This window comes from Leopardus geoffroyi, chromosome A2 (genome assembly GCF_018350155.1).
Source record: "Leopardus geoffroyi isolate Oge1 chromosome A2, O.geoffroyi_Oge1_pat1.0, whole genome shotgun sequence".
NCBI lineage: Eukaryota > Metazoa > Chordata > Mammalia > Carnivora > Felidae > Leopardus > Leopardus geoffroyi.
Window position 1 is genome coordinate 117836814 of NC_059331.1, and position 56466 is coordinate 117893279.

The window sequence follows — 56466 nt, forward strand, 5'->3', positions numbered from 1 at the left end:
AGAAAGAATCAGGATACCTAAATCACTACACGGAAGGCCATCAACTGTATCATGAGCAAAAAATAACCTTGATTGCGTGAAGCCACTGAGATTTGGGGTTATTTGTTAGAGCAAGCTAGTGTTAATTCCTTTAATACCTAGTATTGGGCATTTGGATTACTTCTCATTTTTTATTATTATAATCTGCAGTGTTAGGATAAATTCCTAGAAGTAGATTCGCAGGGTCAAAGGATATGTACATTTTTACAACTTTTGGAAACTATTGGCAAAAAAAATTTCTTGTATTCCTTACCAGACTGGAAGCCATTTTATAGATTTCCCTTTGATTGCTTCTAAGTATCTTATAGGTTTGATTAAATGCTAAGCAAACAAAAGGAAATACTTCCAAAATAACGGCTCCAAAGTATTGATTTCAGAAACAATGAACTGTATAGATGCCTTTAAGATATATATGTTAAATGGGGCCCCTGGGTGGCTCAGTCGGTTAAGCGTCCGACTTCAGCTCAGGTCATGATCTCACAGTTAATGAGTTTGAGCCCTGCATCAGGCTCTGTGCTGACAGCTCAGAGCCTGGAGCCTGATTCAGATTCTGTGTTTCCCTCTCTCTACCCCTTGCTTGCTTGCTGTCTCTCTCTCTCTCTCTCTCTCTCTTTCTCAAAAGTAAATAAACATTAAGAAAAAAATTTTTTAAAGAAATACAGATTAAAGAAAAATGGAGGCAAGTAACATCAACGTGCTGGGCTGGGAACTTCTTGTTAAAAAGAAGGTGTGTTCATTCTTCTAATTGTCATGGTGAAGCCATAAATAGCCAGTTTGGGTATGTACCTCCCACACTATGGGGTACTGATATGCAGCTGGCCACTTGAAAGTTTGCTTTTTGCATCTTTTTGTTCCTCCATGGATTCTCTGTATGAATCTCATTGCATATACCTGTGCTATGCCTTTTTCATGTATCACAAACAGTGATTTATTTGTAGCTACATTTAGTCCTTCAAGAAACATAAATATTAGATTTGGGACAGGTGAAGTTAAGACTACATCATCATTAAGATTCTTTCCAAATCTAAGATTCCACGTGAAAGGTTCTTCAAAGAAATGAATATGATTATCTGGTGCAAGGGCCTACTCTGTAAGAGATCACAGACCAGTCTGGAGGCCAAATTTTAGTTTACGGGGGTTTGGTTTTCTGGAAGCCCAAGCAGTGACAATAGCTTATATTTCTTTCAATCACAAACCAGTGTTGTTTCTTCATGTTAAAAATCATTGAAATACCTCCAGCCCCTCATTACCCGAAAATGCCAGTTTATGTTCAAAATTCTTTCAGAAGAATATGGTTTCACGTTGAGTGGAGTTGAAGTTTTCAAGTCCTCAGGATGTTGAGGACAGCAAAACCCCAGGTTCTAGTCTTCCTATAATGAGATAATTCTCAAGTTGTTGTGGTAAAAACTTGTGTACAATGAAAAAACATAGTACATTCTAAATAAATGGGTCTCTTGACCTTATTTCTGGAAATTTTATTAATGGTTGAGAAACAATAACCACATAGGAATGAGAAAAATTTCTGTTATATCATCTCTTGAAGAAAATCAGAGTTATAGAGGAATGGATTCCAGAACACCCAAGACAACAAACCAGCTGCAAGGTTAAAAATATTATCTATTTGATGCTGAACAATGTTGTTGGGTGTCTTTTCTCTAGGTGAACTTCTCTAGGTGAACTTCCCTGACTGCCTAGCTATGTAGTGTCACAAAGACAATCCTCATTGTGGAGGATGAAGAAGAAATTAGTGTCTTGTAACTAAATGTTATGCCTCTTTAATGGGTCAGAAAGAGACGGGCTTGGGTTGCCTGGGTGGCTCAGTCAGTTAAAAGTCCAACTTAGCTCAGATCATGATTTCACAGTGTGTGGGTTCAAGCCCCGCGTAGGGCTCAGGGCTGTCAGCTCAGAGCCTGGAGCCTGCTTCAGATGCTGTGTCTCCCCCTCTCTCTCTGCCCCAACGCCCCCTTGTGCTCTGTCTCACTCTGTCTCAAAAATAAATAAACGTTAACAAACAAAAAGGGGGGAGATGGGTTTTGGGGAAGCCAAACTGCTAGCATAAGCACTAGTTTGTTTTATTTGGACCTTTTCTGTTCTTCTGTGGTTACATGGTGTTGTTTAAACTATAAACCCATCGCCTTCTCAGACTGCCCTGATGGCAGGGTTCTAGGGGAGAGTGACATCCACCAACTTCCTTTGCAATCTCTCTCTTTTTCATACTCAGGCAAGACCAAGGCTAAGAAAGGTCCTTCTAAGGGACAAGACACCATCAGACCAGACAGCACTAGAGTATATGACACGTGAGTAAAAAGAGGCACAAAGAAGTATCTTATTCTCTGAGTTGACTATCTTCCACCTCCCACCCGCCCTCCCAGAATGGAAGTTCTCCAAACACGGGGATCTCATTCTCAGGTGCCTAGAACATAACTGGAATATAGAGAATGCTCAAAACTATATTTTTGAAAGGTAGAGAGGTAAAAGGAGAGAGCCATGAAACTCTTACTGGATAAAATGTTTAAGGTCGAGCAAAATTGCCAGATCTCCTAACACCCGAGTGGTCAGTATTTATTGATTACCTAGGATGATATCCCAGATGCAGTACCCAGACTCTAAATAATAGTAGAAGCAATCACAGAGTAAGAGTCTAATCACTTTCTAGTCAGACAGTAAGTAAGTTTCTTCTAGTTTACATCATCTTATACCTGAGAAACTGATCTCAAAAGAGGGCAGAAAAATACTAATGGGCATTAAAATAAAGCATGTGCCTTTCATTGCGAGCATGTTCTCTGCTGTTTTGCACAAGCTACTTCCCCTATCACTGTATCAATTTATCATAGGAGAACGGCTACCCAAACTCATATCAAATGACACACTCCAAATTTTCTTTGCCATTTAGTATGCATTTTAAATTATATAGTAGCATTGAGACTTAAAATAAGGAAGGTATTTAAGGGATCCATTTTATGTCATGTTAGTCATCCGTGGGGTGGACTGGATGACTCTCGGGACAAAGAATCACAGGAAAGTAGAATTCTTTTCTATTGTAAAGAGTTTTATCCACAAAAATCTCTTGGCCCTTCTTATGGCTCACGTCGTTGTTGATTCCTCCTCATTCACCAACAAGCATCCAGCGCTAGGCCTTTGTCGGTATTCGGTACACGAAGCCTTTATTAAGTTTAACACAATCCTCCACCTCTGGGTTGAGCATCTATCCCCCAAATGCTTTCCCTACCCTCGACACTGAGGCTCATTGCCTTTCCAGTCTTCTTTCTTTGTCCTGGCCACCTTCATTTTGGCTTGAGCTCTACACGGCACTTGGGAAAATGACTGCCCTAATCATAATCTTTAAGATCTCTACAGAAAGTGTCTATAACTGGAATTTCCTCATTACTTTAATGTCCTTCTAGTCATAGCTTCATGGGCCTATTATGTGTAAATTAGAAACACATTATTCCACCAGCAAAGCTTTTCTTTCAAATGCATAGGATTTTATAACCTGTCACAATCTATTAAATTCCGAATTGTTTGTACTGAAACTGACTTTTTTCTGTAAGAAGATGTCAAAGGATCTTAATTTCAGCTAATTCTGGCAACCAAAACGAGTCTCCTCTACTTAATAGCTGGCAGTGGTCTCTGCAGTAAAATGCTTCCAGGAACAATTGGAAATTACTAAGATAATAGTGTGTTTCTTTAGATTAGTATCACCTCTGAAATGTGAAGCTTTTGCCAATTCAAAGCTCCTTTGCTGTCTTTCTAAAACTGAATTTCCTGAAAAGTTCTTAAATATTAAGAGGAGTTGATGTAAGTAGACAAGAAGACAGCAAACAGGAAAGCTAATGGACAGACTGTGAGTGACCTGTGGAGAGTTCTAGAATTTCACATGGGCTACTTCCAAATAAGGGAAAACTTGGCAGGCATGAGTTTGGAATTCTCTTTAGTTTGTTGCTCTTTGCAGAGCCCAATACTGTTTTTGCTACTATTGCTTCATGGTCATCACCTGGAATATTTCCAGAGATGATATGTTTTTGGGTGGGAAAAGCATCATGTCCTTCACAACCAGCTCATGAAGTGTGATGCAGACTCAGCCCTGGAGTGAAGAGTTTGCCATGAGTCATCTCATCTCTGACTTTGGGTGTTAACTCAAATAGCTAATCCCAGGGAGCTATCGTGGGGCAAACTCAAGACTCTATGCTTAATGCTTGATGAGGAGTAACTAATACGAATAGCCAGGCAGGACAATAAGTGTTCCACGTGCACTAGCTTATGTAAGCCTTCAGAAAACAAAACAAAGCAGAAATAAAAAGGCTTATTATTATTATTCCCATCTCACAGAGGGCAACAGTAAGTCTAAAAAGGGCAAGTTAAGATTTGAACTCAGATCACCCTTCAACGTTTTTGTTTTGGAAAAGATCCTCGATTTCTCCAGGATGGGATGACGAGGATCACAAAAGAGCTCCAGATACCGGAACTTTCTTGTTGGTGCTTGTAGGTCTCCTTACCTTTGTGTTTTGCCACCAAGCATTTATTGTCCGTTAAGTCGGGGAGTCTCTGGTGTGAAGATGCTCTTAAAGCAGGAGAGGCACCGTATGCAAAACAGACAACATTATAGACAGATTCTCGAGGCATTCCGAATGACTGGTCAATTCAGTCAGTTTAGGATTGAACAGTTCAAACTGACCGGGTGTCTTCGCGTTGTGCCAGTGAAGTTTCAGACAGAGAATCAGTCAATATCTGTGAACGCATCATCCCCACGGCTTGGCCCTGTGTACACCAACTAATTGTTGGATGTTTTGCACTTTTCTCTCATTTGTTTTTACACGATATGATTTTCCTTTGCTTAATTTTTCTCTTTCTGTTTGATAAGTCCTGCCTGAACAATTCTGAGCTTCTTGTCAGAACAATTTTTACCAATTATGCTCATGGCAATGCCAAATGTGGGTGTGCTTAATTTAAGTATTAATAGTGAAAATAATTATATTTCACCCAAAATAGTAGCATATGTTTACCATGTTTCATGGGCTATAATCCTTTTATCTGCTTTTCTCGGACTGTGGTTTTCAATAAAATTCATTTTCAATAATAAAATTCCCCAAAATGAAATTCTTTATTTTATGTTGACCCGAGACACCTGGGCAACACGTCCCTTAGAAGAGATGTAATTTGAATATATTACACTTGAACGGAGCTGTCTTTTAGGCAGTGACCTTTGGGTTGCAATGAATAAAACTTCACTCAAACTAGTTGAAAAACAAAATGTACTTTTTCAGGGAAGTGAAAGATTTGCCAATTAATCAGAAAGTCAGTTAATCAGAACATCCTTTCACAAAGTTCTAGCCTATCAAATTTTGTTTTTCCGTTTGTCCATTCATCGATTTATCCATTCCATTAAGATCGACTGAGCCTCTACAACAAACCAGGTACTGGGGACACATGGACAGGGGCTCCACGATCCTTGCACTCAGGGAGTCTTGTCGCCCCTCCCTTATGCTCCTTCCTTCTCAGCATTTCTGTGTGTGTGCTATTGAAGAGTTTCTAGAACTGATGCAAAAGATAGGAGAGGGGGTGAGGAGAAGCTGTAAAATGGAAGACATCACTCATTCTTAAATCTATTAAAGATTAACATTGGAAATCCAATGTTAAGATGAGAATATATTTCTGTGGAATGCACTGCTTATTAACTTAAGAACCAAGAGATTTCAAAGCTTAAAAAAAACTGAGTCCGGTAGTCACTGAGACAGACCTAATCATTTTCTTCGAATGATACTTACAGATCTAATAGAAGAAATCTCCGAACGTACCTGTTGTTGTTAGCTCTTTTTTCCTGTCCAGCTGTGTAGACATCCTCACAACCAACCAGAGGGCTGGTAAAAGTCCAGATTTGTGGGTTCCGTCCCCAGTTTCTGATTCCTGAGGTCCAGGAGGGAGCCTGAGAATTTCCATTTGTAGCAAGTTCCCGGGTCATGCTGATGTTGCTGGTCCAAGGACCACATTTTAAGAAAGGTTGTTGTAAATAAATGTTACTCAAAGTGCCAACTGCAGATGAGAACTGTTCATTACCAGTCTGTGACAAGAAAAGTACAGAAACTGAGAGGAAGCAGTGGGAATCTTCTATAATTTGACATTGCCGTGACATCCAAGTGCATGATCAGTGGGCATATCTCACTGAATAGCTGAGCTCAGGGCTGTCAGACTTGCATTGTGAGTCACATGTGGTATAAGATACATGCTAGATATATACAGGGAGCCCACATTTTATTCTGTAACAGACTGGAAATAAAAACACAGGTTGTTCACCATACACAGTTTGAGAAGCACCACTCTCTAAACCGTCATGCTATATACTGCCTCAGGGTCATCCCCAAAATAGTTTCGGGCAGGTAGGAGGAGGACAAGGCCATGTCTTGGCCTGATGCCCTCTGCCTGGGAAGGCCCAGAGGAAACAGACAAGGCTGTACAGATGGGCCCTGGGTGTGACACCACACATCCACGGAGTGGGTCAGCCCAGTGGCCACAGAGATTGTGCTTTTTTGAGGCTGGAGGCCTGGAAAAAGAAACTGACCAGTCAGAATTTAGGATGCCCAACCTCTGCAAGGGTCAAACCATGTAACAGGAAGGTTGGATGCTTCCCAATGAAATCAATATGGGCCCCTCAATTTCAGGCAGCCAAGATTTGAGACTCAGTGCAGGCAACTCTTAACTGTCACAGAGTCACCTGATCTCAGGTCTGGGAAATTGACTTAATACCTGGGCATAGAAGCTTGGGCATGACTAAATCTGCAGGTGGAGACCAAGAGCAGTTGCCATCATGGGTGCACCCTAGCCCAGGAAAGGGGAAAGCAAAACATCATCCTTCTATCTCAGCTACTTGGGCTGGCATTTTCTTTTACCACTTCAAACATTTTTATTAAAATTTCCAATCATCTGATTTCTGTCAGGATTCAGCTGTTCTTAGCCTTAAATTCTAGGATCCTCTTGGGCTGGCTAGAAGGAAAGCCATGTGATGGGGCCTCCATGATTTCAAGGCTTGATGAATGTGCCTCAAATTGGCTTTGCTAACTGTCTTTTCAAATGGATCTCCTGATAGCTCTATGATTTTACCAGCAGTGATTTATTTTTTAATATTTTGCACTTCAAGCTCTGATAAATTCAGTATTCTTTCTAAGCACTTGTACAAATTAGATTGTAGTTAGGGGAGGCTAACATTTCTACATGTTCAATACGTCAAGGCCTCATAAGCAGGCATTGCAGCTGTCTGTTTGCTTTTCTAGTCCCCACTGAAGTCTGCTCTTCTCTAAAGCCTGCCTTGGCTGGAGTCACCCCAAGAAGAGGTTTTCATTACCTTGTATCCATAAATAGCCATCAGCTTTGCTCTGTGGCCTCCAGCCACCCATTTGAAAGAGTGACCTTACATGCTCAGAGGCTACCTCCCAGGGCTTTAGCCTTCCAGTAGGAAAACTAACTGCCCCAGAAATGCTGTAGACTGGCTGAGACACAGCGATACTACCAGACTTCCGATAAAGATATGAGTTCCGAGATGATGAGCTAGAGAAACAGAAAAGAGGGTAACACAGATAGTAGTATACACTGGTGATGGGTCAGACCTGGGTTTGATTCTTGCCATATCATTTAGACTGCTTCTGAGCAGAAAGTAACAGAAAAACTAAGTCAAACTAGTTTAACAGCAAAGGAAATTTAGTGGCTTATATTGGTCTAGAGGCAGAGCAGGCTTCTGAGTTGACTGGTCCAGGGGCTCAAGGACATCACTGGCTCTTCTCTCCGCTCTACTGTTTCAGCTTCATCCTCAGACTGATTCCCTAAGTTCCCTCAAGGATGCAAGACTGGCTGCGGATTGTAATTGGGCTTCCTCATGAGGGGCCAGCAAGGGAAGGAGAGGGAGAACTGGTCTCTCACAACCAGTGAAAGAAAAGTCAGTCACTTAAATATGAGTGGCAAGGAGAATGCCCTGCACTGATTGGCTACATTCTGGTTTATTTGAGCCAATCACTGTCCGAAAAGGCTAAGACTTCCAGAATTGGCTTAAACCAATTAGAGTCATTCATTGGAGTTAGGGGTGTGGCTGATGGCTGAAAACCCAAGGGGAGGAAGGAATGGCAGGTGGGGGCCAACCAGCATGCTCATGATGCTGGCTCTGTCGCGCTCATCCCCTTGACCTCCTCATTCAACCTCTCTGAGCCTCGCTTTCCTCATCTGTAAATTGAAGATTACCTTGATACCCACTTCCCTGGTTGTGATAGGGATTAGGAGAGAGATAAGAACAGTAAGGAGCTCTGCACTGTGCCTGGCACACCATAAGTGCCCGGTGAAAATTAGGAGGCAGATCGCCGGAAGTAGGTACTCGCTCTATTTAGACATTACGTGATTTCTTAGGCTTGTTTCCAATAGCTCTTCCCCCTTAGTGGATGCAAGTGAAATGGCCATAAATGGACAGCAAAGACTGTTTAGAGAGACAATTTTATGCTGATTTATCCAGATATTATTTAGGTGGCGGGGGAGGGGGGTGGAAACAAACCTCAAACCAGGCAGTTCTATTACATTCAAAGAGTATCTCTGGGTAGTGAGTTTAAGAATAATAGTAATAATGATAATAATAATAATATTAAAACAAGGAAAGTGAAAGGAAGAAAAAAATGAAAATGATGATAGAAGGGGAGTAGCTACAATTCATTAGGCACTGTTGGGTGTTATACTGGGCACTTTACAGGAGTTGTGAGCTGTTGGTGTTGGTTTTATTATATCTATTTGTACGCAAGAAACAGAAATTTATCTAAACTAAGGAGTTTGCCCGAATTCAATAGCCTTTAAGTGGCAAAACCTGGATGGGAACCCAAATTACTATGACTCCAAAGTTCATTTCATGTCTTCATTTCAAAACTACTTGTAAAGGAGGGTGCCCCCATTCATTCATTCACTCATTCATTCATTCCCTCACTCAGGCTCCTAGCAGCTGGCCCTGGAGCCCCTGCCAGGATTGGTGTTGGGGAAAAGAAAGGTGAATAGGACACAGCAGTGCCCTCAAGAACCAGACAGTGTCCACGTCCTGGGATTCCTGGCTTTTTCGAGGAGTTCCCAGGACAAGGTTGTATGCAGCAGGGTTTCGCACTCTTTCTCAGTCAAATGAGAACTATTGAATCACTAATGATGACGGAGGCACAGCGTGCTCCACAGCCTGCAAGACACAGGGGGCTGCCCTCTCCCCCCAGCTCCCTCTGCCATCTGCTCTCCTCGGTGAGACAGTTTGATCTTGAGCTATCTCAGGGCGAAGGAGGTCGGACCGTCAGAGGTCACCTTAACTCCCCATAACTCTGCTCCAAAGAAATAATTGTTTCAGAGGAAAATGGCTGTGACCAGTCAGATTCTTCTTTATTCAGAATCTGGACTAGATGAAGAGAATGGGTCTTGGGGATTTATATTGTTGACTCTGTTCAATTCACCCAACTGTGTTGAGATGGCCTGTGTGCTGGGGATATGCAAATCAGTGGGTATCACAGTGCCTCTGGCCTCTGGGGTCCACAAGCTAGCAGAGCAAACACAGGCACATAGAAAAGAATATGTATTAGAATAGAATTGTCTAGTATGCCTCTCAGTATGGCCAAACAAGTTGTTAAAATTTCAGCAACTAACTCCAGGCAGGTAAACACATGCTGTCCTCACTGCCCACCCACTTGCCCCACAGAATCCATCTTCTGTCTTTTCTGTCCTGACCCCACCTCAAGGACCTGCTTCCCACCCAGTGGCCCCAACTTCCCCATGATCCCCAAACAGGGGCCTCCAAACCCCTGCCCCAGCACTGCAGTGGCCCTCTGTTTTGTTTGGTCTGCATCTGAGCATAGCAGTTGCTCAATGTTTTGACGGTCATCTCTGAATAAAGGCACATACCATGTGCTTCCTGGAGTCCAGGGATGGGGAAGAAAAGTTGGGACCAGTGGAAGGGAGAACGCCCCCAAGAGCACACATGCGTGGAACATCTGTTGTGTACTCAGATCTCTGGCCCGCACATTGAGCCATGCTCCCCAGAACTTCCCAAAGTCTTCCTGCTTTACCCGCATCCTGCAGTCATCCTGCTTTGAGTCCCAAGGCCGCTGCTTACTGCTAAAGTCAGCCAAAAGGAGCAGATATGGGTCAGAAATACAGGGCTCCCACAAATTGAGGTCTGCCTCCTGGGAATCGGCTTCAGTGTCCTCTGAACTTTTACTTTGGTTTTTGTAGGAATAAAGGATTCAACAACCAGATGGCTGGATCCTTTTATCTGATGATTGGAACTCTACCCATTAGGATGCTTTTGGCTACCAGTAAAAAGAAAAAAAAAAAAAATCAAACTCGCTGAAACAAATGGGAAAATTCAAAGGAAACACACTATGGATCCCAAGCATGGCTCTGTCTCGGTGTCTGAGCTATCCGGGTGACCTTGGTGTCTGTTCTCTGCCGTCCTCAGTTACCTTCAGCCTCAAGTAGGCCTCCTCCATTGTTGCAAGATGGTGGGCAGCAAGAAAAATCAGAAAAAGGTTGTATGTTCTGGTGTTTCTGTCCTCCAGAAAAAGGAAATCTTTCCCCACAGCCCTCCAGGTGGCTCAGCCTTCTACCTCACCATCAGAAATGGGTCACGCATTCACTCCTGGCCAATGGCCAATGGAGGAATTGCAGCCACCATTGCTGGCTTTTTCAACTGAGATTCCCAAATCCGTTGCCAGCAATCAGGAATGTCTGCTACTAGAACCTACGGGAAAGAGAAAAGTGGAATTGGAGAAGATGATGTTAGTGAGTAAAATGTGGAACATGGGAGTGTGTCACTAGAAATCAGACGTTAAAAGACAAAGGATTTTGGAGTAAAGAAACTTGGTTTGGAATGCTAGCATTACTTAGTCATTGTTTTCATTGCTAATTACTATGTGACAATCACCCCCCAAACTTGGTGGATTAAAACAAGTACCATTTATTTTTGCTCGCTGATCAGCAGATCAGCTTGGTGGTTCTGCTAATCTGGGCCAGGCTCAGCTCATCTGGACCCTTTCAAGCATCTTCAGGAGGCTGGCTGGTATGGGATGGTCTCTGCTGGGGCAGCTCATCTCTGTTTCACGTGGCCCCTCATCCTCCAGCAGGCTGGGCTGGGCTGGGCTGGGCTGCTGTGTGCCGACTGTGTGCCCGACTTCCAGGAGAAAGAGTGGAAGTGTGGTGGGGTCTGGGCTCAGAACCGGGACGCTATCAGCAAAGAATCATTCTCTCGGCCAGAAGCAAGCCATGAAACCAGTCAAAAGCTGCAAAGTCACATTGCAGAGTGTGGATCCTGGAAAGAGGGAAGAACGGTAATCACTTTGGCAATCAATCTACCACCATGACCTTTGTAAGACATTTCTTTTCCCTGCACCACCATTTCATCACCTCTAAAATGACAGTAATAATAGTATCGACCTCAAAGTCTTACTTGAGGATTAAGTGAGAAAATGCATGTAAAGTGCTTAACACAGTGGTGGGCACACAGTAAGCATTAAATAAGTACTAGCTTTTATTACGCTTGTAACTAGTCTTATTATCATTATTATTATAGTTGTTTTAATGATTACTATGATTTGGAGTATCTGTGTGCTGGGTTATGACTCCCCCTAGGATACAAACCTAGTGAACTAGCTTCCAAAAAGCCCAGACTTTATGGAAATCCTAGCCGGCTCCCCAGAAGCCTGCTAATCAAAGGAGGGTGATTTCTGAAAGCTCCCCATCTGCCTTCCTCCCGCTTGCTGCTTGGCGAGTGCTGTTCTCTCTGGGTTTTTGCTGTGCTGGCTGCTTGGAGCTCCCTGAGCTCTATCCCTCACTTGGAACCCTCCAAGGAACGGTGGTTAGCTGCTATTTCAACAGAAACCATAGTTTTGGCCAGCCTGCCTCCTGGAGAAAGGGAGCAGGCTTCACTCCCAGGACAGCAGATTTTCTGCTCTGTTCCGCTGTTCTGTCTGTGCCCAGTGCCAAACTCTCTAGAGGCGATAACGTGGTTCACGGTGCCCAGAGTGGGCCGTGAGTGAAGGAAGGAGAAACCTCCCAGCCTCATCTCACATTTACTCCAACCCAAGCCTCCAAGAATTAAAACCAGTTGGCCATCTCTTGGAAAGAGAATTTGTCTCTTAAATCTTCAAAGGAGAAAAGTTTTTTGTTTTATGTTTGTAGAGGTTTTTTTGTTTGTTTGTTTTTTATAGTTGTTTTGTTCATGAGGAAAAAAAACCCAAAAAACCCCAGTGACGGTCCTGGCGTCTATACCCCATGCAGATTCTGAAAGTACCAAGGAGGAAAGGCACAGAGCTCGTTCCACAAGGCAGCCTGCTAATTTCATTTGCCACCACGGTTTTCCCATCTGCTAAGGGACCGGCCCAGACAATTTTCCATGTATAATTCACAGTCCTTTGTAATTGAAGCTCAAACAGAATCAACAGCTTGATCAAAACGCCATGGCAAGGATTCAAAGGGTGGCACTCCCATTTTCTGTCCTTGCTCCAAGCAAAGCCAGTGCTGGCCCTTCCATGCGTGCACTTTCTCTCTGTCTTGCTCTCTGTGTCTCTGCTTCTCTCTCCCTACCTTGTTCCACAGCCTGCCCGGTTCCTCCCTATCTTTCCCCTTTATGGGGCACTCCATTTCTACCTCACAAATGCACTGCCTCTGCGACCATTGTCAGAGCTCCACCAGCTAATTGTGGCCCCCACCCCCATGTCATCTGGCCATGGCCAAGATGGATGGATGCTCAATCTGCATTATTTATGTCTCTCCTTTGTGTTGGTGATGTGCTTTTGCATAACATATGTAAACTTCTGCTGACACTGGGAATTCATTTGGTTGGAGGTGCTCAAAAAGAGGGGCAGGCTGCGACCTGGTTTGTGTAAATTCACAAGCTATCCGACAGCCTTTGCTTTGTCTCCCTGAGAATTGGAAGATGGCTTCTCGTGAGAGTTCTTCGAATTACACTTGACAGTCAGGTGAGCTCTTTTGCTTAAAGAGCTTTGGCTCCATCTGGGCTATAGGTCTTCTGCCTTCAAATGGGCAGGGCAAGGGACCAAGGCCCATCTGAAAGTTCAAATGCAAGCCTGTCCCTGCATTGCAACTCCAGCCAGAGATTATCAGAGCAAGGAGGCCTTAGAGCATCTGATTTAATCTCGTCATTTTGTAGAGAGAGAAACTGAACCTCAGAAACATGAAATGGCTCGCCAAGGGACTAGTCTTGGTATGTCATGATATTCGGTCCTTAAATTCCTTCCAATAAGACAACATTGGTAAAAGGGGGCAGGCACCCTTCTAAGCACTTTACACATTGTCTCATTTAATCCCCATGAAAGACTCATACACCAAGACTTGTTTCTATCATTCTCACTTCATAGCTGAGGAAACAGAGGCACAGAGAGGTTAAGTAACTTGTCCAAGATTACACAGTACTAAGCAGCAGACCTAGGACTCAAACCCAGTTAGCCTGGCTCACGAGTCCCTGAAATGCCCACTGTCCTAAGGCCTCTTTGAGCTACCTCGATGATTACAGAAGACTGCCCAAGCTCCACACTTTGCAACATAAGGCCTGATCTGGTCCTGCCCCTCCTGACCTTCTCAGCTTCATTTCTGCTACTCCTCGGCATGTAGCCCCGTATTGGGAAAAGCAGTCTTATGCGTGTTGGTTTTTTATGACTTAAAATAACACACACTGCAGTGTTACCATAGTAAGAAGCGATAGTGATTTCACTAAGGAAACTCCAAGGAGATAGTCCTTAAGTAGTACATACGATATATATTTCATATGCAAAATTCTGATGCATTTATACATTATGTCATGGGATGGGTTCAGAAACCGTAAGTGATAACTCTGTTCTGTATGCCAGTTGTTTCCAAATGTCAGTTCGTAACAAAGCTTTCGTGGACCCAGAAAAATAAGGGCAAGAATGTAACGTGTGTGTAAAATGTGTGTGCGTGTGATTATCAATTTGTAAATGTCCTTTCTTGGGAAGCAATGTCACTTATTCAAAGACTGTAGGCTCTTGTTCTTAAAATTATCAAAGGCAAGAGGAAAGGGCAAGAAATGTTCTTTTGTAAAATAACAGTGTGTGTCATATCAGGAAAATCTTGGGATGTTGTATTTCAAATTTCTTCATTTTTTGATATCTTATTAGATTCTCGGTTTATTTATTTTACTTACTTAACTCATTCAAAAACTAAGCAACTTCTAGGTCACCTCACTGAGATGATCCATGCCCTAAACTCTTCAATCCAGTGTATCTTCTCAGAGCTAGTGGGGCTCAACCCTATTCAAAGTACAGAGCAGGGGTGCCTGGGTGGCTCAGTCAGCATCTGACTTTTGATTTCGGCTCAGGTCATGATCTCATGGTCCATGGGTTGAAGCCGTGAGTGGGGTTCTGTGCTAACAGTGCAGAGCCTGCTTGGGATTCTGTCTCTCCCTCTTTCTCTGCCTCTCTCTCCTCTCCCTCTCTCAAAAACAAATAAATTTTAATAGTAACAAAAAATAGAAGTACAGAGCACACCTCTGTCTCTTGGTGGCCTTTTCTTCAGAGCCCTGCCTCCATTCAGGCTCTCATGCTCTGATACAGCCCATGATGGGCCCGTTCTGACATGGCCTTTCAGCAAGTGGCCTGTGGCCGAAACTACCCTCTGCTTTTCCACTCCTCTGGCCCTGGGCCTCACCTCCTAGTGGGAGACAAGGTATAAGCAGCTGGGAGATTTCACTGCAATACATTTTTGCGGGCTTTGGCATTCTAACACCGGATGCATATTGCTCCAAAGGGTAATTTCCTCTCGTGGAATTTTAGGCAGTGAAGCCAACTGTGGCAAAAAGTTCCAAGCAATACTGGAGAGCTAGTCTTGAGCACTTCAAATTAAAACCCTCAGGGGGCCCTCCTGAATGGCTGTCCTTGATCCAACCCGGCTGCTAGAAACAACAGAACAGTAGCCTACTGATGCGCCAGGAGACAGCCCTTAGACATCGGAATCATTCAAATGCCTTTGGAGGAAATGGGTGGAAGAACTAATGATCATGTACTGGTCTAACCACAGATTTCCTGTCTCCCTTTGTCTCTCTCACCCCCTGTAGACCTCCATCTCCCCTTAAACTCTTCATTCTCTGTCTTCAGCTTACTACAGAACATTTTACCCAAATAGATGAAAAATGTGTGTAGTTTGCATATCCACACATTGATACTCTCTGTAGGTTCTATGATCTCTTGTGCAGTTTGGGAATGAATTTTTAAAGTCTTACAAAGGAGAACTAGCAGGAGCGCCTGGGTGGCTCAATTGGTTAAGGATCTGACTTCGGCTCAGGTCATGATCTCACAGTTTGTGAGTTCAAGCCCCGCGTCAGGCCCTGTGCTAACAGCTCAGAGCCTGGAGCCTGCTTTGGATTCTGTGTCTCCCTCTCTCTCTGTCCCTCCCCTGCTCATACTCTCTCTCTCTCAAAAATAAATAAACATTAAAATTTAAAAACAAAAAAACAAAAAAACAAGAACTAGCAGATCAAGACTCTCAGCTAAGAACACAACAAACCTTATTAAAATAGTAATCTTCAAATTTTCTCTTGAAAACTTAGAGAATGGCCGCTAGAGGCCCAAAGAGGAGAAAGTATGTGTGGAGGAAGGGATACGTAGGGAAGAACCAAAGAATATGGCTTATGGAACCCATAGAGTATCTATCAAGTTATGGTTCAGGAAATGTTTTTGCTTTTCTTATAGCATTCAGTGATGTGACCTGAGAGAATTAATGCTTGTGTTGGGAGATGTAGGATGTGACATGTTTGAAACTCAAGCTGTTGAGGAGATTCTAGTAGACAGGCCCATGCTCACCCCAGATATGTTTTCTGTACCACTCCATCCCACTGCAGGACTCTTCTATGGACTTTGGGATGGCAATCCCACCATTCATTATATTACTAAAGGTCTCCTTCTGCTTCATTACTTCTCAGGCTTGGGGAAATATACCGCTTGAAGTAGACTGAAGGATCCTACCTCCATCCCACTTCTGTGGTGGATCAGGAGGCCTTACTAGGCAACCACAGCTGCCTTCCTCCATCACTCTTTCCATGGTCCCCTTACTCTCTGCCAGCAACTCAGCTGAATAGATTTTTTTTTTTTTTTATCTATGGGATGACCAAACTTTCAATCAAATGATCTTAGTGCTTCTTGGCCTTGCCTTTAACGGCTTACCTCAGCTTCCCGTTACCATGGATCATCTAGTTAAATCCTATCTGACATCATCATCTTCATTTGGTATGAAGATGTTCGTTTACCCATCCCTGTAGCTTGGGTAGAAAGGCAGATAGAGACTGAAATGTAAAACCTTAAGAACGGTACCCAGCTGAAGTATTGTTGGCTAAAATAAAATATTGTTGCCAAAAAGTTTAACTTAAATCTGACCAGCCTTCTAGACTTAACTAATGATTCATAGAAAATTTAAGGGAAAGGGACCTGATATCTTTAATAAGTTGAAGAGAGATAGAAGTTGAGATTTAAAGACTAAAAGGAGACACATCAAACTATTGCCATGTATGGACCTTATTTGAATTCTGATTAAACAAAAATCCTCGTCCATCTCATTAAGAGGTGAATATTCAGTAACTTTTACTTTTTGTGTTTGATCATTTAAATCAAAGTTTATCATAATAGATTGTTATTTGTTAAATATCAATGGTAGAATTTTTTAAAAAATATAGTATTATAGGCAGAATGAATAAAAATATTCATTTCAAATCACATACATATTTTTGTTACAAAAAAGTAAAATGAAGTGTTCAATAACAAGACTTTTAAACATAAAAATACATTCTATTAGGATAAAGTTATGGAGGGTAAGCAGAAAATAAATGAATTATGAAAATTTATGAAAATGAAGAAATATAAAATTTCAAGAGTTTCTGTCCGTATTTTTTTTAAAAAATAGTAAGATGGGTATTCAATTGCTATGGTTCTTAGATTCTGTGGATACATTTAAAAGGATAATAGAGGAGAAAGCAGGAAAAAACCACTCTGACCTCAGCCGCAGCAATTTCTTACTTGACACATCCCCAAAGGCAGGGGAATTAAAAGCTAAAATGAACTATTGGGACCTCATGAAGATAAAAAGCTTCTGCACTGCAAAGGAAACAATCAAGACAACTAAAAGGCAACCAACGGAATGGGAAAACATATTTGCAAATGACATATCGGACAAAGGGCTAGTATCCAAAATCTATAAAGAGCTCACCAAACTCCACACCCGAAAAACAAATAACCCAGTGAAGAAATGGGCAGAAAACATGAATAGACACTTCTGTAAAGAAGACATCCAGATGGCCAACAGGCACATGAAAAGATGCTCAATGTCGCTCCTCATCAGGGAAATACAAATCAAAACCACACCCAGATACCACCTCACGCCAGTCAGAGTGGCTAAAATGAACAAATCAGGAGACTATAGATGCTGGCGAGGATGTGGAGAAATGGGAACCCTCTTGCACTGTTGGTGGGAATGCAAACTGGTGCAGCCACTCTGGAAAACAGTGTGGAGGTTCCTCAAAAAATTAAAAATAGATCTACCCTACGACCCAGCAATAGCACTACTAGGAATTTACCCAAGGGATACAGGAGTGCTGATGCATAGGGCCACTTGTACCCCAATGTTTATAGCAGCACTTTCAACAATAGCCAAATTATGGAAAGAGCCTAAATGTCCATCAACTGATGAATGGATAAAGAAACTGTGGTTTATATACACAATGGAAAACTATGTGGCAATGAGAAAGAATGAAATAGGGCCTTTTGTAGCAACGTGGATGGAACTGGAGAGTGTTATGCTAAGTGAAATAAGTCATACAAAGAAAGACAGATACCATATGTTTTCACTACTATGTGGATCCTGAGAAACTTAACAGAAACCCATGGGGTAGGGGAAGAAAAAAAAAAAGGTTAGAGAGGGAGGGAGCCAAAACATAAGAGACTCTTAAAAACTGAGAACAAACTGAGGGTGATGGGGGGTGGGAGAGAGGGGAGGGTGGGTGATGGGTATTGAGGAGGGCACCTGTTGGGATGAGCACTGGGTGTTGTATGGAAAGCAATTTGACAATAAATTTCATATTACAAAAATAAATAAAATAAAAGGATAATGTAACAATAAGTTTTATTTTTTAATGTCAGTATTTTTTTAAAAATTTTAATATTCATTTTTGAGAGAGAGAGAGAGAGACAGAGTGCGAGTGGGGGAGGGGCAGAGAGAGGGAGACAGAATCTGAAGCAGGTTCCAGGCTCTGAGCTGTCAGCACAGAGTTCGATGCAAGGCTCGAACTCACTAACCATGAGATCATGACCTGAGCCAAATTCGGACACTCAACCAACTGAGCCACTCAGGCGCCCCTTTAATGTCAGTATTTAAAACATGCCAGAAACTATGTCCTTTGTAACTGTTACAATTTAGATGCCAACCTAACAGAGTGACAAGTATACATATGTTTCAAAATTCTTTTAGGGCAGACACAAGCAAAAGAGTTTGAAAAGCCCTGTTAAATCCACCACCCCTCAATGTTGTTTTTTTTTTTTTTTGAACCAAACGTCCTTTTCTTGCATAATACTTATCCACAGTTCACAATGTATTTCAGGAAACCACACTATGGGAATCCTCCAATGGCCTTTCCCTGAGGCAACTGCTGTAGCAGAGGTGTGCTTCTCATTCTCATTCCCTCATTCACTTAATAAGTGTTAGCTGAGGGGCTCCTGGGTGGCTCAGTTGTTTAAGCTTCGACTTCAGCTCAGGTCATGATCTTGCGGTTTGTGAGTTCGAGCCCCGTGTCGGGCTCTGTGCTGGCAGCTCAGAGCCTGGAGCCTGCTTCGGAGTCTGTGTCTCCCTCTCTCTCTGCCTCTTCCCTATTTGCGCTCTCTCTGTCTCTCTCTCAAACATAAATAAATGCTTTTAAAAAAAATGTTAGCTAAGCAGGTACTCGGTTCAAAACCCTGGGCCAGGCCCTCGGGACATAACCCCTGGAATCACATTCAGTGTTAACCTCTTTATTTAAATTCTTTTGTTACACAGCCTAACACTGACCGAATCACTCCGCTCCAGCCTGACTCTGATGGATGAAAATAGGCGCATGCAGTGTCCTCTGGAAAACTGAAAGGATCGTGGGATGGTCTAGCACAAGCATCGTATGTACACACACACAAAAGAGTATTTCGTTCAGAAAGCAGACCATTGCTCCAAAAATTGAATTTTACTCTTAATTAAAATGGCTTCTTCGTTCTTTTGAAGGACCTCTGAGAAGGTGAATTAAAAGCCAGTTCATAAGGAGGTCCATGTCAGAAAATATTTCCTTATTACGGGTGAGGAAAACACACACACACACACACACACACACACTCAAGTAAGACAGACTATGAGTAATATCAGTATTCCAGATCTGTCACTCTGTGCCCCAGACTTTGCAAATGCTCCAAAGATTATGTGTACATGGAGTTCTGATCTGCAGATGATTTACCTGCAGCAGTCTGACCAGCTCTGTTGAACAGAGTCAGCTATATTTTTGGGGGCTTAGAAGATGACATTAATATTGCCCATATCTATCATGGAGAGGAGACACAGAGTTGCAAGCTGCAGTTCTTGGATGTGTGGGTTCAGTCATGTATGTGTGCTATTTTCTGATGTACGTGTTAAGCCCGCCAAGCTTCTGGTAAAGAAATTTCTTACTCTATGTTATGTATTTATATCCACCTGCCTTCCTTCATCTGCAAACACTCATTTACGCATTCTTGCACACTTCAGTGTGATTCTTGCATGCAACTATTCCTTCTTTGTTTGCTCAAAGAAAAATTCCTGTTTGACAGGGACACCGGGGATGAAAACTCTCCATTCCTTCCTGACAACACATGAGGCCAAACTCCTCTGGGGGTAGGTTGGGGAGATGTGGTCTGCAATCTAGGTTTTTGTTTGTTTGTGTTTTGTTTTGTTGTTGGCAATCAGAGAGCAGCCCCCTGCCCCTTTGCATTGATTACTTAAAGCATCAAAAAGAGATCTGGCCCACTGTTCTCTGAAGCTGACTCCAGGCATTGTAAAACCTGAGGATTTCTGCTTGTCATCTTTATTTGCTCACTCATTTGACAAATTTATTGACCACCTATAATATGCAAAGCCCTGGGCCAGGCAGTAGGCAGAATTATCTATATTTCACAGATTCTGAGACATGCATTTTTCAACATCTTATTGTCTCTGAATTTGGGCTGTTTCCATGGCAATGCTTTTTTTTTTTTTCTTTCTTTCTCACCAGCACCCAAAACAATTCCATGTCCTACCACCAATGGCCTCTTAGATTTGATGGGTTACTACATTGTCCATGACTTCTCTGCTTTCACCAAAAGGAGGATTGTGCAAAATAAGGGAAGGTAAAACTTTCCACTTATCATCAGCTCTTGCAGCAAAAAAATAAAGCAGTCTTGGAGCTTGCGTGATTTGAAGATGATCTGTGTGTTTCATTTACTTACGCTCTCCCTGGCCTTAGAAACAGATCATAACTGAACGTGGATTATGTGTTGTTATTCTGTAGTTCTTAAATTCGCAAATGACTTTTTTATTGCTGTAGAGTGGGTGTGTATGTCTGTGTCTGTGCAATGCTTTCTACCAAGAAACTTATTTGGAAATTGATTTTTGATCCATTGTTGAAGCTGTAATTTGAGGAGACTGTTTCTTAAGATATATCTATAATATGTCAGTAGAAACTGGTTAGAATTATTTTTAAGAGAGCAAAAGAAAGGTGTTTTTGTTACCTTTATTCATTCAAACATTTATCAAGTCCCTATGATGGGTCCAACGCCACAGAGCACTGTTAGGGGACAGAAACTAATGGGAAATTATTTTTGCCTTCACAGGACTTGCAGTCTAAACGAAGAGGAAAACCTGTAAGCCACAAATGGTCACATAAAGGATGACTCATGAGACCAAAGGATGCTTACATGAGATTTGTGTCACTCCACAGCATTACACTGACCTTTTTGGGGTAATATTTATTTATTTATTTACTTATTTATTTATTTATTGAGAGAGAGAGAGAGAGAGAGAGAGAGAATGAGTGGGGGGTGGTACAGAGAGGGAAGGAGAGAGAGAATCCCAAGCAGGCCCCACTATCAGCGCAGAGTCCCATGTGGGGCTCAAACTCTTGACCGTGAGTTCATGACCCGAGCTGGAATCAAGAGTCTGATGCTCGACCAACTGAACCACCCCGGTGCCCCCTCACTTTTAAATATAACAAAACAAAGGCTGTTCCATTTCCTCTGAAACATGGCCGCATAAGAGAAAAAGATCCCAGGGGGCGCTCAGAACAATATCCCAAAGCAGGCCTTTCACGGTTGATAGAGAGACAGCTTCCATCCACTGCGGGATCGCAAGGATTACTTATTTGGGAAACTTCACAGTCAGCCAAGTTTTTTGTGCCTCCTAGAACTGTTGTCATTGCTTTCTATGCAATGATAGGTCTTATCAGTAATGAATTGCACCCCTGTTCTTATCCCTGCTGGGCTTCTCCCTGATTCTCCCCATGCTCTCACCTGCTTTCAAAATCCTTCACCTGCAACCTTCTTATATAACACTTTCTTCCCATTTTATTGAACTGCAAGCTCTTCCAGGCAGGAACTGAGCCTGTGTGGCACAGGGTAGACCCCAAAAATAAATGTTGCTGTATCAAGGAAGAAAGAAAAGAAAAAAGAAGGGAAGACAGCCTTTCATCTTGAATATGTGAATTTAATAACCTGAGGGGAATTTGGGACCCGCCACAAGCAGGAAATGGTACCTTGGGATACCAGGCTGGGTTTCCCCTCCTGGAAGTAGCTGGGGGCAGTGAAGCACGACCTAATCTTTTGCCCCAGCACCTGTGACAGGTGATCTTCACATGAATGACAAATCAGTGGGGACCTAGTCAACTTAGATGGAATCCCCAGAGAGTCAACTTACGCGTCACCTTTCTCTCCCACCTGGTGTACAAGTGATGAAAGGAGAAGGTATTGAAAAGATAAGATTGCGTCCACTCTCATTTATGGGGGTGGGGGGAAGCAAGTCACTTGCAAATTTTGCTATTTTATTTTTAGAGTAATGAATTTCCCAACACCACTGGCAGCCCCTTACCTGACACACTTCCCACCGAGTCTTACCTGCCACTCCCTGTCCCCCACCCCAGAGTCAGATCCGGAAGTCAAAACCCAAAGCAGCAGGAACTCTATCCTTGCCTAGTACCCTAAATGGCATCCAGTTTTCTGCTTTTAACTCATGAAATACCGATAAACCCATCAGCAAAAGTTTATAGGTTTATTGGTATTATTTGTTTAAAAAGAATATTACCCATTATCAATTTAAAAAGAAGACCACGCTCTTGAAAAAGAAAACCAAATCAGGAGGCATCACAATCCCAGACTTCAAGCTATACTACAAAGCTGTAACCATCAAAACAGTATGGTACTGGCACAAGAACAGACACTCAGATCAATGGAACAGAATAGAGAGCCCAGAAATGGACCCACAAATGTATGGACAACTAATCTTTGACAAAGCAGGAAAGAATAGCCAATGGAATAAAGACAGTCTCTTCAGCAAGTGGTGCTGGGAAAATGGGACAGCGACATGCAGAAGAATGAACCTGGACCACTTTCTTACACCATGCACAAAAATAAACTCAAAATGGATGAAAGACCTAAATATAAGACGGGAAGCCATCAAAATCCTCGAGGAGAAAGCAGGCAAAAACCTCTTTGATCTTGGCCACAGCAACTTTTTACTCAACACGTCTCCGAAGGCAAGGGAAACAAAAGTAAAAAAGAACTACTGGGACCTCATCAAAATAAAAAGCTTCTGCACAGCAAAGGAAACAATCAGCAAAACTAAAAAGCAACTGACACAATGGGAGAAAATATTTGCAAATGACATATCAGATAAAGGGTTAGTGTCCAAAATCTATAAAGAACTTATCAAACTCAAATAACAAATAAATCCAGCGAAGAAATGGGCAAAAGACATGAATAGACACTTCTCCAAAGAAGACATCCAGATGGCCAACCATCACATGAAAAAATGCTCAACAACACTCCTCATCAGGGAAATACAAATCAAAATCATAATGAGATACCATCTTACACCTGTAAGAATGGCTAACATTAACAACTCAGGCAACAACAGATGTTGGCAAGGATATGGAGAAAAAGGATCTCTTTCGCATTGTTGGTGGGCACGCAAGCTGGTGCAGCCACTCTGGAAAACAGTACGGAGGTTCCTCAAAAAACTAAAAATAGCACTACCCTACGACCCAGCAATTGTACTACTCGAAGAGACACATGCACCCCCACGTTTATAGCAGCACTATTGACAATAGCCAAAGGATGGAAAGAGCCCAAATGTCCATCAATGGATGAATGGATAAAGAAGATGTGGTATATATATACTATGGAGTATTACTTGGCAAACAAAAAATAATGAAATCTTGCCATTTGCAACTATGTGGATGGAACTGGAGGGTATTATGCTAAGTGAAATGAGTCAGTCAGAGAAAGACAAAAATCATATGACTTCACTCATATGAGGATGTTAAGAGACAAAACAGAGGAACATAAGGGAAGGGAAACAAAAATAATATAAAAACAGGGAGAGAGGGGTGCCTGGGTGGCTCGGTTGGTTAAGCGTCCGACTTCAGCTCAGGTCATGATCTCACGGTCCGTGGGTTCGAGCCCCGCGTCGGGCTCTGTGCTGACAGCTCAGAGCCTGGAGCCTGTTTCGGATTCTGTGTCTCCCTCTCTCTGTGACCCTCCCCCGTTCATGCTCTGTCTCTCTCTGTCTCAAAAATAAATAAACGTTAAAAAAAAAATTAAAAAAAAAAAACAGGGAGAGAGACAAAACATAAGAGACTCATAAATATGGAGAACAAACTGAGGGTTGCTGGAGGGGTTGTGGGGGGGGATGGGCTAAATGGGTAAGGGGCACTAAGGAATCTACTCCTGAAATTATTGTTGCACTATATGCTAATTTGGATGTAATTTAAAATAATAATAATAATAATAATAATAAAATAAAAAGATCACACATTCTAAATATGTTCATTTGACTGAAGAACAAAACACAAAACTCTTAATTTCTAGTATGCTCAGGTTTAGACTACCTAGTTTTTAGACCATCAAATCCTTTAATAATTTTGGTAAAATGAACCAGCTCATAGCCCTTCATCAGTGATGTGGAGGTGGTCATGTTACAGTATCATTCTTCCATCCTTCTCAGCCAGAGTCCCCTAACGATGTACCACACAGTGGTGGTCACTAGATAGGATGGACAGATTTAGCAAACGAAAGTACACAGCGGCCAGCTAAATTCAAATTTCAGTTAAACAACAAATAATTTTTTAATATGTGTATGTCCTATGCAAATGTGGGACGCACACATACAAAAAACTGTTTGTTGTTTATCTGAAATTTGAATTGACCTGAGCATTTGTATTTTATCTCGCAATCTTGTCACCAGAGACCATTGGTTGGGATTCACCAAACACCTTTATATCCACTATTTCTTCTAATCAAAGGGATTTGAAGTGATAAGTACCAATAATGGTAGCAGCTTAAGCACTGGAAAGTCTATCAAAGGAGAAGGATGTGGGGACTTCCTAGCATCTCAGAAATCCCGTTGTCGGCAGATCCAACTTGCCTGTGAGAAGGAAGACCAGCCTATAGTGATAAGGGAGAAGGGGGACAGTGGACAAGTATGTAAAAGATGTAAGGGGGGCAGAGCATCCTCCGGGGACCACAGCAGACATGATGTGCCAGGTTTACCTAATGTCACTCCAGGGAGAGCCAACTCTGCCCAGTCTTGTCTCCTCCACCCTGAGTCTCCAGGAAAGTGGAGAACATGACCCAGTTCAGTGCTTTGGAAACCATAATATTAAGACAGAAGAACCCAACTGATTTTCAGCTTTCTTCCCTTTGCATCAAGGCCCAGAACTTTGACACAAGTTCTCATAAAGGCTTGGCAAAGATCTATAGGTGGGAAATGGAAATAGGTACCTTGATAAGCTCAAAGAAACAGTTAAATCTGAGTGTGGATCATTTAATCACAGTATCTGGAATATATAAACATGGCACATATTATCTCCCCCCACCTTTTTTTTTTTGTGGCCTCAAAATTTGATCCAAGTCTGGGAGTTAAAAAGTCCCATTTTGTGTAATCAGGTTCTGGTTGAACATGATTGCTGAATTATTTTAAATTGAAGACACATGTCTGGAGGCTGAGCTGTATGTATTATTGCAGGATGGTGTCCATTAGGTCTTATCCACAGGGGCTATCTTCAACTTTTGCCACATTCAATGCATTCTTTATACATCAGTATTTGCAAAATGGTGAATCATATATAAGGGAAAATTGGAGGGAATATGGTACTCGTTAAAGGGTGATTTTTCGAAATTATCTTGAATGCATTATTCAGACCTGTTTCCAGTCTCCCCTGCTAAGGGTCCCAGTGCTGCTTAGAAATTTTCTGGGGGGGGGGGGGGTGGAGAATATTTTAAAGACAATAACAATGCACAAATAAACAAAACCCAGCAGTTGTGCAAGACCCTTTTGCAAGGCTACATCTTTGAAAACTTTGCAACTGAATCAACATTTACTTTAATTCCTTGTCAGCCCCAAACACTTTAAGTGTCTTAATTGCAGAGCTAAAATTGTTGCTGCTGCCATGGGCTTTCCCCTTTGAATGCACGCGTCCCTGAACCAAGGCTTTTGTCAGATTTCACTTCACAAGGGCAGACAGTTGATTTTGTAAATTGTTGCATCATGTCAAGGGCTCCTGAAGGACTCGAAGGTTGCTGGCTCTCCGTGAGGGAGACTTTGGGCTAGGAAACCCTAATGCTGAATCAGTCCCATATCCCAACTGCACCAACCATCACTCCCCTCCAGAAACGTCCTCCATACTAAGAGCCGGGACGTTGGTTGTGGGGTTGTTCGTTTTAACAGCTTTATTGAGGTATAATTTCCACACCAGAGAACTCACTCATTCAGAGTAGATGATTCAATGATTGGTAGATTTTCAGAGCTCTGCAAACATCACCATCACCTCGTTTTAAAACAATTCCATCATCCCTGAAGAGACCTGTGTCCAACTGCAGTCGTTCCTCATTCTCTCTTCCAGTCTTTAGCAATCACTAAAATACTTTCTGTTTCTGTAGATTTATCTTTTTCTGGATGCTTCACATAAATGGAATCATATAATATGGGAGTGGGGAGGGGGTTTGGTCTGGCTTCTCTCACTTGGTATAACTTTTTGAGGGTCATCCATATTGGAAAATGTGTCAGTGTTTTGCTTTGACTGCTGAATAGTATTCCATTGTGTAGATATGCCACATTTTTGTTCACCCAGGCATGAGTTGACACATTTATTTGGGTTACATCTCTTTTCAGGCCACTGTGAAAAAATGCAGCCATGAATGTCCATGTACAAATTGGGCATTTTTCAATGAGTCTGAGGTAGGACTGTTAGTGTCATTCACAGTAAAGTGTAAGTTGCATTTATTTTCTATTTTTTTAAGGGGCTATCCAGGCTTTTGTTAAAGCTGCCCGTTGGCACATTCCAGAATAAAGGAGGCTCCTGAGTATACTTCAAGAATTTTTCTACCAGAGTAAGAACCTTAGCAATTCCAGGACATGATGTGGTTAAGAAAAAGGAAAGAAATTTGAAATTTTTGAGACGAAAAGCCACCTTCAGAGCGGCCTCAGCCCCTCCCGAGGCAATCATAACCTGGAGTTTAAAGAGCTCAGACCCGCGCACGGCGGCCTCACAGCCACTCGCGGCCTCTGCGCCCGCTGCCTGATGTCTGGAAGTCCTGCTGACTTAAATAACGTGGAGGCTACTCAGGGAGAAGTGAAGTTGGAAGTGGCAGGGAGGTGAACAGGTCATAACACGGGAACAGAGTTGTCAGGCTGTGTTTATTTTCATGCCTCCAAGACTTCAGCGACTGATAGGAGACGCTGGCGATTCTGTCATCGACGAATGAGCGTTGTACGTGATGGGGAAGGCGCTATGGCAAAGCGTGCCTTCGTGCGTTGCCCCCAGGTCACCCATGTAGAGCCGGGGAAGACCCGTGTCATGAGAAATCCTTTCCCAGGGACCATCACAGGAAGCAGGCCTATAGAAAGCCAGACGTTTTACAGAATGTGGTACTGATCAAAGTCAAGCCCCGCATTCTTGTCCTGGCGTGTCACTGACCTTCCCTGTGGCCTTGGCCAGGGCGCTAACCTCTCTGGGCCCTGCTTTCCTCATTGCAAAATGAATGAGTTGACATCCAGATTCTTGCCTACGGTTTTGTCTCCATTCTGTTTCTTGGGCGACTCTGAAAATGTCTACTTTTGAAACCCACATTTAAAGTGAAACCAGTGTCATCATCCTGTTAGCAATCAACTTACTGATGTCAAGGGACGCGAACTGGAACGCCAAATGGTGAATAATTGGCATTTGGAACACAATTTTTTTGAATGCCGCACAGCGTCCCAGCGGCACTCCAACGCTATTTTGCGGATAGGGAAATTGTTGATTTTCCAACATATTCTCCCACAAGTCATTTCGCTTCTTTTGTGTCAGAGTTGGGAATTAAAGCAACATTTTAGGGCTTCCAGACCTTTATTGTATCGATTAATCCGGATTGCCTGGGAGCAAAGAAAATAATCATTCAAGGGCTTGTGCAAAATAATCCACCATTAAAAAAAAAAACAAAACTCTGATTCATTGGCCAAAAAAAAAGCCATTTTTTTTTTTCTTGTTTTTGGTTTCTGGTCTAGGTTCTTATTGGAATGGTGAGATCTTGCTGCAGAAGGAGCTTGGAGGGGTTCCATTTGGACAATAGGTGGTAAGGCTTTATTCTCCCAAGAAGAAAGAACATTCCCTGATGAGAAGAACACCAGCCAGTCTTTTACCCCTCCTTCCTTGGTTGCCTGTGTTCTGTCTGTCACCAGGGAAGCAATGTGACATCTCCTGCCCAGCCTCTCACACAGCCAGCTGTTGAAGGTTGACGTTGCTTTCGTTAGGATGTCCAAGTACATCTCTTAATGGGAGCTGACAGTCTCTGCCCACTTCCCCACGGCAACAACCAGCCATGGGGCTCCCAGGGGCTCCTGTCCTTTCATGTCTGTACAGGGCATCCCAGAGCCCTGGCCTTCTGACTGTTCTTCAAAGCCAGTGACCAGCCCCATAGTAAAAGAAATCTGGGGACAGATGGCATGAAATTGAAATCACATCATCACTAGCCTCTCCCAAATGCTGGCCTGTTGCTTTGGCGAAGCTCCACAAAGCTCTGCGGCACTCCTGCTGGTCTGATGGAGGCCTCTGTCTTAAATGTGGATGCCTGAACATCAGGGCTGATAGAGAGGGAGCACATTAAAGAGGAAATTGCATTAATGTCGTGTGGTCCCTCCATGGCAATCAGAGCCACGTGTGCATTTGAAGAAGTCCACATGCCACCAGACAAATGAGTAGGTCTCTTTTCACTTACAGACCCATCTGTTGTTGAAGAATAACTCCGTATCTGTGAGAAGCCATTCTGTGTTGGAAAGGGAGCCCAGTCCTTGAGATAAAGATGGTTGCAAAGGTTTGTTTTGTTTTTGTTTTCTGATTTTCATCTTTGAATTTAGCTGAAAGTTAATCTCGTGAGGCCATCTGAAGCAAGTGTACAGCATGGTGGGGAGATAACTGACATTCTCTTTTGATTTGCTGTAGATAGAATAGCCAATCATGGGCTGGTGGGGAGTGGAACAAAATGAGAGAAAAAAAGGGAAGGGCCCCAGTGCCCCCTGGAGGGACGCTGGAGACTCACAGAGAAGGCCTCATGATGCTGGTTCCACTTCCAATCGCCAAACTTTCATAAATGCCCCCAGCAATGTATGGAAGCAGTCAGGATGTTTTGGTTGGTACCAACTCCTACCCCGATGATGGTAGTTTATTTTTATCATGAAGAATTATACTTCCTCCCCTCTTAAATATTTCAAAACAGTGTAAATAATGTATAAGTCTATAAATGTAAGAGTATTTTAAATGGCATATTACATTTCTTCAAGTTCTTACTCAAAAAAGTGAACATAATTATTGAAAGATTAATATCTAATTCTACCCCCAGCGTCATTCCAAAAGGAGGGAGAAAAGCAGGGAATTTGAAGTTGGATGGTTTGTATTTAAAAATTCCTGCCTCTCCACCTATTACTTGGATGATTCAAAAAGAGTCTGAACTTCCGTATTCTTATTTATAAAAATCAGCATAATAACAATAGTAATTATTACGACAACTTTAAAGGATTATTGTGAAAATGAAATGCTTTTTAAGTGTAAAGTCCTAATTGAAAGTTATTTATTATTGTCTGTAGGAGAAAAAAAAAAGGCAGTAAATTCACCAAAGCATCTGGAAAAGGTTTGTCTTTCCTAAGGGCCTGTCATTAGTGTGGGATGAGGGGAAAACTCTGAAAACACTGAGACGAGAAGTGAGCTAGTTTAAACAACTTCCTTGTCTGCAGTTTTCTTTCCGATCATGTCTCTAGGACTTCCTCGCTTCTTGAACGTACTTCTCTATATGCTTCGTAGACAGAAAGATATTGCTGTCAAAGAACTCAAAATTGTGTCAGAGAAAATCCACCCCCCGCCCCCGCCATCTTGCATCTCTTCCAACGCCCTTTCCTTGGAGATCAGACACATTTTCCTGGCAAGATGTTCATTATTCAAATGTTACTTTGCAATTTCCTTCAACTTCTGCTCTCCTTCAGGTTAAACTATGCCTCTATTTCAGGATACAGGGAAACTTTGAAGAATGAGAAATTGGCGTCAATTGTGGATAAACTTCTGGAACAGTACCAGCAAAAATAGGCTTTGACAATATCACCTTCGTCATGGTTGATTGTAAATGATTCATGACTTTCTTGTTCACGTTATTGTAAAAAATACTGGAGTCCTGAGTTTCTAAATTAATAAAACCCCTTATCAACAACACACTGTTCCTTTAATAACTTATTCCTGACATAGACCTATTGTATGAACGCATATTGATCACAGTACTGCATTGCTTACCCATGGGGTCAGAATTATCCACACCTCTGTAGGTCAGGTGCACCACAAGGTTTCCTTTGGTTAATTCACACGGAGAAGGTAAGAAAGACTGGGGACAGGAGACAAGCAGGTATGATGCTCAACAGAAAGGATCCCTGAGTTTGGAGAAAAGGAGCCTGAGATAGCACGTTATTTAAAGGACTATCTTTTTAAAGTTACACACTGCCAAAAATCCGTATGCACATTACAATCTCTGGATTGAGTTGGGAAGCGTATGGATAGAGTGATGAGATGATCTTAAAAGTTTTCATTTTCGTCTGGATGTTATAGAGACAAGCAGTTGCTGTTATAATCCTTCTAGCTAAGCATTCTGAAGTTTTTCGAAAGGGGGATGGTCAGGGATACTTTTGAAATTTTGTTAAAGATCTGTCTTCTAAGATAAAAACAAATACAAAACTTTGCCCAACAACTAAAGGCACTTCATGGATTGCCTGAACTTCATATTACAAATACCTGAAGTACTTCTGTATCTCCTGATATTATTTATGTAATCAATAGTATTGATCATTAGTATAGTCATATGTGATAAATAGTAATTATTTTTTCCAAAGCTTTTTTAGCCCTGAATACACAGCAGATGACAAAGACATCACCCTTCTGTTAACTTTTTAAATGTAATCAGGTTAATAAAAAATAAAGCTATTCCCCAATGATTCTCCAATTCTTTGTTTTCCAGAAGGGACCTCTATCTTTGCATCTCTCTATCTGTTTATTTTACTGTTGGTCACTGCTGTAACGATCTTTCTGAGAGAGGAAACAAGTAAAACCAACCTAGAGAACCATCCCAGTGAGAGAAACCCCAGATAAAGAAAAGAAGTAGAGCATATAGTAATTCCTCTCTGCAGAAAATGAGTTAGGACTAAATCTCTTCCATAAGAAACAGATTTTCCATGCAAATGAAACCTAGGTTTTATTTTTAAGTATAGCGTTCTCATATTTTTGAAGAATGATGGGAGCTGTAATATGCTAGCATCTCTTACCCGTTTTACCAAGAGTTAAGATATATCAAAACTTTTATAACCTATGTCAAAGCACATAAAGACCTTTTACATTTTAGCAAAGGTTTTCATTTAAACAAATCAACGTTTCGAAAGATGTTGTCTTTCTCAAGTAAATAGTTGCATCAATTCATACTCTTCTTTGTCAACAATTTTTAAAAGTATTTCTTAGTATAATAAAATCAAAGCATCACACGGCCAATTTAAACATCAAAAATTAATTTCAAACAACCAAAAATTATAAAAAAGCATATTTTGGTTTTCATTTTCACCAAGTTATAGTATTGAAAATACGCGGGTCAAGGGATTTACTCATGCCACAAAGCCTCCTGTGTTATTTACCAAAGAACCAAAAAATAAAATAATTACATATGGGCAGATTATATAGGTGAGAATATTGTTTAATTGTACTTTAAATGGAGTCTCCAAGGTGGCTGCTTTATATAAGAAAATAGCCCACAAACATAAAATTTATAAGTGGACTGCTCTGCATTTGTAAGGAGAGTGTTTCCCTTTCAGAATTACAGATGTATAAAAATCATGCGTCTCCACTGGTGAAAGACCAGTAAACTTTCACGTGTTCTGTAAAAACTTAAAATGCTGGAGGCCAATTCCCACAAAATTTAATGATCTTTCTACTAATAAAAGCCAACTTGTTTAAAAAAAATAAGGAAAAGAAACAAAGTATATATATTCTAAGTGTAGTATTTGCAAATTTTGTAGAAAGGAGTGTGAGAAATCACCTATTTTATATTTTTAGTTTGCTCATGTTTGTTAAAGTCAATTCTATTCACAGAAATAAATGGGCATGTGAAATAAACACTGATGTGCCCGAGTCATCTCGTCATACCCTGCTTTGAAGGAAACCAGTTCTTGTTGAATAAATGACAATAGGTAAAAAAAAAAAAAAAGAGAGGTAGGTAGGACAGTGTACCCCCTACCCATATGCTGTATGCTACGTTTCTCTTTCATTATTTGGAACTAAGCATGTCTTCTCTTAGAACCAAATATTCCACTGGGTGGAAGGATTCCCTGTCTGGCTCACAAAATTCAGAATAACCCACAATTTAGCCTGCTATATGTACGAATAGAGTTTATGCAGCCGTCAGGTAAAACACTTTCTATAGGAAAACTCATTGTCTATCCCATCTCAGGGCTTCAGTAATCCCACCATGGGGGCCACGGGAGTGGTTAGGGGTTAAGGGAGGAGGGAAAGATATAGTGTTAATCTAGATGGCTATGAATTCCTAAATCCTCTAGGATTATTTTAAAAGATAAAATCATGACTCTCATATGAATACAAAATGAACTTGTGTCAAAGATTTTTTTTTAACTCATTAATTCGTGAGGAAACAAGTAAGATGTTGCCACTGGGTCAAAATTCAAGGAATCGCACATATAGGGGCACTAAGGAATGCTGAGATGAATTTGCATAGAAGGGCAAAAGGGTCTATCCAGAGAGCAATGATCAATTACATTCTACCAGACACGAGTAATTTGCATTTCTATAGATAAGAATTATTTTCATTATTATCAGCTTTCTACAACTTGCAGAATTACAAAACAGCTGGATAAACAATGAAAAGTGGAGATAACTACACGAATGCATCACACTCAGTAACTTCTCTTCCATCTATCACGAAGTGTTTCTCAATTTTTCCTGACCCTGTGTATCACCACAGAGTCCTTTCAGGTCAATCATATCCTGATACTGTGAATTGGGGAAGAAATACTGAATTCCAGATAGCAGCCCCCCCACTGTCTATTAATAAAGTCCATACTAGGGTTTCCCAACAGAAATATAATGCAAGCCACAAATTCAGTCACGCATGTCATTTTAAATTTCCTGGTAGCCACTACAGGGGAGGGCCACCATACACTAAATTTAGAGAAGAAAAAGAAAAAGAAATAATTACAACTAATTTTAGTAAAATGATTAATAAATGTATGCAATCATTTCACTTCAACATATAACATGTAAAAGAATTAATAAGGTAATTTACATTCTTTTTTTTTCTTTTTTCTTTTTGGTTACAAGCCTTCAAAAGCCAGTGTATATTTTACCCTTATAACACATCTTAATTCAATTTTTTTTTTATGTTTTATTTATTTTTGAGACAGAGAGAGACAAAGCCTGAACGGGGGAGGGTCAGAGAGAGGGAGACACAGAATCCGAAACAGGCTCCAGGCTCTGAGCTGTCAGCACAGAGCCCGACGCAGGGCTCAAACTCACGGACCGCGAGATCATGACCTGAGCCGAAGTCGGCCGCTTAACCGACTGAGCCACCCAGGCGCCCCTAACACAACTTAATTCAAACTAGCCACATTTCAAATGTTTTACTAGCTACGTGTGCCAGTGGTGACCAGACAGCGCAGGTCTGTATAAATCAAACATTCATGAGCTGGCTAGGTTTTGCATTTTTCAAAATAGTAATTAGAACACTTAGCTCTGGGGGCGCCTGGGTGGCACAGTCGGTTAAGCGTCCGACTTCAGCCAGGTCACGATCTCGCGGTCCATGAGTTCGAGCCCCGCGTCGGGCTCTGGGCTGATGGCTCAGAGCCTGGAGCTTGTTTCCGATTCTGTGTCTCCCCTCTCTCTCTCTGCCCCTCCCCCGTTCATGCTCTGTCTCTCTCTGTCCCAAAAATAAATAAACGTTGAAAAATAAATAAATAAATAAATAAATAAAAACCACTTAGCTCTGTCTCAGCCCTTTCTGTGTCCAGATCATTATTTTCAAGGTAGCCGGGTTCCCAGATTTCCTCGTTTTGGAATGAAGCGTGATCAGCGCCCAGGGAAACTGTAATTTGAAGTAGCTGTCTGGTGTGGCCCCATGAATTTTCTCATTAGCAGTCTGTACTGTTGTCTTTTCCCGGGGAGACCATACTCACCCATGTGATGTGAGAGAGAGAGAGAGAGCGCAACGTGTACTCGGGGACACGGCGATAACCATAATAATAAACATAATACTGCTTTGCTTGTCACCTGAGTGAGACAGTGCCCGTCAAAAACATTAACTTTTTTATTTTCATATCACCCTTGTGAGACAAAGAGAGGAGGGACATTTCTCATAATCCCTCTTCCACTGAAGAAAGACAGGAGACATTTTTCTTCTTTGCAAGAGAGTCACTAAGGTATATCCACCTCAGCATCTTGTATATTGTATAGAACTTTACTAGGCACAAACAGATCGCATTCAGAGTTCTTCCTGTGGAAGGGGGAAAGGCCCATCTCCACAGCACGCCCACCACCTCCTCAGAACTGCATCCATGCCAGGTGGGCGGGAGCAAGAAGGAAATAGAAGTGAGCCCCTACTTCTCTGTGGGGCCACAGCGGGGCTGGTGTGGGGAACCTCCCTCTTTAATCCAACATGTCCCAAATCGCTATATTTATGTACTGCTTTTTATTGGGACTTCTCCCCACAGGGGTTTCTGAGAAAAGAATGAAAGTCCGGGGGTCAGACAACCCACTGGGATCCCTCATAAAAAAACTTTATTTCAGATTGTTCTGGAGTAACACTTGGAATTCTTCCTTTCCTACCATAGTTCTGGTGTTTTATATAACTTGAGCCAGGAGAATAAGCCATAGCGCTGTGTGTGTGTGTGTAAGAGAAAGAGAGAGAGAGAGAGAGAGGCAGAAACAGAGACAGAGAGGGGGAGAAACAGGGAGAGAGAGAAAAGCCAAAGGCTACCCTAAAACCCAAAACCTAAGACCTTCTTCCCCATTTTCTTAGGACCCCAGGGACTAAAATCAGTGCCCAGTGGCCTACAGATTGCCTTTCAATCCCCTCCCCCTCCTCTCATACAATGCCCCTCCTCGAAACGCAAGTCCTTCTGTGCACCCCCCACACCCACCCAATCAACTATTTTGACTGTGGTGGCTGCCATTTCCAATCATCACATCCTATGCATGAATGGCACTTTTACCACCTGGGGGACAGTCATCCATTCAACTGACAGTGTTTGTCTGTATTTACCATTAGCTGTTTAATAGTGACCTATTGAAGCTCTAGGCCATATAATGTTTGAATAAGGAGGAGCACAGTTCAGAAGAGACATGAGCTGAATTTAAGAAGGGGGCTATTGCTTTCTTACTCTAAACAGAAATGATGATAAAACCAGAACCCAGAAAGGGCTCCTCACCCTTCATCCCGGCATGAGGGGGTTTCGTTTCTCTGCAGAGCCTTCTTTGAGTGCTGGCTCCTCCAGGTTTCCAGCGCATTCCAGGGAGAGAGATAGAAACCAAAGCAAACAAAGTGCCCCCATAGGACCCTCTCCTCCTTCCAAAAAGCTTCTATTTTTAATTCTCTGCAGCTTTTAAAACAGTTGAATGGGGAGGTTTCAACAGTCTGTGGTGGAAGAGAATTCCTGCTTTCTCTAAGGACGCCCACTTTAGATAATCCCAGCTGGTCACCGGACCCAGGGCCCAGGCTGGACAAACGGGTTTTCTTAGCAGTTCCTTTTCAGCGTGTTCTGTCATCACGGAGTAACTTGTAACAACTGTGTTTTCCTCTCCACAAAGAAGTTAGAAAGCATGTTTTGAGCTGCTTGCTAATGGCATGCAAAACGTACCCACTTTTCCCCTGAGCGTCCAGCTCTGATGCCAAAAGTAGGCTTTACTAGTGCCTGGTACTTTGTATGGGTGCTTGACTTTAAACCAGGGATCCCTAAGCTCTCTGTGGGACTTCTCATTCACTCCACATCCACCCTGCAACGTGGGTGGCCAAAGGCGAGCCCGTCTCTGCCAGGTGGGGAAACGCAGCCGACACATAGAACGTGGCAAGTGTTTTTCCCAAGCACGTATGGAGAATGTGAGCGGCAAAAGTCAACGTGCCCTGTGTGGCTCTGTCTGGTTTGGGGCCTCGGGGCCACTCTGTCCCGAACACACGTTATAGGGGGTCATCCTGTAGGCATCCGATGAGCATTTGTTGTCCAGCTGCCAGGATATGCATTTGGCACACATTTCTTACTCCCTGATTCCCAAAAGCTATGCCGCCACGCCAGTGTGAGGCTGGCATTGGGCACCCCTGAACACGGGGACCACAGGAGGAGCAGGATTTCTTAGGCTGTCCTCCACGTTACCCTAGGCTGCCTTGCTAGAGCTGTCAGCATTTGCAGGGCACATTTTCAAAAAGACACATTGAAGGCAATTGGCCATAGAAAGCACTAGACCCAAATAACCTCTCAGGGTTCTTAAGGACAGGACTTGAAGGGTGGGAAGGAAGCGCCAAGTTAGCTGCAGGCGTGAAGGTGATGAGAAGGGCTTCAACCGAGTGGAGAGTTAGACGGCCCGGGTTTCAAAGTTCTTTCTGCCTCCTAATGTTACAGTCATTAAACCAAGAATTTAAATCCTTCGCCAAAATGCACTATTTCCTAATACAGATCTCTTACTTGGCAAAATGCTACTTATAAATGTCTCCTCCTCTTCTCTCCAGCTTTCAGAGCTCAACTAGAGCCCATTTTATATTAAATAAGAAACAAAGCAGTAGAAACCACGAGAACTAATGTGTCTGGGCCCATCCCCTGCCCCGTTATTTCATCTCAACTCTGAATCCAGTGAAGCCCTATTAGCAATTCAGCCATGAACTTGCTGCATAAAGTGGGGGAAGATCTGAGCATATGTTTTCAATTCATTTACACTTGACTCATCAAAATGGGCTGCTTTAAAAAAAAAAAAAAAGAGCTATTTGATGTTTAAGGAATTGTTTCCACCTTTTAAAATAAACCCTTCTAGGGTCTTTCTCTGTCCACATCAGGAAGCTGCAGAATGCAGGGAACTCAAATGCAGGAAGGTTCAGGGACGGTTCAAAACTCAGAGCCATGAATTTAGAGAGGGTTCAAAAGTTGGCAAAGTGAACCCTCTCATCCCTGCCCACAAATAATAAATAACAATCACAACAAGGAAGAGGAGAAAGGGGAAAGCCACTGGAAAGCCATAAGTCATCCTGTCTTCAGCCTTACAGCTCTCTCCAATAAAGCAGGAGTTTTTCAGAGGACTTTGGTGGTGCTGCCTGCAGGGAGCTGAGCTTGTCTTCTGTCGTAAATTACCTTGCTGGGGATAAGCTTTCTTCCAGGTCCAACAGACAAGCAGTTCTGCAAGACCCATCACCCAGTGCTGGGCTTCTTAAATTATCTTTCATCTGGTTGTGACATCTGAAAAGCTAGAGGGAGAACGATCACCCCCACTCTGACCTTCCCATACCGCTAGGGTTTTCTTTCTTATAAAGAACGACACCACAAGAAATAGACACGACAGCATCCTATTTGCAAACAAAAATCGGGGGAGGAAACAGAGCTTTCTCTACGCATCTCCAAACAGATACAATGTTCTCAAACTTGTCCACGCTAAACTAAAGATTTATTTATTTTTTCATTGAGATGTGACCCTAAGTCCTTTTCCCTACGGAGGTAGCCCTCCTGATGCTTAAAATCACCACGTGGGGGAAGTGAGGACTGGAGGAAGACTTAAATTTCCCTTCATTTGCACTTTGCAATCAACAACCTCGCTGCAGGATTTGGACCATGTTCAGATGCGCACGCACCCAGACAGCCATGTGCACGCAAACATCTGAGGACCCGGAATAATTCGAGTAAATGGCAGCAGTGCCTTGAAATGTGATCAAGCCTTGAGAGCAGGTACCAGGCCAAGAGAAATAACTCTTATCCATAAACAGTTCCATAGTAAATCAGAAAGTCTTTTCTTCCATATGTCACCTGGCATGTTTAATTTGTCTGCTTTGACAGGATTGTGGCAAGCAGTGCTGACCGTTGGTGAAATGAGAATGGGCAGGACGTCGGGCGTGGAAGGGCACGGTGAAGGGTACACACAGTGGGCATCTCAGAAGTGCTTGCAGGCTAGCTCCATGTGATGGAGAATACAAAAGAAGGAAACAAAGATCTCAGATATCACAGGTTTGAAACACATCAAGCCGATGGGCAGATACAGGAACAGTCATATTGTCCAAGAAATTTAACTGTTTTCTGTCCTCGCTTGCTTCTCCTTGGAATTTGGCCTTTGTCGCAAATGCTAAGAAATAACATAGATCTATTCATTTTCATTTGAGCTGTTTACTTCTGGAACACAAGATTTACACCATAGACAGGAAAATGTATGCTTTCCAAAGTCTGCACCTCCTGAACAGGGGTAGCCAGTGAATTTATTAGTGTCAGGCTGGCTGACCTTGGATCTGGTCACACAATTTGTTGTGAAAAGAAGAGCTCTTCACCTGGAGAAGAAACACGCCTGATCTGGATTTTGAGTTCCTATACTTTATTTATTTGGGAAGAAGGACCCTGGTTACTAGCTGTGAAGCCCAATGTTCCCTTCTCTGAACCAGCTTGGACACCATGATTACCTTCACTGCTGAATCGGTATAGAAAGGACACCATTTCATCCTACCCTGTGAATTAGGAATGATCTATCCCGTTTTGCAAATGAGTAAACTGAGACCCAGACAGAGATCAAGTCATTACTCCAAAGTTACCTAGTGGCAAGGTCTGCATTCAATTTGTATATCACCAATGTCTATCATTGGTGATATACATATGCCTTAATTCTTCGTGTCCATTTCCTCTTTTCTATTTTATACAAGAGAAGTGTAATGCATACACATAAAAGTGCATAAATATTCTGTTCGACAAATCCAACACCTGGATCAAGAAACAGATCATTTCCAGCCCACAAGCCTTCATTGTGCCCTCCTTCATTACTCACCCCCCTCAACAATTATATTCCCTTCTCTTTTCATGCCAGGGGACCAGGGTGGGTGTAATATTTGGTCATGAGCACGTGCTTCGGAAGGAGACCCCCCGGGCTGAAATCCTGCCCCACCTTTCACCAATTGATAACTTCTGTGTCTCAGTTTTCCCAACCTTGAAATGGGGGTATTCACCGAACTACTTCACAAGATCATGGTGGAGATTCGATGCTATAGTATACCTGAAGAGCTTAGGTCAAGGTAAATCGAAAACCTCCGGGAAAACCCTCAGGAAGTACCAGCTACTATTCTTGCTGGAACATTCATCCCCACTCTCAGAGACTGGCCACGGGAGACCAAAGAGACACGATAGGAAAGCAAGGGAGAGAAAGAGAGAGGAATTCTAAGCAAGCAGGTGCTGAACATCAGCAGCAGAAATAAACCCATGTCTAGGTTGGGGAGAGGACTAGAGCCCAACAGGTTGAGGAAGAGCTAACTAAGCTAGACAGCTTTCCAGTTGCACAGAATCAAGTTTTCTGAGTAAAACTGTTATTTGAAACATTATGCTCTGTACCTGTGCAAATAACTCAGATGCCAAAATGAGTAGGCACGCGTGCTGTTTTAGATCGCCCGTGAACTTCCCGTGACCCTCATCGTCTAGAATTCAATGGATACTTTAAAATTTCTTCCAGTAGAAAGAAACGGGGCGTGAAGTCTTTTCTACCCAATTCACAGTTTAATTCCTGACATAACTTTTTAAGTAAAATAGATTCAGGCATTTTTCCATGTCACATTTTTAACTATTTTTGCACCACTTGAAATGCTTTTTGCCCATTTAACTTAGAACTTCTCAAAATTCTCTGCAGTGTAAATCAAAAGGAAGTCGCTTGTTTAAAGCATAGATTCTGAGAAACCAGAAACCTCAGGAAAATAAAAATAGAGGATTAAGAACTTGCCTTGAAAATGTCCTTTTTTTTTTCCAGCCCAAAGGAGGGCATGTACTGCAACATCTCCACATTTAACGAAATACTTAACCAAGTTATCAACGTTAAAAATGAAAAGAGAAAAAAAAAAGAACATATTTTCAAGTAATACTAAAAATGATCAGCATATAAGAGCAATTTGAACAACGAGTTGACCACAATAAAACATCAACACGGTTCAGGTTCCCAACAAGTGTGACCATAGGTAGAGACCTGATGTATTAATTTGTTCAGTCAGGACTGGGGTTAGGAAAACTGAAAATGGATAAGAAAAGAGGCCCATGCTTGATTCTTTCTTCTCTCTCTCTCTGTCTCTCTGTCTCTTTGCCCCCTTTGTCCTTACCCTCCCTCTCATGCCTCTGGTTTTCTTTTTCATATTTGATTGTGAGATAAGCAGACCAGAAATAACTATGAAACTCCAACTCTGTGCGCTTTCCAGTTCTGATAGATCTTTTCAAGGCAATGGAGATAATGTTACTTACAGAGCTTGTCAACAGCGTGGCCATGTGGCCGGCCGGGCCCTCTGTTTAAAAGGAACAGGATGCTTCCTTCCTGGGTGGCTGGCTGGAGCTGGAACAGCACATGATGTTCAAGATAAGAAAACGGAAGTTCCAAGCACTGAGCTTGTGCGGTTTAACCAAATGAGGTAAAACGAGAAATGGAAGGACAGTGAGAAGCTGCCTTATACGCAGCCTCGTGTCAGAGTGGCGCGGGGATTTGGAGTCGGACAGCATCTCTCTCAATCACAGTGGGAAGGCCTTGTCCCCTGCTCCCTAGCTCTGCTTGGATGTAAATATGAGATAAAGCAGCTTTGTTACCTTTTAGGGATATCGTAAATACCAAAGAGATCATTGTAAAGTGATTCTTAATGCCCTTGAGCTTGCTTTGAAAGATTAAGTAAATGGAATTTATAATTTCTAGTCCCTCGGCTGAAGATTGTGTCCACCCATTTCTAAAACCAGGGGTTACTGTTTCCTCCCTTAGAATCCTCCAACCCTTGAGGCAACTGAGCTCACTCTGAACAGGATGTTGGCCGTCATCTCAGCCATGGGAATTGGCATCCAGACATTGCCCCAAGCTGACCCCGCCATGGACCACACGACCAACTTTCTGTCCAGAACAAGATCTGGTCACCGCCACGTTCTTCGGAACCTCGGGTCCCTCATCTGTAAAACGAGGATGGTAACAATATTAGTTCCTGCCTCATGGAGGTATTTCTGCTCAGCCTGCTGCAGTCTACAGGTGGGCGGGGAAAGAGACATACCTGGTCATCACTAGCTCTGTGACCCTCAGCAAATCACTTCACTGTCTGGCTGCCCATTCCCTCATCTGTGAAATGGGAAGAAAAAGCTGCCTCATATTGAGTTCAATGTCATGTAACTCCGTAAGTTATTATTACTGACCTGGCTTCTCTTGTTCTGACTTACATTTTCAGTCTCTCTTATTTGTGGACATCAGACAGGAGCCAGTGATGCCCCTGGCTTCATCCTAGGCTCTCCTCCATGGATACAACTTGGACTTTCCCATTATAGGTCAAGAGGCTTACACCAACTCAGGTCCCACCTGTCTGGCTGGAACTCATCTGGGCCTTATCATCCCCTACCATGGGGAGGTGGGGTGGGGGTATGGACTGACCCACTTTAGGAAGCCACTGCCAAATAATCAAAATGGGCTTCTCCTCAGCCCCTAGACTCTCTCCCTTGACTCATTGTTTATGCTGTCTTCTGGGATGGTGCCCCTTAACTGGTTTTTCAGGCATTCCTCTCAGTAAAACATTTTTTAGCACAAACCCCAATATAGATTTATAGATTATCTACATATAATGCTCTGTTGATATCTTTTGTGCATTCCGAAAACACAAACACACGACACAGAAATTTTTAAAGAATGACATTAGAAAGTTCATAGAAAAATAAATTCAATCGTTTTCTTCATACACCCCGAGAGACCATCTTCAGTTCCCTCTGCTGCTGTCCAACCTTCCTGGCCCGGTGGGAAGAGTACTATCCTGTGGGATGCTGGGCGTCCTACCCTAGTGACAGCTGTGCACACACTGAAACCCAAGAGCAGGTCTATGGCCGAAATGAGCCCCCATTCTCAGCACGGGACCGTCTCCCCAAGTCAGGTCAGCCCGGTGGCCAAGTGACCTGTGTCGGCAAGCAGGGCCCATGCTCGGAAGGGTCCCTGGCTTGGTTAAATCACAGATATCAGCATCTTGACATTCGTAAAATTCTTATCCTTGAACTTGTGAGGTGCAATGGGACAAGGGAGTCTGCACGTGAGTGGAGGAGACGTGCACAGCATGGGTGTCCCCCGTTCCTCGCTCCCCTATTCACATACAGCTTTGGCAATGCTTCACGGGCACAGCATTCCAGCGGACCCAGCATGTGTTGGAGTTTAGCGAGACTCAAACTGAGTACAAGGTAAGCGTGTTATGGAAGCCATCTGCTTCCAGAGTGTGGTAGAATGCGCACACTTCAAGAAGTGAAATAAAAACAATGGGGTTAGTTTCGTGAAGTGTTTCCACTGCTCTGGTAAGAATTAAATTCATATGCATGTACGCACTATGAAAAACAAATTGTATAATTTCAGTGATTTCGAAGACAGGTTAAGTGCTCTTCTATCCGCATTGAAAAGTGGCATTCCACGCTATAAAGATGAATGGTATAATTCATGCTAATAATTTAAAATTTTAACTCTTGTTTACTTAAAACGACATCAGACAGCAAATAAAAAAAGACCATGACAAGTTAAGAAAGAGACTGTGAAGAAAAGAAATTTTTTTTCTGTTTTAGTACTTTTAATGCCCCTTTTTTCTTGCTTTCTGAACAAGAAGTCTCACTATTTTACACTGTGAGAAACCCTGACCCATGTCCAAATGACCAACCTCTCTCTGTCAAGAGAGAAGATTGTGCCTCCGTTTTGCCCCAGAAAGAGATAATGCCCTTCCAAGACCATGGTTAATACATTCAGTTGATTTCCTGCTTCATATTTCATTCATTCAACAAATACTTGTGCCTGTGTATAGTTACAATTTAAATAACAAAGCACTAACTATTTGCCCAAGAGAATAAGTACTTCTTCGACCCTGTTTCTGACACAGCAGAAAATTCCTGCCGAAATGGAAAGATCTCAGTTCAGAAGCATACTGCTAGGGAACTCGGGGACTGAGCCCTAGAAGAACCACCCCCAGGCATTCTTCACCCACACCCAGGAGCTAATGATTTCCAGAGGTGGTCACCGCAAAGAATTCACAGGAACATGGGTCACCGTGTCCAGGATCATGTCAAGAAGAGAAGGTCAACAGCTCCAAATATTTCAGAGGTGAAAAGGTCATTCTTATAAATACCGTATCCTTCACATCCAGCACACCACGGTACGTGCTTTGCCACAGTTTGGTGGGCCACCAGCTGCCACCAGCGGAGCCTCCATCCCAAAGAAATTCCTCAGTCTTCACCAGCCAGATGTCACTCTTACATCTTGGTTGACAGCTTCTTCCAAGAGTGTGCATGCATCGGGCTTTTGCTATGCAATGGGCTGAGTCAGTGGTTCCTAAAGTGTAGTCCAGGGATCTCTGGGGGTTCTTGAGACCTTTCCAGTAGGTTCATCCAGTTAAAACTATTTTCATAATAATACTGAAATGTTGTTTGCTTTTTTCACTTTTGTTCTCTTAAGAGTTTACACTGTAGTGTTCTAGAAGCTACATGACGTGAGGATTTCTTGTACTTCTTGTATTCTTGTATTTTAAAGATCCATTTTAATTTCTTTAAAAAAAGTTTTTTTAACGTTTATTCATTTTTGAGACAGTGAGAGACAGAGCGTGAGTGGGGGAGGGGCAGAGAGAGAGAGGGAGACATAGAATCCGAAGCAGGCTCCAGGCTCTGAGCTGTCAGCACAGAGCCTGACGCGGGGCTTGAACCCATGAACCCTGAGATCATGACCTGAGCCGAAGTCAGACGCTTAACCGACTGAGCCACCTGGGTGTCCCTATTTTAATTTCTAATATAGTTAATATTTATAAATGTAAGCTCTCTCAGGTCATCAATAATTTGGAGTCGTAAGACCAGAAAGTTTGAGAAGCAATGGACTAAGTCCACTAGGTATATATCACCTTTTCCATTTCTTCAAAGATGGGTCTTCTCTCTCCTCCCCAAGATAATTCTTTCTCATAGACCCAGCAGTTTCCAGTGATCGTCAGAACTCACTGAGGAGATCGCCATGTCAATGACCAACAGGCAGATGACTGTAATTCAGCCTCGGTCACTTCAGCAAGCAGAATGCTGATGGTGTGCACCTGTAGGGCTCTGCAAAGTGACTCTTCATATGACATAAGTCACACACTATGTTTTATGGAAGAATGGGATTTAAACTGTCTTTGCATCAAGAACCATCTAGTATACATCAATTTTTAAAGTACATTAAAAGAATACAACTTGGTCTCCCCCAACAATTAATTAATTAGTTAATAAGTTAGATGAATTGCATCCAACAGGGCATATATCTGGAAAAGGAAAGCTCCGCCTCTTCCTAAAGAACGTCTGCAACACACACACACGAACCCCGTCTTGGACACATATGGTATTTAATACATACCTGCTACAGAACAACCAATGCTTTTACCTTTTCATGAACTGTGAGTCATTCTGCCCCGGAGAGGGCTTTCTGAGCTTCATAAATATTGATCATACTCCCTAAATTCTAACAGGCAGTTTCCTCAAATATGAATGATACTTCTCAACTTCACTCTTTATTTTCCATATTCAGTCACATTGCTGACGACCATGGAAGAAAAAGATATTCCATATAAACGGAGACTCCTGATAACTGAGGCTTCGTCACTTCAAAGTCTTTCTTTCTTCCTTCCTTCCTTCCTTCCTTCCTTCCTTCCTTCCTTTCTTTTTCTTTCTTTCTTTCTTTCTTTCTTCCTTCCTTCCTTTTTCTTTCTTTCTTACTTTCTTTCTTTCTTTCTCTTCCTTTCTTCCTTCCTTCCTTTCTTTTTCTTTCTTTCTTTCTTCCTTCCTTTCTTCCTTCCTTCCTTTCTTTTTCTTTCTTTCTTTCTTCCTTCCTTCCTTTTTCTTTCTTTCTTACTTTCTTTCTTTCTTTCTCTTCCTTTCTTCCTTCCTTCCTTTCTTTTTCTTTCTTTCTTTCTTCCTTCCTTTCTTCCTTCCTTCCTTCCTTTCTTTTTCTTTCTTTCTTTCTTCCTTCCTTTCTTCCTTCCTTCCTTTCTTTTTCTTTCTTTCTTTCTTCCTTCCTTCCTTCCTTCCTTCCTTTCTCTTTCTTTCTTTCTTTCTCTTCCTTTTCTTTCCTTTCCTTTTTCTTTTCTTTTCTTTCCTTTCCCCTTTCCTTTCCTTTCCTTCCTTGCCTCCCTTCTTCCCTCCCTCCCTTCCTACTTTCTATTCATTCATTCATAACCACTCCTAAACCATGAGCTAGGAATCATGCTAGGCCCTGAGACCACAATGACAAGCAAAACAAAGTGCCCTCAAAATTGCTCACATTCTTCTGGATGTTGAACAGAATTTGTCCTAAAATTTATCTCAATGGTCTTCAGAGTGATGTATGTGAAGAAAATAGCAGAACCTCTAATTTGTTATCTTGTGTATGTTTTATGGTATAAATATTAGTTTAGCAGCGCGTGCACAGATTACAAAGACATTAAAATATATATCTACTGAAAGTGAGTGCCCCCCAGATTTTTACTGACAGGGTGTTGCAATTAAGAAAGGTGGGAGACACTGATGGCATGTGCCTCACTAGGCCTCCTTTTTTAAAAAGGAGTCAGTCTGTTGTCATCATGAACACTTCCTTGGCTAGTCAGCAGCTGCCTGGGAGTTAATCATAAAACTAGTATACGCTGTTAGCGGGTTGGCCTGTAAGGGAATTAAGAGGTGATATACTAGATTTTTTTCTTTTGCGGAAGCAGCAAGACCCAGAGCAATAATTGACTTGCCTAAACCATATCCCAATTTGGTGAAGGAGTCAGCACTGTTTTTGAAAGTGTAATTCTGAGTCACCAGCCCAGTGGGAGAGGCCTCGTGAAAACGCTGGCCTGAGGAGCTGGACGTTTTTGATCAAAATCTCCAGGGGCAGGTCCCAAGCTCCAGGCTCTGAGTTTACAACAGTCTCCCCAGGAGATCTCTGAGCCCTCTAGGGGCTGCAGGAGTGGAAGGGGGAGATCTGGCCACGGTTCCTGTGTTCTCAGCGCTGGGCTCCCTCCTTCAGGCAGGTTGTCACGGCTTTTAGAGCAGGAACTATGTGTTCGGTAACAGATGTGCTGTGCTGTTTGACCCGATATAAATGGCTGTGGATTGCTGATTTTGCTAATTCTGGGACTGTTTCTCAGGGGCTTGTTTTTATCTCTTCCTTTGATGTCAGGCTGTTTGCCATCATTTCTTACTGCCTTCAGTGTGATCACTGCTAATCTCTCTTCCCTCCTTCCTCATCCCCCCTCTACTTTTCTGCTTTTAATTTGTTGTGGGCTGGGAGTCTACATAAATGGGCTTGTTAGGAGTGTGTGTTAATTAAGAGTCAATTAGACATAGTTAAAGTGCATTGCTTTGTGACTGGTTGTTTCCGCTGCTTCGAGCCTGCTTTGCTTCCTTCCTGCTTCACAACTGAGTTCCAGAAGGTAGAGGTTGAGGGACGCCTGACCTCTGGATAACTGGGGCACTAGGATATTTACTTTCTTGTCACATTTCACTGCTGTCAAAGCTCAGAGAGTCTGGCCAGCCCCTGGAGGAGCGAGTGTGCTTAATGATTCAGGACACCTGGGTCTGACCCACTCCTCCTACATTTCTCTGGGCTCAGGGTGATTTACAGGAAGAGGGGATGGGATCCAGGAGGCAGCAGGAAGGGCACAGTCTCCAGGGTGGACCAGGAAGTAGGTATTGGCTCCTCTGAGAAACACACTAATTTCCAGTTCAAGAAGGGTCTAGGTCTGTCCTCCTTTAATGACTGCTGGGGAATGTCAGCTATGACACCCACAAGGGTAAATCTCACTGGGTCGTGTGGGGTGGGAGGAGTTCAGTGATGGGCATGGGAGGGGGAGGAGGGCCGTCTCTGGCCTAGAAGGCATAATCAATATATTTAACACTGAAGTTCATCCCATGAGAAAATACTGCTGTGTTTTTTTTAATTTTTAATTTTTTGTTTTAATTTTTTTAAGTTTATTTATTTACCTTGAAAGAGAGTGAGCATAAGCGGGAGAAGAGCAGAGAGAAAGAGAGAGAGAACCCCAAGTAGGCCCTGAGCCATCAGCTCACAGCCTGATGCGGGGCTGGAACTCACAAACTGCGAGATCACGATCTGAGCCGAGATCAAGAGGCGAATGCTTAACCAGCTGTGCCACCCAGGCCCCCCAATACTGCTCTGTTTTTAAGACCTTCGGCGGATAACGGTATCTTTAGAGTGACCTAAATGTTGTCTGTGATGCCATTGTTACATGGAGTAAACACAATCAAGAAGATCGTAAAATTTCCATCTTCATCTTGTATTGGGAAATGAAAATTAATCGTCCCCCAAATGCCCCAGGATCCTTCACCCTTCCTTTATTATCCATAAATATACAATCCTTTGAGCAGAGACAACTCTTCTGCCTTTCCAAAGTTAAAAGATGACAAAAATAAAAACAAAATGGGAACCCAAAGACAATGTTATTTTACTTCACGGGGTTCTGTGCTTCTTATGAGCTGATTTCTTGGTTTTTTTTCCCAGAAAAAGTAACATCTTTAGCCAGTATCCCAGGTTGGGACATGCATGACTAAAGCTGAAGTGTGTGTTTATTTTTTAAAAATAGGATTTGAAAAGGGGCAAAAAGCAAAAGGTACTCGTATGCAGGAAGGGATCGCACTGATCCGTTTTCAGTGCTTAATTATAAATCTGCTCCAACTAATTTCCTTACTGTGCCCACAGCTGCTGTTCTTTTGTCACCGTTTATTTTTCTTTGAAAATCTGAAAGGCATCAAGGCTCGGCCGAAAGGCATCAGGAACAGAACTGGTGTCCCAGATGCCTCATTACTGGTCTCGTTTACAAGCCTGTTTGGTTGTTTATGTCTTGCATTCAAATCATTTATTTTGTTCAAACCCTCTTTTGCTTTGAAAATGATTTTAGAACACTGGGCTGCTGAATCACTCAACCATTTGCCTTGCCGGGTAACAGGAACATCATGGTTTAATCAACGTCCCAATATCCGAACAATCTCTGGGCGGGGCCAGGTTTGATAAACACCAAAAAGCGTAGAGCGCCACAGACTCTTTCCCAGTGACCCAGGGCTCTGAGTGTCTTTGTTGGAAAGCAGAAACTGTTGTTCATATGAAATCATGGTGATTTCGGAAGATGATCATCTGTAAGTCTAAACGTCATATGGGAGAGTTTAGAACTTGCAAAGGCTTTCCTTTCACAGCCAAGGAGATTGGCTGCTAAAAGTAGCCAAGGCATTTGGGGAGCGGTTCCCCTTGCTGGTTCCCAAGAGTCAGAAAGACCTACGTTCAAATCCTGGTTTGGGCACGTGATCTTCACCTCTGAGGCCTTAGTGCTCCCCAGTGTAAAAGGGAACCGAGTAGCATCGAACTAACTGCTAGAGTTGTAACGAGAATTACATTAGCTAATGCTTGCAAAGCCATAGGCGAGAACCGTCATGCGGTTAACTCAATAAACAAGAACCATTGTCATTATTATTATTTGTTTCTTGGGGAATAAATTGTTTGGCCAAATACTTGCTTCATTTTTGGTTCCTGTCAGTATTGTGGGACATGATCTAAGATGGTATCAAGTGAAAATTGTTATTTACTGGTACAGGTGGGCAACTCTATTAATTTATGGTGCAAACCAGGACACTCTGAGAGTGAAAATGCGCACTATTAATAACGATGCCAGGACCATAGGCATAATTTAGGACCATCTCAGGCAAACCACAACATATGGACCCCTTGGCCAAAGGAATCTCAAGCCAAACGTTGTCAGAACCGGAAATAACCTTTCATACTTTTTGGTTCAAGGCTTCAGTTTTACAGACGAGGAAACTGAAGTTCAGAGCAGTGATGTAACTTACCCAAGGTCACACAGCTAATAATCGGAACGTGAGTCTGAAACGTCAGCCCTTTTATTTTAACTTTAGGGTCTGTCCCATAGTACAGTTCTGTTTTAAAATATCTTTAGCAAGACTGGACACTGTTCTTCTTCCTTATTTCTTCTACTGGAAGAGTCCCAAGCCACCCTACTCTCTTTTCCTCCATTTGACACAGAACAGATGACAACCTGGACAGAACAATCCTCCTGTCCCTTTTTTAACCGACATCCCCCATGCTGTTGTTCAAGGTCATTTTTCTCGTTCTATGTATTTAGTCATGGGCTGGGAGAGAAAGATCCCAACTATTCCCTCCCTTCTTTCTATCAAGAAGTTCTTTGGGGTCACTCCTGATTATTCATTGTTCCTTTGGGATCAGTGAGTTACAATTTGTTCTTTACCAGGATGCCAGCTTTCGGTGACTTTTCCAATACATATCGCTGGGACACATTTGTTTCTAAGCCCCCTGGAAACAGCACGTGTGAATCTACGTCTTTAAGCTTTGTTAATTATACCACATGTATAATATTCACACGTTAGAGATGTCAGCAGCTTCCATCCGAGGTGATTTTGCTACTTTATTTAGATGAGGCAAATATTCCACATACAGGATCTGACTTTAAAAAGACAAGGGAGCCAAATGATCAGAAATCACACGTGTCGGGCCCTGCTAAGGTGCATCACCAGCCTCTCTCTTTAATGAAGACCACATTTTATAGCCATGCTCCCGTGCAAATGCAAATTTATGTAGATTGTTTATTTAGACCCGTGCTTTTGTACATCCATCTCCACGTTCACCCTCCTCTCTTTTTTGCCTCGTAAGAGATAATGTGGTTATTCCAGTCATATCTCTTCGGATTTTATGGTCTGGCATGCCCGTAAAGATGACAAGAGGTGCATTTCACAGGCAGCAAACTTCCGCGCCCCTTGCCGTTTTGTGTTGAACTCGGGGAAGCACAAAGCTAATGCAGTGAGATGGGTCCCACGTTTCCCTCCTGGATGTGCGGCTCAGTGATGAGGAAGGCACCAGCCTGGGCAGGCAAGCAGCTCCTGGACCTTGCTGAGCATCGCTGGGGGATCATCCGCTGAATACTCTTCAACACGCTCACAAGGTAACTAGCCTAACACACCGCCTCTCCACGCTGTGTCCCGCGCTTGGATTTATTTCTGAGGGTACCATCCATACGGATCTTTGCATAGCTCTGATTAAAAGCCCATTTTTTGGAAGAAAGAACTAGGACATGCAGACGGCAAGTTGTATTTAGTCAGAACCTGGTCAGAATGGAATAAGAACTCAAAACGATGAATGCTGAGAAGATACCCGTGTGATGATTCATTTAAAGAAACAACATGAGCCCCGTGGTTTAAAGCAGAGACTAATGTCAGGTAGGTTTGAGTTCAAGCCCTGTCTACACCACTGTATGACCTTGGGAAAGATACTTAACCCCTCTCTGCCTCAGTTTCCCCATATGTAAGCTGGGAATCGTTAGAGACTCTGCTTCGTGTATTGCCATGACGTTTAAATGCGATGAGGCATGTAAACCCCTTGGCATAATGATTGGCACGTTGGAAGAACAAAAGCAATGTAAGCAACAATTTTATTTTTCATACGGTGCGGGGAATATAAGGTGACTGATAGGTTTTGTTTTTCAAAATAGAACCCAAAGCTCAGGCAGCAGAGAGATTTAGATTGTGTGGTCCCTCCCCTGCATGGAGACCTCTTCCCCAGTACTGACCTTGCAGAGGACAATGCCACATCCACATGCAGAGGGAAAAACGGGCACACTTACAAGCATGGCTCCTTCCTGGGGGCTTGGGAGACACAGGACAACAAGGCAACTTCTCGACACAGAAAGCACAGGTACCAACCCCTCTGCTTAGCACCAGAGGCCCCTACGAGGCCCCAACCACATTTTCAGGCTCCTCATGGATTCCTCCCATTCACAGATCCCACTAAATGTTGCTTTCCCACATCCACATGTTGACATTCTGTTCTCTTTATGCTCCTTATCTGGAGCACTTTTCCTTCCAGTCCTTGTTCAAAACCCAGTTCACTGAAATGGCTTGTCAGTCAAGGCCTTTCTTAGCACCTTTTGGTGGAGGTTAGTGTTGCAAATAAGTGATAAGAAAAAGCACCCCCTTTGAACACCACCGCCCCCCAACTAGAAGGAGCCTCTCCTCCTTCCATCCCTCCTGCAGAGCGCCGACTATGACAGGTGCCACAAGACAAGATACATCACCTTGTGCACCAAACATCCGCTTTGATTCTCAGCCACAAAGTGCAGCTCTCTGTGTTCCCAGTGCACCTGGTTTTCAAGCACTGGGCGGAAAGCGGAGACAAGGCCGCCATGCATGCATTGCTCTGCGCTCCGTCCAGCGGCCAGAGGAGTCGGTGCGGAGTCAGGTTTCATGGTCAGGCACGGAGGCCCTCCAGGTAAATTCCAGCGCGTCCATTTGATGTGAAATCTTCCAGCTTGACCAAGAGTCACTGACCTCGAGAGCGACAGTTTAACCTCCATTATTTGGTTTATATTGGTAATATTTACATTGGGAACTTGATTAAAGCTGACCCCTTGGTGAAAACGGAATCCAATACGTATTTGAAACCCTCCTGCTTTCTCCACCCCATGTCAGGTGCCATCTGTTTCACTTCTCCCCTAATTGGCGGACTGGCCTCCACTCTGCCTGCGTCCACCTCTCTCACTGAATTTGTGCAATGCCTTTCATTTGGTTCTGTATCTTCGTTCCCTCCCACCCCCCCCACTGGGGTGTTTGAAAGTTAACCAGGTTAGGAGTGGCTGCTTAGTTGAGTTTGAGGACAGAGTTAGTCTGTCATAAATGGGTCCGATTCATCACAAGGTACAGAAAAGACATTGACTATCCCCCCGTCTTTCTGCACTGAGGAAATGTTCACCCAACTCAGTAATTCAAATACCCTAGCTCCTACGTTGACAAGGACAACTGAGATCCCCGGGGACAGAGTGCAGGGACCATTGGTTCAGGCTAAGGCTCCTTTTCCTACATGAAAATTTTATCATCATTGCTTTTCAGATCAATATGTCTGTGAAATTGAAGGAGAGGCTACTGATAAAATGTTTGTTTCCTGACATGTCCAGGAATTTTTCCATCCCTCAACTGGCTCCGTTCAGCAAGTATTCATCGACTGCCCCCTTCAAGTGCAGGACCACCTGTGAGCAGATATGCCTGCAAGGAACTTTATTATTTTGTTTTAAGTTTATTTATTTCTTTTTGAGAGCAAGACAGAGAGAGACAGAGTGCACAAGCAGGGAAGGGACAGAGAGACAGGGAGAGAGAGAATCCCAAGTAGGCTCTTGGGATTCCATGATCTCAATGCAGGGTTCCATCTCACAAACCATGAAATCGTGACCTGAGCCAAAACCAAGAGTCAGATACTTATCCGACTGAGCCACCCAGGCACCCCATTGCGAGGAACTTTAAATCTGAAGATGGCTGTGCGTGTGCTAGGGCTGGAGATACTGGTGGGAATCAGACATGAACACAGAAGTTAAATAGCAGTGTAAGACTCAGGGGTGAAAACTCTGCTGGCCTGTGCATCTGGAGACCCAGTGTTGCCATGAGCTGGTTCTGGTGTCCTTAGTAAGTCACACAACCTCCCGGGCCTCAAGGACTTTCCCTGTAAAGTGAAACCATGACCCAGAAGGTAAATTGGGTAAATTTCAGCTTGACAAATTTGTGATTCCAACGATACAAGATAACAACATAAGAATATCACAAGATTAAATGTGAGGAAGTGCAAATACAAGGTCTATTCAGAGGAAGGCAATATCATGGGGTGCAGGTGCTGGGAAGGGGGTCACGGTACAGAGCCCGGACAACTGGGAACACTGGTCCAACAGCCTTGGGCTCTGGTTCCTGCTGCGACTTTGTGGTCTGAGGCACATATTCCTGGTAGTTTGGAGATCAGAGGTCAACCTTTCAATGAGGGACTGTTTTTCTACACCTCAAGCATGTGATTTCATGTGATCCTTACCACAGCCCTGGGAAACTGGAATTATTGTTCCCATTTCACAGATGAAGTTGGAGGCTCAGAGGGTTGATTTCCTCTGGTCACACGGAGGATAGAAGTAGGACGTGAACCTGGCTTTATCCATCCTAAAGCCCATGCTCTTCCACCTGAGCCACGGGGCAGGCACTCAGTGTTCCCCGTTGAGTTAGCTCAACATTACACAGTGCGTGCTGCAGTAAAGGAGACAACTGTGACCTCGCTCACCCTGAACACCACCCAGCAAAGAAAACAACAGACACACACAGCACACTGGGAGAGCATCCCTCCTACACGATGAAAGAGCCCACACTCCTCCAGGAGTCAGGAACAAAGCCAAATGCTTGGAAAGAAATAAAAATGATGCACAGAGCAAATGAGTTCTAGGACTATAGCAAAAGGAAGGCAGGCCAGCAGTTTGAAAATATTCAGGGAGCTGAAGCTTTTTCTTTGAATCCAGGAGGGAGGTGGGTGCACCTTACAGGATATAAAGAGGCAAGGAGACCTCCCTCTGTTCTTTCCATCAAAATATCAGTGGTCACTTGCAGTTTGGACTAACGGGCCCAAAGCCTTTTGGAGGTAGAGACTCCTCTGTAAGTCAGCCTGACCACACATTCTCTGGCAAAGTCCCCCCTTGAAAGGGCTCCCCTGGTGGTGGTCACATGGCCCTGTTTTGCTATACGTTTGGAAACTAGACTGTGAGAGTGGAACCAAGATGGCTCATGCTTGGAGGTGGGCTTCAGGCCCTGGGAAGCCAGCCCCACACATCACAGAAGAGAATATCAAATTATCGGAAGTAGGGTGATAAATTGAAGACATTTTTTCAAGATAGCGTTCTTTTTTGTATTTCTAGCCAGAGAATTTCTTTCCCTTTATCTAAACAATCAGAGGATTTGGTTCTCTCAATTCCCAACCTTCTCTGTCTGTGAAGGTTATTATTGGCTTGGTTAAACAAAGTACTTGTTTATAATAGATATAATAGATGACAGAGTCATTTTGAAATTACACAGTTGGTGTAATAAAACCAGTTAAAACCTTATTTAAAAAATGTCACAGTTGGTCAAATGTATTAATGGCATATGGTTTAGTTTTCTTTCTTTTTTTTTCCCCCCAGAACAATATGTGCATTCTCATTTCACAGAGTAGAGGATTAATGGAGCAAGATAAACTTTCTCCTGGCTTTTCTTCTAGACAATCTACACTTTCATTAACCGACTCTAACTTTATTTATCCCCTTTCTATGTCTTGTCTCCCCATCTTGTCTTTCTCTTCCCCATAGCACCCAATTACGGAATTCCTAAAATTCTGGGTAATGTAAGAGATAAATATTATATCGTGTAGAGCATGTTTTAGAAGGAAAAGTTAATACAGAAATTACACACTACATAAACAGAATGCCCACCACTGGCAGGCATGATTATTTTCTCCTGTTGATATTACCAACTGTAATAATAAAGTTAAAAACGTGCCTCAAAACAAAATATTTCAGCTGCATGTAATTGTCATTCCAGCAAAGACCATAATTGCATTATTTGTCTCCTCTGAGATCTCTCACTCATAGCTATACCTTTCCCAAGATTTCCATTTTGAGGTTCACTTGGTTATTTCTAGAGAGAATGCATTGAGTTTTGAGGTCAGGACTCACCAGCCTTACGGAGTTGTACCGGGTCAACTCTGGTGATGACCAGAGCTGTGCCTGAGTTTTGCCTGGAGCTGGGAGATGCCATCTCTAATCTACAACCCTGCCATGAATTTGTTTTTTGTCATAAATGAAGCATGGGGCTGTGCTTTAATTTTCCTCACTGCCCTCTGTCAAGTAATAACCATAAATATTGTCCCGAATCATTAAGTCACAACCTGAAACGTGATCCTGCCCAGCTCCCGATCAGACGGCCATCTGGAAGATGAAAGAAGTCTATTTGGGTTTCGGAATGATCCAGACTCTAATTTGTAGTAACAGTCTTAACAGGCTGTTTCAGAGACATTAACCAGCAACTTGTCTCAGGTTCTCAAGGAAGGTCCATTATCCACAGTTGGAGGTATTTGCTTCAAGCAGAACCGTGAACTGTAACCGTTGGAAAACTACCAGGCTCACTGGCTTTCAATCAAATGTCACATTCTTCCATGGACACTAGATTTCTACCCAAGGGCAAGAATATATGCATAGAGCAAATGCATACATAATAGATCTCCAAATATTCTCTCTGTCATAGAGAAAGCAAACATTTCAAGAGAGGAAAACAAATTGCAGCTTCTACACGCAAACAACAACGCACCATGATAGATATATAATTTTTCCTATTGCCCTGAGGTTACTTTTGCAGGGAAAAATAAATCTTTCTCTTATTTTGCTGTAGAAATAATCTTGTAAACACAAAGAAAAAGTCATTATCCAGAATCTGGAAAACATGCTTAAACATGAGTACACCACCAGTCAAAGGAGCTATTAGCCAAGCAATTACTTTAAATATTTGCTTTTCCTGATCGTTAAAGAAGGAAGCAATATCAACAGGAGATGCCTTTCCCTTTCCACTTGACTTTGGATTGGAAGCCCATGTTTCTTCACCGAGTTATATACATAGCCTCATTCTCACTTCCAGGGAGTGTGCTGAATTTAAATTTTGAGCATTACAAATACACTTAAAATTAAAAGGAAGGTATGTATTTATAAATGCATGAAGTAAGCGGTATTTTAGGCAACGAGCGTGTCAGTAGTTACTCTGAGCAGATCCAAACCAGTGCTGACGGCCACAAGAGCGTTACGCCTTTGGGAAAGAAAATTTCATACCGGTTTTCAACAACCTCCTCCCTTTGATTCAAAATCTGCTTCAGCACCTCTCTCTTTCAGTCATTAAATATATGTATTACTGCCTGTTAACTATACTGGAATTAAATTTAAAACTAAATAAAAAATATAACTAAAAATATGTGTTAAGTATAAAAATAAATGCCATGAAAAAGCTAGATGAGAAGAAATTTAAATGCCTCTCATGGCCTTATTTAATGCTGGTTTCAATCAATCAATTAAAAAAAAAAAAAAGTCCATGATTTCAGGTAATCACGGAATCTGAACATTGGCTGAGTATTAGATAATATTAAAAATATTAACCTTGTTAGATGTAATGGCACTGTGATAATGTTTTTCTACGTCTTTATCTTTTAGAGATGTGTGCTCAAGTATTTATGAATGAAATGACATATTGCCTGAAATTTGCTTTAAAATACTCCAGAAAAATATTAATAGTTATTGAAGAGGGGTGGTGGATATGTATGATTCACTACCCCTTCTTTATTTCTACTTGTATATATGCTTGATTTTTTTATAATGATTTTTAAATGCATTGGTTAAGCACCTAGAACAGTGGTTCCCCATCTTTGCTCCCTCACTCCTCCTTGGATTCATTTGATAAAATGTGGAGGCATTTTTGGCTGTCACAATTGGCGGGGGGGGGTGGGGTAGAGTGGTAGTGGCATCTAATAGGTAGAGGTCAAGGTTGCTGCTAAACATCCTACAATGAACAGGACGGTAAACAGTCTCCACGATAAAGAATTACCCAACCCAGATGTCA

At 42.6% G+C, this 56466-nt stretch overlaps 1 long non-coding RNA gene across 1 annotated transcript; it reads right to left on the minus strand.

The window, feature by feature from the left end:
* Window positions 1-8011: 8011 nt before the first annotated feature.
* LOC123606576 lies at window positions 8012-40596 on the minus strand. The gene is made up of 2 exons (XR_006716348.1): window positions 40291-40596; window positions 8012-11338 (listed from the first exon to the last, which is right to left on the minus strand). It is a non-coding gene; the product is annotated as an uncharacterized LOC123606576 (long non-coding RNA).
* Window positions 40597-56466: the final 15870 nt, after the last annotated feature.